Raw genomic sequence first — 72,089 nt, 5'->3', positions numbered from 1 at the left:
AACAGCTCTATATGATAAATTCAAATTTACCCTATACAATATAGAGCGCCTCTTTCAGTTCATCATTCTACAAATATTACAATATTTTTTAAAAAAATAAAATTAAAATAAGTATCTAATACGACACCCACAACTAACCCTAAATACTTGTATCAAAATGAGCCGCCCCCTTCTGTCTTCTTCTCTTTCTCACTCCTTCATATCCCCTTTCTCTCTCCTCTCCCCCCCTTCCTCTCTTTCTCTCTCCTCTTCCACCATCACCGACGACACTGTAGTCTAGCTTCTCACGCCCACCGACGACACCGTAGTCTAGCCACCACCGAGCAATGAGCGTCGATCGTCCACCACTGTGCCATGAGAAGTCGATTCGAATTTAATTGGTCAAGGTTTTTCAATCTTTCTAATTTTGGTTTATAACTTAATCTTCTGATTATAACTAATTTGTTGTTTTGGTTATTACTTAAATCTGATTTTACTTTTGTTATATTTTAGATATTTATTAAGTTTTTGGGATAGATTGTGTTGAATTTTTGGGGATTTAGAGACGATTTTATATGTTTTTTTTTCGATCTAAAGTTTTCGATTATATTCTAATTCTAATTTTGATTTTCATTATAAATTTTTCGTTTTAATCCTCAGTTATTTTAGCTCTCTAATTTGAGCAATTTTTTATTTTCATCTTTAGATTTGTTTTTAATTTTCAATTATATTAGATCTAAATTTTCTGATTTTCATTTTTAAATTATTATAGATCTAAAGTTTTTGTTTAGTGTGATTTGTTCTGATTTTGTGCGTTGATGGTGTGGTTGTGGGTGTTTGGTGCGGTTGCTCTGGTTTTGTGCGCCGATGGTGGAAGGTTGGAAGCGTTGCTGTAATTGCAATGGTGGCAAGTTATTTCAATTTCTTCATTTTTTATGTTTAGTTTGTTTAATTGGATCTATAGTAATTTTTAAATTTTTTATGTTTAGTTTGTAACTATAATTCTGGTTTTGTGAGTGTTATATGAACTGGGTTTATTTTAATATCTTATGAGATGAGATTTTATTGTTGTTACATAAATTGTATTAAGATCTATTTTTGTTAGGGTGGATTGATTGAAGTTGTATAAAATTTAGTTTAAATTACATTGCAACTATAGTCTTATCATTTGTTGTTACATGTTTTTAAAGATTTATGAGTGGAAATTTGCTTGACAGCGGCAAGATTGACACCATCGGCTTAATTATTTTGTACGAAGTATTGTAGAACTTGTAATGTAAATTTCTTGTAAGGAACTTTGTTGTAATTGAAATATTTGTAATTTTTTAAATTAATTTAATGTTATTTTTACGGTGTTTTATTTATTGTGAACTAATTATTATTATTATTATTATTATTATTATTATTATTATTATTATTATTATTATTATTATTATTATTATTATTATTATTTAATAATAATAATAATTATTTAATTATTTTTAAAAAAAAAATTTAAGGAAAAGAGAACGCCTATCTGTGATAGGCGATCCGTATTGTGATAGATATAGAACGCCTCAAAGAGGCGTTCTATAGAACTTATGAGCCCCCCCCCCCTTAGAAGAACGCCTCTGAGGCGTTCTATATTGCATGTTTTAGGCGTTCTATATTATCATTTTTGTAGTAGTGTTTGTTGCACAGAGCGCTCAATCAGGTAGATAGAGCATGAATTCCCAGAGGGTTATGTCCATATGTAGAACACATATGGGTTTCAGAAAAGTGAGAAAAACTCAATCAGGAAGTAGGATCGAGCAAACAGTGCTAAAAACTGGTAAAAATTAGAACGCATATTTCTGGCTCAGTATTGGAATAACTTGGCGCCAGCAAACAGAGGCCGGGGCCAAGATTTGGCTTTGGCGCCTGGCGACAGAAGCTGTCGCCTGGCGCCAAAGTCCAATCAGTGGTTCTAGAATCTATTTTCTTACGCTAGTTCCTACATGCCTCAGCAGCTTTCTATGCTCGATAAAATTTTCCAGTTTCGCGCAGCATTATTTCGATCCTAGTTGTGAAAGATATTCCCTAAATTTCCTACGTGTAAAAGTCCTATGTTTTAACTCATTACAGATGGTTTTTCCAATGAGATGTTTTTTATACATATGTCAATAATGTTAATCAATATTACGCACATGAAATACTTAGAAATTTTCGAGTCTCATCCACTCATTCTAAATCATTGCCGAAATAAATTTCAGGAATTAAAATAGATATCCTCCCCAGTGGAGTTGCCAAAAAACTGTAGGGAATATTTCAATCATTATCCCTATCTTGAACCCCACTGTGATCATACACTAAAGTACGGTGGCGTCCAAAGGGAAAGAAGATAGAACAAAAGAGTCGCCAACAAGTTTTAGGAACTTGTGAACCGTTCATGAGGTGAAGGTTACACCCCTTAACGATCCAGGAGATCGTCAACTCCAATAGGTCTGGAACCATGACTGGTAGTTCGGGGTTGAAGGTACAAATCCAACCTAAAAGAGATTGAACCTGCCCTAATAATAGGCCTCTACTTTATTCTGATCGTATTCATGTGCGCTTTCTGACTAACATGCAATCAATAGGATTAACCCTAAACCTGTTTATCTATGTTGGTTGAATATTAATGCACAAATAAATCTATTATTGGCGATCACTTGAATTATAATCAAATTAACCCTAAACAAGATTATTAATTATCTTATTAAGCGTGATTACAAGTACAAATTCCCTTTAAACATGCATAAAAGGTGTGATCAAGGAATAACAATAAATATCAAGCAACATAATAATAATCATCATAATAAAAATAATCATGTTAAAGCATAACAGCCAAATCCTAGGCATGATACTAACAAGATTGATAACAAACCCTAGCATGTCACTAAACAATAAAAATCAAAGCTTTAACCCTAACATGATACTAACATGAATATTAGGAAGAGAATAGGAAGCATCACAGGAATCACAATTGTCATATTTGATATTAGAAATTATATTTGTTACCCTAAACATGATTCTAGGAAGATCAAAACGCCCTAACATGACACTAGGAATCATACTAACAACCTAGACATGATTTCTAAATCATAAATATCAATGAATCAATTAAAGCACTTACTTGGATGCCTCGTACCTCTTTCTAATAACAAAATACACACGTTAGTAACTTCAAGGAAAATAATAAACAAACAAGTAAATTAAATAAATGAAAGAGAGATTTGGGACCAAACCCTCAGAAATTAAACCTTTCACGTCTAGGGCGAAGGCAACTTCGAATTATGCTAGGTGTTTCTAGTGCTAATGTATGAGGAATTGTGTTTGTAAAAGGCTAGGCTTAGAAAGAGAGAGAGAGAGAATCAAGAAATTCTTGATGAGAGTTGGTGAGAGAGAGAATTAGAGAGTTGATGAAAAGAATTTATGATAGTTGATGGAAATTGATGATAGAAAACAGAATTTTAAGAGGCTATTTATAGAGAAAATCAGTCGGATGGATAAAAACACGAATCATAGTTTCAACGAGAATAAAAAACGATTAGCGCCAGACGCTGGTCATTAGCGCTAGGCGCTGAAGATTAGCGCCAGGCGCCAAGCCTTAGCGCGAGGCGCTAATGCTTGTCGTCAGCCGCTAATAATCAGTTTCACTTTTGTTTTTATCATATATTTAGATCTGGAAGTCCAAATAAGGCATATAATATGTCTTTGGAAATCTCTTGAAGTATACTTTCCAACCCAATTAGAATCAGATTAAAAAATTTTGTAGATAAAAAGATATGGCCGAAATAGTGGAAGAATGTCAGATTTGGATAGAGTTTTGTATCTCATTCATATCTTTTTCGTTATAGCTCGGAATTAATATTATAATATATCATTGGAAAGATAATTTCAAGATCTATCCAACCATATAAAATTTGGATAGAGATTATGAGGCACAAAAATAAAATCTGAATATATTTCACTTCGTACAAAACAAGGATTCTAAAAAAGAGTAGTTTTATTCAATTTATAACTCTTTGAAACATAATTATCAATCCTAACTCCATTAGGATTTAAAAGAACCTTCTAAAGTATTTTAGAAGACTATAATCAATCCTAATAGATTTAGGAATGACAATTAATAATAGGCCCTCCTCTAGATCATTGGGCCGCATATAAAAACCAAACCGGGCCCAGTTTAGTATTTTGGCCATAATTTCCTCATTATTCATCGGAATTGGGCTTATAATATATCGTTGAAAAGGTATTTTTAAGCCCTATCCAACTACACTATTATTGGACCCTTGTCATAGACCAAACTAAACCAGAATGCACGTTTTTCATAAAAAGGTAAGAAAAGAAATATTTTCAAAAATAGAAAGAAGAGATATTTTAATAAAAACATCCTCATCACAAGACTTTTCACACTTTTGCTTTGTTCGATAATCAAATGACTTGAAAGGTATTCATCACTGGGTTTGGCTTTGGGGAGACACATTTGGGTGTCTACACATGACCATGTGGCTAGACTATGTGACTAGACTCAAACAAAGACTACGTTAAGACCTTGCATATATGCATTAAACTGGACAAGCTGTGGTATTTTAGTCATAACTTTTTATCTGTGACTCTGATTGGGATGAAACAAAGGCCAAATTAAAGATAAAACTCGGGGCTACAGATTCATAGGTTTTACGACTCGTAATTCTTCCTAGAACTCCGGATATGACCAAAACAAGTTGACGCTTTTGCAGTATACGAGAATAAAAATGCGGGTTGACTCAAAAGAACTATGACTCGATTTTAAGTTTATTTATTAGCTTAAATTAAATAATTAATTAATTAAGCAAAGTCCTTTAGTCATTAATTATTTTATTAAGATTTATTTACAAGCACAAGTCAAACGAACGGTTAGGAAAAACACATAGAGTATGCACAACAAATAATGCACAATTAGTCAAGTAGGCACAATATGATGCAATGAGTTTGCAACCTAACCATGGCTCTAGTTCTCTAAAGTTTGAGATATGGGTTAGTCAAAGAGGGTCCATGGTTAATTGTCCGGATGCACCGCGCGGAAGCCTAACCGTGAAGGGTTAGCGCGAGTGGATGGGACACCGCAAGTTAAGAAAAACTCGCTTCCATGGTTTGGTGAATTCAACATTCTCGGATGTAACCCTTTGTTGCATAGAGCGTTCAATCAGGTAGATGGAGCATGAATTCCCATAGGGTTATGTTCATATGTAGAACACATATGGGTTTCAAAAAAGAGAAAAAACTCAATCAGAAAGTAGGATCGAGCAAACAGTGCTAAACACTGGTCAAAATTAGAACGCATATTTCTGGCTCGGTATTGGAAGAACTTGGCGCCAGCGAAATGAGGCTAGCGCCGCGATTTGGCTTTGGCACCTGACGAAAAAAATGATTGCCTGGTTCCAGAGTCAAATTAGTTGCGCTAAACTCTGTTTTCCGACGCTAGTTCCTACATGCCTCAGCAGCTTTCTATGCTCGATAAAATTATTAGTTTCGCACAGCATTATTTAGGTCCTAGTTGTGAAAGATATTCCTCAAATTTCCTATGTGTAATAAATCCTACGTTTTTAACTCATTACGAATGGTCTTTCCAATGAGATCTTTTTTATGCATATGACAATAATGTTAATTAAAACTACGCACATGAAATACTTAGAACTTTTCGAGTCTCATCCACTCATTCTAAATCATTGCCAAAATAAATTTTAGGAATTAAAATAGAAATCCTCCCCAGTGGAGTCGCCAAAAAACTGTAGGGAATATTTCAAACATTATCCCAAACTTGAACCCCATTGTGATCATACACTAAAGTACAGTGGCGTCCAAAGGGAAAGAAGATAGAGCAAAAGAGTCGCCAACAAGTTTTAGGAACTTGTAAACCGTTCATAAGGTGAAAGTTACACCCATTCACGATCTAGGAGATCGTCAACTCCAATAGGTCTGGAACCATGACTGGTAGTTCGAAGATGAAGGTACAAATTCAACCTAAAAGAGATTGAACTTGCCCTAATAATAGGCCTCTACTTTATTCTAATCGTATTCATGTGCACTTTCTGACTAACATACAATCATTAGGTTTAACCCTAAACCTGTTTATCTATGTTGGTTGAATATTAATGAACAAATAAAACTATTATTGGCAATCACTTGAATTATAATCATATTAACACTAAACAAATTATCTTATTAAGCGTGATTACAAGTACCAATTCCCTTTAAACATGCATTAAAGGTGTGATCAAGCAATAACAATAAATATAATCAAGCAACATAATAGTCATCATAATTAAAATAAAAATAAAAATAATAATAATAATAATAATAATAATAATTATTATTATTATTATTATTATTATTATTATTATTATTATTATTATTATTATTATTATTATTATTATTATTATTATTATTATTATTATTATTATTATTATTATAAATTATAATTAAAATAATAATAATCATGTTAAAGCATTATAGCAAGATCCTAAGAATGATACTAATAAGATTAATAACAAACCCTAGTATGTCATTTAACAATAAAGATCAAATATTTAGCCCTAACATGATACTAACATTAATATTAGGAAGAAAATAGGAAGCATTGCAGGAAACACAATTGTCATATTTGATATTAGAATTTATAGTTTTTACCCTAAACATTATACTAGGAAGATCAAAACGCCCTAACATGACGCTAGGAATCATAATAACAACCTAGACATGATTTCTATATCATAATATCAAAGTAAACAATTAAAGCACTTACTTAGATGCCTCGTACCTCTTTATAATAACAAAATACACGCATTAGTAACTTCAAGGAAAATATAAAACAAACAATTAAATTATATAATTGAAATAGAAATTTGGGACCAAACCCTCAGAAATATCAAACCTTTCACGTCTAGGGCGAAGGCAACTTCAAACTTGGCTAGGTCTGTCTCGTGCTAATGTATGAGGAATTGTGTTTGTAAAAAGAGTTGGTTTAGAAAGAGGGAGATAATCAAGAAATTCTTGATGAGAGTTGATGAGAATTGATAGAAATTGATGATTGTTGAGAATTGATGATTGAAAACAGAATTTTAAGAGGTTATTTATAGAGAAAATCAGTCGGATGGATAAAAAAATGATTCAGAGTATCGACGAGAATAAAACTCGATTAGCGTCAGACGGTGGACATTAGCGCGCAGGTGCTGAAGGTTAGCGCCAGGCGTCGAGCCTTAGCGCCAGGCGCTAATGCTTGTCGTCAGGCGCTAATAATCAGTTTCACGCATTTTGTTTTTATTATATCTTTTGATCTAGAAGTCCAAATAAAGCATATAATATGTCGTTGGAAAGATCTTGAAGTCTACTTTCTATACCAATTAGAATAAGATTAAAATATTTTGTAGATAAAAATATAGATCCGAAATAGTGGGACGATATCAGTTTTGGATAGAGTTTCATATCTCATTCATATCTTTTTCGTTATAACTCGGATTTAATATTATAATATATCATTGGAAAGATAATTTCAAGATCTATCCAACCATATAAAATTTGGATAAATATTATGAGGCACAAAAATAAAATCTGACTGTCTTTGAACATCTTTAAATTCGAATAGAATTAGGATTTAAGAAAAAGGAAAGTTTTTATTTAACTCAAATTCTTTAATCTTATCTTTTCAAAAAGGATAATTAATATCTTTTAGAAACTTATAGAAGGTTCTAATTAATCCTAATTAATTTAGGAATAGGATTAGACCTTTGGACCCTCCACATGATCATTGGGTCGTAGGTAAAAACCGGTTTGAGCCCAGTTTAGTATTTTGGCCATAACTTCCTAATTATTCATCGGAATTGGGCTTATAATATATCATTGGAAAGGTCTTTTCAAACCCCATCCAACTACACTATTATTGGACCCATATCATGGACAAAAATAAAATGGAATGCACGTTTTTCAAAAATAGGGTAAGAAAAGAAATATTTTCAAAAACAGAAAGAAGAGATATTTTAATAAAAACATCCTCATCACTAGACTTTTCACACTTTCGCTTTGTTCGATAATCAAATGACATGAAGGGTATTCATCACTGGGTTTGGTTTTGGGGAGACACATTTGGGTGTCTATATTACTTGTTTTAAACACTTAGCAAACCAAGGATTGTTTCGACATCCTTAAACATTGCTGAAAGATTCTCTATCCTTAGAGAACTTCGCAGAATGAGTCTCGGACTTATTTCCTTGACTACTTTGATCATTGTCTATTCTACACTCGATCAAAGTAGGGGCTAACTTTAGACATCTACTTTTGGCCTCCTGTCCCGACAGGAAGTGCAATCACGATAAATAAAGCCATCTTCGTGTTGGATCAAAGTGAAGAATACATATGGATAACTGGTTAAGCAACAAAACACAAAAGACTAGCCCAAATCAAAGAAAATCCAAAACAAAGGTCCAATTAACTAAGCCCGATCATAATTAGGCTTAAGCCCGTGCTGAAACCCTAATAATGACGGATTTAGGAGCGCCTAGGTTAAAACTTAGTGTTGCCGTAGAAAAAGATGCGCGCATCTCACAAAGTCGCGCTGGGTTGACGCGTGCGACTATTTCAGTTGCGCGCGACACCCGTCGCAACTTCCAAAGTTGCATTACAGAAGATTTGTAATTATTCGGAAATTATATGGAAAATATAAAATAGAATCTTACCATAAAGCTGCGCGCAAGACCAGTAGTTGCGCTGCACATAGCAGCACAACTCTATAACTTGCGCAGGGTTTCCGTGCGCAACTTCATCTGTTGCGCGCGACACCTTCTATGGCTGTTTGCTCAAAACCCTAAACCTAATCCTTCTCTATCAATACGAGCTAAAACCGAGGCTTCAACAGACGGAAATTAACCTAAAAACTCTGGCGAAATAACTTGTGAACTTGTGCAACCTAGCCCTCTTGTCCTAAACACTCACCCTTCCGATACTTTGTTACTACGGTGGAGGTCTTCCAACAAGAAGGTGTCCATAAGTGTTCTAAACGGAGATCTACAAAGAGAAGTGGTAAATTCCCGAGCACTTAGTTAAATCACCTTTATTTTCTTGTTTAAAAGAACTTTAATAAATTAATTAGTGTTGTTTGATCACTTTTAAAATAAATAATTAATCAATTCCACATAGTTTCTTACGTTAAATAAAGACTAGAATTGAATTAAATAATTGTTGGTTGATCACCTAAGCCAAAGAGAATCTTGTTTATTTATTGTTCTTTCACGAATATTATTAAATAAGAATAAAGACTTTGCAATGTAATTCCTACGTGAATTAATGCTTGTAAATAAAATCAACTAACATAGTTTTAGGTATCGCGTTGCGAATATTGTTTGGTCATGAAATTGTGAAAAAGGAAGAGCTAGTAGAGGTCGTACTAGGGCTAGGATAACGATTCCCCTCTAAAAGGAACGTTATCTTAGTACCCTCGCTCCCAAACTCATTTCTGGTTTATAGACCAATTTGGGCATGGGTAAACTTATGATTTGTGCTAATTATTCCGTGAACTCCACATGGAAGAAAGGCATGAATGAGGTTTAATGAGTTTTTCATTGGCGACTCCTACTTGTTTCTTATAAAAAAAGCGTGATGATAGAATCAATTCTAATTCAAGGTCCCCCAAACAGTCAGGAATTCAAATCCTACAACACCTTAACAAGTGTAAAGTCCTAAGCTTTTAAGTGGTCAAGGGCATTTAAGGAGAGTACCCCTTACGATGGGATCACCCTCCTTACACGTGTCACTGTGCTGATTATCGTGACACAGTACAGTGCACCGTCAGACGGGACAATGCACCGTGTCACGGCATTGCACATCGTGGCGTGGCAGACCTGCCGTGACACGGTGCGCAATTTCAGGCCTGAATTTGCATAATTTCCAGGTTTTGATCAATTTTTAGTCCGTACTAATTAGTATGTTGAAATAAAAAACCCTCGGTCATAGGTTAAACAAAAAGAGCAAACACATGAGGGTTAGCACCAAAAAAAACCACGTAGCATTTAATCAAGATGATGTAAAAAGAGTTTGCAGCCTAAGGTCAAGACTATGTTCAACTATTGGTCAAGCTTTGGGTGTCAAAAAGGGTACAATGATTAAGAGTTTGGACGCGTTAGCAAGGCAGCCTCCCTTGAGGGTGTATGCCAACGGGCGGCTCCGTGAGTTCGTGATGAAATCGAACTCGACTCCATGGTTTGGATGGATTTAATAACTCAGATGAACCCTTATTGCCATGAGCGTTTTTGGGTTGATAGAGCTTAAACCCCCCGGGGGCTAAGACGTATGTAGAACATACACGTTTTTTTCAGAAAAACCGAAGGAAGTTGAATGTGAGAAGAGAAAACAAGCCACCGGACTGATTTAAGGACTGATGTGACACGGTAGAGAGCACCGTGTCACGATGCTGCACACCGTCTGACAGTAAACTGCACCGTGACACGGCAGATTCTGCCGTGGCGCGGCAGTCAGAAAATATGACTGGTGCCTTGTTTTCCTTCGTACGCAACCAAGTTATTCAATTTTTCCTACGGGATAGAACTAAATACGACGTTAAAACGTCTATGGTTATGCAAAAATGCCAAATTAATCACAAGAATATTTTTCAAGAATCTTTCAAGTCTCATCCACTCATCTTAATTAAATACCGATCACTCAAATCGATAAATAACCAAGAATCCTCCCCTGTGGAGTCGCCAAATTGTAAGCGTCGCTCGAAGTGCGCCTACGTTAAAGCATGTGTTAATATGCTTGGCACTCATATGAAGTGGGAATTTACATAATACGATTAGGGACAAGGAAAGTAGGGAGCCGCCAATAAGTTTTTAAGGAACTTGTAAACCGTTCACGGATCATAAAAGGCAACCACGATAAAGGGGACAACGAAGGCAACAAAGATTGACCCGTGAAGGTTACACCCCATTCATAATCCATTAGATTACTAACTCTATATGGTTCGAAACCACGAAAGGATGATCGGGGATGATGGTACGAAGTGAGTCATGGAGTCACATTCGCCCGTATAGGCCTCTACTCGATTCTTATTGTGAAAAGCATTCCTACGATCTCAAAGGCATACAAACAGAGATTCAATTCACTCCAAACTATTATTAAGCTAAAAAGTTTTAATATTAATTCAACATATAATTCTATAAAATTTGTGATCACTTTATTAAAAAATAAGATTAAAAAGGAATCTAAACCAGTTGTCCAAATTATCTGATTAGGCGTGATTTTCAATTACATATTCCCTTTAAACATGTAATATGGTGATCATAATAACAATAGAATAAACATTAATATTGGAAGCAATTTAACAATAAATTCAATGATATAAAATCGTTAGAAAAATAATAGAAATAAAAGGAAAATAATTCTTACTTTGATTCTGTTTGCTTGCAACTATAAAATAATAGACGAGTTAGTAACTTTAAGGAAAAATAGTAAAACGATAATTAAATTAAATTAAATAGAGTTGATTTGGGGCCAAACCCTCAAACAGTTCTACCTTTCACGCCTTGGCTTAAGGACAGAACCACGAGTAAAGTATGGATTCCTTGGAGTGCTTTAAGGGGGAATTTTGAAAGAGAAAAGGTAGGTTAGTGTTTAGGCTAGAGCATAGAAGAGAGAAAAAAAAGAGAATTAATTGATGCCCCGTACATCATAAATGAGGGGGTATTTGTAGAAAAAAATAAGCAGAGGGAACACACGGAACCCTAAAAAGATTAAAACCCTAAAAATTGCACCGCGACACGGAAGTGAGCACCGTGACACGCTGCCTAGCACCGTCAAGCGGGGAAAATTCCCGTGACACGGTGGACAACTATGTGACGCGGGAAATATTTAGGGTACGGGGAATAAAACGCGTGAAAGGTTTACACGGAATTGCCCCGTGTCTCAGTACAGGCACCGTGTCACGGGGAATTCCACTGTGGTGCGGCACTGGATCCCGTGACACGGTGCTTACTGCTGTGACGCGGGGAACCTGTAGTCCGTTTTTCCGTCTAAATTCATTTTTTTACCCTAATTTCGTTCAGCATTTTTAAGTATCGATTGATAATTTCGGGCCATTTGTGATTTATTATTATTAATTGGGCTAAAATAATAAATAAATAAAATAAATTAAAGGTTTGGACCAAAATAATAAAATAAAATAAAAAAGGCTTGGGCTGAAATTAAAAATAAATTATGCTTTGACTAAACATCAACACTGATCCATGGACTATTCAAAAACTGAATTTAATTAAACATGATTTTTTAAGCACTCTCGGGATTAGATACTGAACCCGACCAATGATGGCGGTGAAAGATTGTTCATCATCGCGTTTGGTTTTGGGGAGACATTTTTAGATGTCTACTGGTAGCAAATGTGGTCCCAGTTCCGAAGAAGGATGGAAGGGTAAGAATGTGTGTCGACTATCGAGATTTAAATAAGGCAAGTCCAAAGGACAACTTCCCTTTACCACACATCGATATTTTAGTAGATAATACAGCAAATCATGCGCTTCTCTCATTTATGGATGGATACACGGGATACAACCAGATTCTCATGGCAAAAGAAGACGTGGAGAAAACATCATTCATAACACCATGGGGTACTTACTGTTACACGGTAATGCCATTCGGGTTGAAAAACGCGGGTGCTACTTACCAACGAGCAGCGACTGCCCTACTCCATGATATGATGCACAAAGATGTTGAAGTATATGTAGACGATATGATTGTGAAATAAAAAATTCACCCAGGACATCAAGTAGCCTTAAGAAAATTTTTCGAAAGGCTAAGGAAATACAACATGAGGTTGAATCCATCTAAGTATGCTTTTGGAGTCACCTCAAGCAAGCTGTTGGGGTATGCCATAAGCTCTAGAGGAATAGAGATAGACCCAACCAAGATCAAGGCGATCATGTCAATGCCACCGCCCAAAACCGAGAAACAAATTTAAGGGTTTATTGGCCGGTTGCAATATATAAGTAGGTTCATATCGAAGCTAACAACGATATGTGAACCAATATTCAAGAAGCTCAAAAAGAATGTGCTAGTAATATGGGATGACGAGTGTCAAAAAGCCTCTGAAAAAATCAAAGCCTATCTCACAAATCCTTCTGTATTAGCACCAGCGCTTCCAGAGAACCCTCTTATTAGGCTGTACTTAATAGTCACCAAGGATACAATGGGAGCTATGCTTGCACAAGAAGTAGAAGGTAAAGAAATGCAATCTACTATCTAAACAAGAAGATGCTCAAGTATGAAGTACGTTACACACCGCTCGAGAAATTGTGCCTCACATTGGTGTGGGCCACTACCAAGTTAAGACATTACATGCTTGTTCACACAGTCTTTGTAGTTTCTCGAATGGATCCACTTAAGTATCTATTCAAAAATTCTACACTCAATGGGCGCATATCAAGGTGATTAGTCAATTTAGCCCAGTTTGATGTAAGATTCATGCCCAAAAAGGCTATCAAAGGATCTGTGGTCTCAGACTTTCTAGCGGATTTCCCAATAGAAGATTCGACGCCGGTACATAACAATGAATTTCCAGACGAAGACTTGATGGTAACAGAAGATGATACCTGGACTTTATACTTCGATGGAGCCTCAAACCAAAAGGGATGTGGCGTTGGAGTACTCTTAGTATCACCTAAAGAAGAACACGTTTCGATCTCTATAAAGCTAGATTTCGACATTACCAACAACGTTGCCGAATACGAACCATGCGTGGTAGGCCTTGAAACATCTTTGGCATTAGGAGTGAAGAAATTGCGAATATTCGGAGACTCTTCGTTGATCATCAACCAAATTTCCAAAAGATGGAAAGTAAGGAGTGAAAGTCCAGCCCCTTACCAAACTTATCTAGAAACTCTCACTAACCAGCTGAATACACCTATCTACCTAGAGAGGAAAACCAATTTGCTAATGCCTTGGCAAGACTAGCCTCAATGGTTAGGATTCCTACGGAAATCGAGCAAATGCCTCTAACCATAGAGAAAAGGCATAAACCGGCTTACATTCAAGCCATAGAAGATGATGAAGTGGTCCAAGATGAAGAAGATGAAGAAGAAGTAGAAGAAGAACCGTGGTATACGGATATACTTAATTACGTCACCAAAGGAGAATATCCTCCTCATGCTGACAAAAGAGAAAAACAAGCATTAAGACTCTTGGCTTCCCAATATGTACTCATATACAACGAGTTACATAAAAGGGTACCTAAGGGCCGAGCTCTCTTATTTGTAGGGAAAAAGGATGCCCAAAGAGCTATGAGGATAGTACACGATCGCATTTGTGGAACCCATGTTGTTGGCAAAATTCTAGTCCAAAAGATAATTCGAGAAGGGTACTATTGGACTACCATGAATAGGGATTGTCATCAATATGTAAAAAATGCCCTTAGTGCCAAATTTATGCCAATTTACAACATGTTCCTCCATCTCTACTTTACACCTACACTTCACCATGGCCATTCTCTACATGGAGAATTGATATTATCGGTAAAATTACCCCTCCTGGGACAGGAGGTCACGAATACATCTTAGTAGCGATTGATTACTTCACAAAGTGGGTTGAAGCACAATCATATGCTAAACTCACTGCAAAACATGTAGCACTCTTTATCGAAAGGAATATTATTTTTCAATACGGAGTCCCACATGAGATGACAAGTGACAATGGAACTCACTTTCAAGCTGAATGTGAAGAATTGTTACAAAAATATGGCATTCAAAACCATCATTCTTCCCCCTATAGACCTCAAGCAAATGGAGCAGTTAAGACAGCCAATAAAAACCTAAAGACTATTATCGAGAAATAGACAAAAAATTACAAGGATTGGCCTGACAAACTACATTTTGCACTTTGGGGTTATCGTACGTCAATTCGCACATCAACAGGAAATACACCATTCTCCTTGGTTTTGGAATGGATGTCGTACAACCTGTAGAGCTAGAGATACCGTGTCTACGCATTGCACTAGAAAGTAAACTTGATGAAGTCGAATGGACTAGAGCAAGGTATGAAGAGCTAATTCTACTTGATGAAAAGTGACTAGAAGCTCTACATCATACCCAATGTTATCAAACCCGTATGGCTAGGGACTTTAATAAGAAGGTCAAGACAAGAAACATCAAAGTAGGAGACTTGGTGTTAAAAGCATTAAGGAAAAATGTTTTAGATCCAAGAGGCAAGTTTAGGCCTAATTGGTCCGGACCATATATCGTCAAAACTATCCTATCAGGAGGTGCAGCAAAACTAACTGACAAGGATGGCAATGAGTTCTCAAACATGACGAACCTTGACCAACTTAAAAAGTACTACCCATAATTACTTGAGTAGGACACTCAAGAGAGCTACGTTTAGCCTGATTCCTTAGGAAAGGATATGTAGGAAACCCTTTACAGGTGCGGCCACTTTAATTTTCGCGAACCTCGCATCCCAAAAGCAATCGAAATTCGACAGAATAGGAGCTCCACAGAAAGAGGTATGTCGCCGGCCGACAAACTGCAGCACAAAGCGACAGCGCCTGTCGCTCGGCGACAAACAAAAACACCTGGCGATAGTTGCAAAATCAAATTTAAATTACATTATTGATGGAATTTAAATGAAATCTTAAAAAAAATTAACTTTAAATTTAAACTAGTCTAATAAATTAGAAGTTAAGCAGTGCTTCAATCTTTTTTCTCTTTCTTTGCCCTTTTCTAATTTTTATCTGCATCCTCTTCATCGTCCATGACTTTAGCTAGTAGGCATCCTTTAGAGGACCTACATTCAATTTTAGAGTAAATGGTTTCTCCCTTATTTCTTTTCTACCCAAACCTTCTTTTTTGAAGTGTCAGCTTTTCTTTTCCCTTTATCCTCTGTAGAGTCTTTCTTTTTAGGCATCACAGGTGTTTTGAATTCAATCTTTTCACCCAAACGTTCCTTAACAGGAATCACTTTGTCACCTAGACGATTCTTCACATTGGTTCTACTCTGATTTTTCTTCATGTCCTTTGTAGGCTTATTAAGAAGCCATCTCTTCACATCATTGGGCAAGGAAGGAGGAACATTTTGGGTAATCACTTCCCATAAAGGCCTAGCGCTCCAATATGTGTCAAATTTCTCTACTTCTTGTGAAAAAGGGAATTCATAGGGACGACAGAGATCCCTAGAAGGAATTGTTTGAATTAGACTGTACTGCCTTTTTACCCTGCAGGGATAACAAAAAATCATCTTGGTTAAGCTTGGAAGACGGCAGAAGAGTTGCTTGTTGACACCAACCATCTTCTCTATTTTCTACCAGGGGACGACCCACTTGATAGCAAAGTTGTCATAGGCAAAGACTTTATTCCACTCATGGCGCCCCGTCTTAGAGAAGCGTTTCTTTCACCTCACAAAGCAATTTGGAGTATATTTTTCAATATTGTCATGAGGACTAATTAATTCTAGTCTCTCCACTAGCCATATCTGCAAAACATTCAATGCAAATAAATTAGTATTACTATACAAAAACATATTTTTTATTTCTATAATTAAAAATATTATTTTTCTACCTGTAATAAAATTGGAGAGCCCCAAAAAGGTGCTTTTGGATTTTTCTTTAATTCATCAAGACTAAGCATAGTCTCTCCAACAATTAATGGCATTAGATTTCTTCCAGATTCAATTTGCTTTAAAACATTTAATATGATTGCTTGACCCTCATTAGTCCCACCACTTGTAGTTTGAGAGATATCTGCGTTCAAAGTCAAACCCTACTAGATTTTGAGTCACAATTTAACAATATATTTCCTCCGTTCTATTAATAATGCAACAAATATGAAATTACGCATCCCAAATCACATTTTATATGTTAAATATCTATAATTGTAAAAGATTAAAAATTATAAAAAGTTGATAATGTGAAAGTATTTTATGAAACAAATCCAACAAGAACCCACATGACTATATTTTTCTTAACGTATAAATCATATTATATGTTGAAACAAGAGTGGTGAATAATGCAAAAAATTCTTTATCGTAATATTAATAGAACGGAGGAAGTACATACATTATAGTACGTAAACAGTACCACTCTAATTATAAAAAAGTATCATCATAAATGTCGAATGACTATTTTAACCTTTTATTTGCAAGGAAAAAATACAGATGCTATGCGCCTAGAGTAATGTGTGGTTGGTGCAACACATGGTGCACTCTGAAAGAACATTAGGTATAATTAAAAGAACATGGAAAAAAAAAAGAACATTATAGATATTTATAAAGAACGCGAGTATAATATGTTCTTTAAGTTTGATTATTATGTTATTTGTGTTACAAATACATGTTCTTTACATTTTACAATATGCTCTTTAATGATAAAAAATAAAAATAAAAAATAAAAAAACAACCGAGTGACCAGGAAAAAGAACATGTTCTTTAATGTATTATCATGTTCTTTTTGTAAAGACTTTATGTTCTTTGGCTAGAGGTGATCAAAGTTATCCCAGCCCGATTTTGAACGGGCTTTGGGTAGAATTTTTTCGCCCCCCAAATCGGGTCGGACCCGACCTGTAAATTTAAATTTTTTGGCAAGTTTGGGAATGCGTTTTTATGCATTTTAGTTGATTTTTTTTACTCGACCCCAAAATCCCGCACGGCGGGACCATTTTGGGCGGGTTTAGGCACAAAAATTTCGTCCCAAACTTGTCCCAACCCGAGAAGTGAGCTGATTTTTTTAACCTTGCCCGGCCCGTCCAATGATCACATCTATCTTTGTTAAATGCAAACATGTTCTTTTTTGTCAAATATTATGTTCTTTTTCAAACACGTTCAACGACCCGAGTAACCATGAAAAATAACATGTTCTTTTTTGTCAAATATTATGTTCTTTTTCAAACACGTTCAACCACCCGAGTAACCATGAAAAATAACATGTTCTTTTTGTAAAGATTTTATGTTCTTTGTAATGTCATATTATTGTCATACACAAACATATTCTTTTGTCAAAGACATGTATGTTCTTTTTCAAACATTAACATGTTCTTTTTTTGTCCACGTTCTTTAAAATATGTCTAATGTTCTTTCCGGGTGCACCATACCCGGGTGCATGGTGCTCCCGGGCAGACTATACTATTTTCACGCCTAGAGCCCTGGATGGACTATACTTTTTTTAGCTGGATTTCAAATGAAAATAACAAGTAGAGTCAAAATTACAACACTTGTACAATGTATATTATACACAATGAGAAATTGATAATTAAATTACAATGTACGCAATGATTATTAGAACATACTCTTCACAAATTATCATGAAATCATAGGCACAAGGGAAGTTCATAATCCCAAAAATCCAAAGAAACGGTTTTCTTGGAAGAATTAAATCCAACGAATAATCTCCTTGGTGCTTGGACCTCTTGTCAGAATTGGAATTTTCAGTTCCAAGAGGGTAAAGTGCACAACAAGAGGTGCTAATATCAATGAATTGAATATAACTAACTTTAGGACTTGATTTTTTTTCATTATTCGTTGATGTACTCCGTAATTCTGTTAATTGAAACATCTTCATGGCCCTTACTCCAATAAATTGATCATTTTTAGTCATATATTAATTTAACAGATTTATATTTTTATTTATTTATTTGAAGAATAACGAAATAACCCCCTCCCAAAAAAAAAGAAAGGTATAACATAGTTGTAGCTTAGAAAGTCTAAAAAGGATGTTGCTGACTACTTTGGACAGGAAAAGCAATAGTAAAATTGTAGCAAATGCATCTCAATCTAACATTCTTAGATACTCTTATGACTTCTTTTTGCATTTCATTGAATACTTTTGTTTGGTTTTGTGCAAATAGAATTAGAAGAATACAGTTTTGCAATCTAGGAATATTCATACTTTGTCAAAGTTGTCATTGGTTATATGAAAATTCCCGCTTAGAGGAATTTTATTTGCCATTTATCATTTTTATAAATTGCTATATATGCACCTTAGATGAGTGTAATTTCAATCTTAAAGTTTTGTTTGATTTATCTCATTTTCATAAATAGCTTTATAGCTGATTGGATCTAATCAACCTTGATTAAAACCTTAAACTTATTTTTGTAAGGGGAAGAGATCGCACTAGCCTAATCAATCAAATAATCTGTGGTATATTCATAAAAAAAATTATTATGGCAAGGTGATGCTCTAGTCACTTCAAAGTTCCTAGTATAATGATTTAAGAAAATATTTTTTTTAGAAGATTGCATCCTGTTAGTAAAAACAATTAGTACATAATTATACATGACAAGATGAATATCATTCAAAGGGACAAAGACCCCTTCAAAGTTGTATACATTGAAAAAATATATAATATACAATATTGCGTCATAAATTGCGTTTACAAATATAAAATTAAGATAATGTAGTTATTTGCAATAGAAGTTATACTTTGTACATATAATGTTATGATTATATTAGACAATAGTTTGGTATTATATACTCTTTTATATCCTTTTTGTTCTTCTCACTTTGACAATTTTTGTCTAATGAAGATTGTAACGTGAAAGAACAAAAAGGATCGAATCAAAGGGGTACACAATTTTGTTCTAAAGCCTTTATTTCAATGGATAACAGAATACAAAACAAGATTGTATATGTAGGACACTAAACATTTGCCTAATACGTTCATCCATTTAGCCACTCCATTTTTTCTAGTAAAACTGTACTATTTTATTGTTTCCTACAAACCGACGAAGAATTTTTATCATAACATAAACGTACATACCATATTGAATTAAATGAAATTCATCAAAACTATGATCATTCATTGCATTTCGTATAATTTTCATGCACTCTAGGCTCTAGCTTTCATATATATCGTTGTATCATACAATGTTTAAGATATATTGGTCTAATGTAGCTCTGAATATGTTTTGCACCTTCAGCATCTGATTAATTATAGTCGAAAAAGTTACAACTATTTTGATTTGGCAATATGCAAAACTCTTCACCAATAAATCAAAATATACAAAATTAAAATCAAACAACTCAATCAAAGCTAGCTCCACCGTCAGAAGACTAGCTAGATAATGCATGTATATTAATTTATTGTAACACCTTTGATTTGGGTAGAATGAAGCACATTTCCTTCACTATTGTCTAAGCAGTATAGATTAATGCCCTACAACATAACCTTTAAAATAGATTAATATGATTAATACTCCCTCCGTCCCATAATACTTGTGATGTTGGGGTGGACACGTTAAAAAAACCACAAGTGGATTCATTTAAAATATTTATTTAGTGTATAAAAAATTTTCTTTTGTATTTTTATATTGTAAGAAAACAACAAAGTAGGGTGAGAGTGGGGTAGGTGAGGAGAGAGAAAATGTGGGATTTTTTTTTTTTTTATTGGCGGTCTCATTCTATTTTTAGTAAAGTGTCAAATATTGAGGAACAGGCAAAAAAGAGAAGTGCGTCAAGTATTATGTGATTGAGGGAATATACATTGATATTATTTGTGATGTAGCTAGCCTAAAAGTCTTTAATGACTCTACGAATGGCAACTGTAAACTGAACATGTCTTCATATAAGGTCTTATTGAATATGATCATGACTAAAGGTACTGAAATTGAGTCAAAAAATCATATATATGGAGCAATATGCTAGCATCGAATTCACTGATTTGGAATTGAAGGATATGATAAAAAAAGAATGGTTGATATTGAGAATAACTTAGGGTCTGTTCTCATTGATTGAACTGAACTGAAGTGAATATTTTATAAGAGAAGAAAATTAGGAGCTGAACTGAACTGAAGTGAAAATAAACGTATGAGAAAAGACCCTTAATTAGATGTAAAGACCTTGCCCATCCAATGTGACCTTAGGTAGTTCTATATATCGATATATGCCTGTATGAGATGCCTTACGAGTAGTACGTCGCGCATGTACCTCACTTGATTAACCGTACATCATTTATTTGTGAAACATCGAGAATATATGACTTGAAAGTTGAAACTAATTACATTCATACATTGTTTGTTTCCCAATCTAAGATTATACTAAACTTGAGGCAGCAGAATTGTACTAACATATAGCAATAAGATCATTACTACCGTACCTGTCTACCTCTATATGAAACAGATCAGAGTGTACTTCTTGTAATCATAGAGCATAATTTTAATAATGTTGCAGCGTACGTGTAGTCATAAACCATAATGCTAAAATAGTTTATTCAATCATTAGAATTGTGTAAATGTGATTATGTGAATGAATATGGAGTAGGGTTCATTCATAGTACCCATTAAACAAAATCTAATTACAAAAAAGTAACGCTCGCTCTTCTAGTGTAGAATTAATAGTCACGTTACTAGCTAGTGTAAGTTTTACCAGTAATGCAGGAACTAATTCCGAAGAGAGTACAAAAGATGCAAATTTATGATGGTTGGAAACATCCAGAAAAAACTGTTGTCATTGATTTCTTCAAATAATGAAATTTGGAAACACAGTACAACTCATTAAGTACTATATATGATATGATATTGGCTACATTTCAAGCCAAGGGTTTGGCCAATGTTTCAGTAAAGATCATGACAATCCGCTTCATTTCATGTCATGATAACAAAGATGATAGATAATCAACCTAATCAACTAATAATTAACCCTATAAACATATACTTTTTCTTAGTACAACAAATAAAAGAAATCAAACCCAAACTCTATTGATCACGAAGAACTAACTAAGTAGATGGTAGATTGGAACCCTATCTTTTTATCCTCAATGGATCTGGATAAGTAGATGGTTAATTAATACAATATAGTAACTAATAATTCTAGGACTTACTTTAAAACTACCCCAAGAGATGGCTAGTCGAAGATGGAGAATTATAACCAGAAAGATCACTAGTAGTCCACACACTCGAGTTCCAATTGTATTGTTGATGATGCTCACTAGGTTGAACGACCTCGAAATCCTTATTATGTGCTAAGTTTAACCTTTGCGAATCCTCAAGTTTAACAGATGCCACTCGATCAAGGACTTCTGGATCTAGTGGTTTCGATTGAAGGGCGGCGTGGTAGTTAGGCACTAGCCTCCCACCCAAGAGCTCAACACTTCCAGGAGTGTTGTTCTCAAAAGGGTGCATGTGTTGCATCATTCCATTGATTCTTCCTAAACCTTCAAAACTTCCCATAAATGGAAATTCCATTTCTGCCCCTCCACCACCCAACAAACTCAACCCTATGCCATTAGGGTTAGAGCTACCTAGGTGATGCAAAGACGAGGGCAAAAATGGAAACTGAGGCATATTATTAGGAGTAAGAAACAAACTTGTGGAACAAGGAGATCCTCCTGAAGTAGTACTACCACCACTAATCATAGGAGATCTCGACGATCCATTGCTAGCGTTGTTGTTGTTACCGCCACTGCTGCTGCTCCTTCCTTTGCTTCGTTTGGTTGTCCGGCGAGACCCACCACCTACCGGAACATTCCTAAGGGCACCGCCTCGAGTCCAGTACCGTCTACATGTCTTACAGAAGTGTCTAGGCTGGGAGAGGCTGTAGTTGTTAAAGTAACAGAACTTAGTGTTAGTAGACTCGCAACGAGGGCACTTCTGACCTGGTTCAGGAAGAGGAATCTGAGCCTGGCGAGCTCGATCAACCATTGAGTTAGGCTTGATCGAACCCGACCCACCACCGACACCTCCTCCTGGAAGCCCTTCACCATTAGCCGCCTCATGATGAGCAGAAATTATCAGTTGTTGTTGATGATGTTGGTCATTGGATTGCTGCCACAAACAAACAAACAAAAGAAAAACAACCGAAGAAATAAATAAATTTAGAGAAGAAGCAATAATAAGTACATAATATAACTGCGTATATTCGAATAAAAATAAAGAGATGGAATAATATACATCTTTAAATTGATGCTTTTATTTGTTTTGTTTTTCATCCAATACTAATAAACAAGTGAAAAAGTCGAACAATGAAAATTGTTTTAAGCAATAAACAGACCTGATGCCAATTCGAGGAATCAAGATGATGGTAGAGTGGAAGAGAAGAGAAAACCATGTTAATAAAAATGAATCAAAGTAATTAAGATAATAAGCTAATAATAAGTTAAGTTTAGTGAAGTAAGCTTTCTTCTTTGTGAGTTGGAAAGAAAGGGAAGTGATGAGTAAACATCAGCTAGAAGCAAAGTGGAGAAAGAAAAGAAAGAATGAAAAAGATAAAGTGAATGAATGAATGAGAATTCAAGAGAGGAGGATATAATGGGAGTATATATTTTTGTGCTTCTCTCTTCTTCCATTAAAATACTAACTTTTGCTTTTCTTATTTTTATTTTTTTTACAAAAATTATTTTTTTTTTTTTTTTTTTTTTACTGAGATTTGAAGTGTTTGAAAAAGGGTGAATTAATCATGAGCATGGGATTGATAACATTTGAACTCCTGTCTGTTTATTTATGCTTGCATGATTTTGGGTGAAGGCTGTTTTTTTTGGGGGGCGGGAAGATCTACTTCTTGCTCTATTTTCAAGTTAATTAAACCTCAATCAATATGACAATAATGACTTTTATTATGTTTTGTATGAGTATGGCCCTGTTGCCTTCACCTTATTTTTGTTGAACTGAAATTATTTTTGTTGAAAACAAAATTAAATTTGCTGAACTAAAATTATTTTTATTGAACTTAAATTAATTTTACTGGAACTGAAATTATTTTTACTTAATATTATTTTTTTTAAGGTGAACTATATATATATGAATTCGGTGTAGGAATTTGTTAGGAATTCGCCGGTTACTTTACCTTGAGGTCTTACATTACAAGGTTGAAATTATTTTTTAAGGAGAAATTATTTTAGGGATTCGCCGGTTACTATACCTTGAGGTCTTACATTACAAGGTTGAAATTATTTTTTAAGGAGAAATTATTTTTACTTAATATTATTTTTTAAGGTGAACTATAGAAACATACATACATACATACATATTTAACCAAAGTTGAGACTTCGGTGTAGGAATTGGTTAGGGTTTCACCAGTTACTATACCTTGAGGTCTTACATTACAAGGTTGAAGCCTCTCATCACTAAATGATAGACATAAACATATATGGGGTCTAACAGTTCAGTTCACCTTATTTTTGCTACATTGAAATTATTTTTACTCAACTAAATTATTTTTATTGAACTTAAATTAGTTTTACTGAACTGAAATTAATTTTACTAAACTAAAATTATTTTTGCTGAACAGAAATCATTTTTGCTAAACTGAATCATTTTTACTGATTTTCTATTATATTTCTTCTTTCAAGTTACTGAAATTTACTAAGCTGAACTTATTTTTGCTAAACTGAATTTGTTTTTACTGAACTGAACTTATTTAAATGAAATTATTTTTACTGAACTGAAATTAATTTTACTTAATATTATTTTTGTAGGTGAAGTGAACAGGGCCTTATTTGACTTATCTAGTTTTGTTTTATTGTAGAAAAAATTTACTAATAACACTCTTACAAGTTAATCAACGCAGACATACAAGTCAATGCTTAAGAATAGAGAGAACGGTGAGGGATCTCTTACTCTATATTCAAATCATAAGATACCTTAGAATCTCAACCAAGCATGCTTAGGTAAAATTTGATAAAGATTGATTTGTCTCAAGATTTTCATTAAAATTTGACACCCATTATTAATTGGAGTTACCTGGACGTTTGAGAGGGTATAATAATGGAAAATTAAGGTTACTTGAATAAATAAATGAAGTGACTTGTTATTTATTTTTTTTTAAAAAAAAAAATTTAGTTGATGTTAGTCATATAATAAAATAAGGTTATTCTCTTGTCAAAAAAAAAATAATAAAATAAGGTTATTCTTATGGACAAATTAAAGCTATCCTTATGAATAATTGAGATTTAAATTACTTTTATAAACGAATGTAGTCATACTATGCGGTTGATCACACACAATATAAGACTTGCTAATGCTTATATTTGTGCAAACACAAATACGTAGTATAAAAATAAAATAACAAAAATGATATCAACGACAAACTGTCTAGACAACTTTTGTTTAGGGTATTAGTAGAGATGGAGTCTAGTGAGTCTATACTTGTGTCATCTTTTTTGTCTCAAAACAATGAAACATACTTCTTTCAAAAAAAAAGAAAAAAAAAAATGAAACATACCTTAATTAGTAGTCCTTCAATCGTTAAATGAGCTTTGGCAAGTTTCACAACGAGTCTAGAAGTTTAGATGACCTTATATTCTTGAACAAAAGTGTTTATTATATTACTAATTAGGTAAATCTCATGGTATGACCAATTGACCATCCTTATTTGCATGACGGGGCTCTATGGTTTGGTTTTTATCGTTATTATTTACTTCATTTATTTCTCAAATATTATAATATGGGGATAAGATACATATTTTAAAAAGAGGAGAGAGATAGAGAGGATTAAAAATAGGGACTTCTGTGATAAGGAAAAAGAAAGAGAGAAAACATGTGTAAATATAAAAGTATTGCAATATTTGTGAAACTTCTTAAAATGATAATTCTTGCAATATTTGAGGTAGGGGTGTCCATTATTCGTACAAAAACCGAAATCCAATCTTGTAATACCTCGTATTTTTATACGTATTTTAATTAAAATAAGTATTTTGAGAAGTATTTGATTAAATTAAATTGTTTTATTTAAATTATTTATATTAAATAAGTTAGGAAATATTTATAAAAGGAAAGTTTATTTAATTAATTAATTTAATTAAGTTGGGGTTTAATTTAAGGAAAGTTTTATTTTGGTAAAGTTTTATTAGGGATGGGATTAGGAAAATTAAAAGAGGAAAGTTATGGAAAAAGGCTTTGTAGAGAAGGAGTATAAATATCCCACATATGAGGTCTATCAACTTTGCCCAGAGTGGAGAAAACCCAAGGTAAAGTTCTTTCTCCTTTCTCCTTATTTTAATTCTTTTTCTTTCTCCTTTTTCCCCTTCCCCTTTTCTTTTTTTTTTCGGCTACCCCATTCACCACCACTGTCGACCACCGGCAGCAAGTGGTCGCCCGTAGCTAGCAGCATCAGCCGCCGGCAGCATGCAGCCACCGGCGCTGGCAGCCGGCGTGGTGGCTACCGCTGCTTTCTCTCTCCCCCTTTTTCGAACATATATATATATATATAAATAAACAAAACAAAACAAAACAAAACAAAAAAATTAAATCTTTATTGTTAAAAACTAATCTATGCCTAAATCTAATTGTTAATTATGAGTTTTGGGATTTGATTTTGATGTTTGATTATAAGTATTATGTTAATTAATTTTCAAATTATGTTTTTAATTAAAAATCCCCAATTTTTGAAACCCTAGGTTCTTGATTTGTAGATTATTGAAGGGTTATGATGTATAATGGTTTAGACCTTTGATTAGAGTGTTTTAAGGCTTCATTACAGCAAGTTTTAATTAAAATATAGTGCTGGAATTTTTAGTAGAGCATTTTAAATCAAGTTTCTTTAAGGAATTTTAATTACCCATTAATTGGGATTAAAGTATGTTGTTTTAAATATAATTTCAGCTTATTTAAATTATATTATGAGGGGTTTTATAATAGTATATATTGCTGGAAATTTGTGTAAAGTGGATTTTAATACTCTTCTATAATTTTAAATTGTAGGAGACTTTGAAGTGAGTGATTTTTATTAGTCGTGGTGATTCTAAGATCGTATACAAGGTGCTTTCGCGTACTTAGCATAATTACGTAATATAATAGCATGCTAAATGTGTTTGATTGATTACAAGTAGTATCATGCTATGTTTGGATTGGAAATTGTGATTTGGATGTTATTGGTGATTGGATTATGAAGCATGATTTATTTGTGATGGATTATTGAATGAAAATTGATAGTTTGGAATATTATTTATGAACCACATATTTATTTATGGCATGTTAGAGAGCATGTTTAATTAAACTAAATGTTTAATTTGGTTTGGAATATTGAAAAGGAATTTTATTATGGTTCATATAATTTTATTGATGCTATAAGCATGAGGAAAGAGCTATATAATTGTCTATGTACACGAGGAATAAATTGTATGTTGGTGCCTTAGTGCACTTAAGGTGAGGGATAGGATTTGTGGCGCTTTATGCGTTTAAGGTGTCATTAGCACCGAGGTAGAATTAAAAAGGATTCAACATTAAATATTATGTGGTCATCAATTATTCAAGAATTAAATTGATATATTTGATTGTTTGAATAATTATTGTTGATTGAATGATTATGGTTTGAGAGTCATCACCAAGTTTAATAATCTATAAATAACGTAAAGTGAAAGATATTACGCACTAAAACTCTTGGAACGTATACACCTTGAGTATGAACATATGGGGGGAGTTATGTGACTTTATATATGATCATAACTTCTATTGGAGTGCAGGACGCTGTACATTCCTTTTATTATTATTATGCGCAGGGATTCCGCCACTTACATGTGGTTATTGATGCTGGCACAGTTAGCTCCCATGTTAGTAACCTCAAATTTATTTGGGAGAGGTTGAGTGGGAAACCCGTTTGATGCGTAGTCAACATGAAATAAATTATGTAGTGCCTAGTGAGAACTTTTATTGAATGTTGTATGCTTGAAAAACAGGTGCAACGAGGTAAGTTGTGTGTTGATAGGAAATCGTATGTTAGTGTGTTAATACACTTATGTTCTCAGCTTTGCTGATTGTGTGTTTGTTGGCCTTGTCTTTATCTTGGCCCTGTGATGACCCCTTTTTAATGGGCATAAGTGAAGAGCGAATCATGCTATTTTCTATAAGTAGATGATTGTGTTATTGCTTAATTTATTTATGACTTTATTTATTATATGTGACTAACGAAAAGGGGTTTTGAATTTCGGTTTTGTTTGAATAAGGGCCTACAATGGTTCCAAGTTGTAGGTTGACTTAATTTTACTTTGTTTGACTTTTGTTTGACTTTACTTTCGTTGTTTTATTTTCAATGTTGACTTGGTTTGAAATGTTTTGAAATTAGTCTTCCGCTGTGTGTCATTGGTAGTTGTCTTAACCGTTATCACGGTGGCGGTAATGTCTTAGATATTCTTATTTAAAAGTTTTAAACATGGCAAAACAGGTATTTTAATAGGAAGGAATTTCTAGGGTGTTTCAAATCTAATCTAAACCGATGAATTTCAATCCAATCCAAACTGAAATCTTAATTTGGGTTGGATTCAAACTTTAATTCGGATCAGATCGGATTGAAATTCTTTGAAAATTCGGATTTTCGAATCGGATCGGATCAACCTTGTTTAGATTCGATTGACCTTGTTTGGATCCAAAAAACAGAATTATCCAAAATATGAAACCATACTTTTACAAATAATGATTGTTTGTATTAATCATGTAAAATTATGTTGATAATTACATTAATATAAATAATGCAAAATTATGTTTTCAATACTTACATTAATAAATGTACAACTTTATAATTGCATTTTTATTTTTATAATCACTTTAGGCCAAATATAGATTGGATCCAAATAACCGAATTGTATTTCGGATTGGATTGATGAGAAATCGGATAGGATTGGATTTGAAAATTAAAAACCGGATTATATTTTGGAATGGATTAGATTTGTCCAAAATCCAAACCGAAAACCGAACAGACACCCCTAATTTGTGGGACGAAGGAAGTATATAAAGTGAAAGAAAGAAAACATATGTAAATATAGAAACGTTGCAATATTTGTGGAAGTATATATGTGATGGGTTGAGGGAGGAGTAAGATGTTGGTGTCTAAAAGATGAACCAAGAATACTAGTATTTACAATACCAAGCTAGGTTGCTGATTAGCCACTACATACAAAGCTAAATGAATATCTAACGATACAAAATAAAGAAATTGAAGGGAGGGTGTCAAAGACATTACTCATAAGAATTCTGGATAAGATGGAGTGAAATTGAGACTACTTATTATTTATTACCAGGCCATAGAAGGTTTTTGGGAGAGTTTATTTCGATTACTGTAGGCGTCGTTCGAAGTGCGCCTACGTTAAACATGTTGTGAATATGCTTGGCACTCATAGGAAGTGGGAATTGACATATACAATTAGGGACAAGGAAAGTAGGGAGCCGCCAACAAGTTTTTAAGGAACTTGTAAACCGTTCACGGATCATAAAAGGCAACTACGATTAAGGGACAACGAAAGGCAAGAACGATTGACCCGTTAAGGTTACACCCCATTCATAATCCATGAGATTACTAACTCCATATGGTTCGGAACCATGAAAAGAGGATCGGGGATGGTGGTACGAAGTGAGTCATGGAGTCACATTCGCCCATATTGGCCTCTACTCGATTCTTATAGTGAAAAGTGATTCCTGCGATCTCAAAGGCATGCAAACAAAGATTCAATTTGCTCCAATCTATTATTAGGCTAAATTGGTTGAATATTAATGTAACGTATAATTCTAAAATATCGTGACCACTTGATTAAACAACAAGATTAAAAAGGATCCTAAACCGATTGTCCAAATTATCTTATTAGGCACGATTTTCAATTACATATTCCCTTTAAACATGCAATATGGTGATCAATAATAATATGGTAGAATAAACATTAATATTGGAAGCAATTTAACAATAATATCATTAGTCAAATCAAATATAAATTAATCTAATCATGATACTAGCAATATTAAAATAAAATAATTAAATTAATTAATTACTCACATTCCGCGTGTTCCTTTAAATTGCTACATCATGAATAACTTGTTAGTAACTTCAATAAAAATATAAATCAAATGAAAATTAAATTAAATAAAAAGTAGAGTTGATTCAGTCCAAATCCTCAGTCATTTGTACCTTTCACACCTTGGTTTAAGGACGGAACCTCGGGTCAAGTATGGACTCCTTGGAGTGTTTAAGGGAAGAACGGTGTAATTAGGAATATAGGTTTAAGGCTTAGAGTATGAGAGAGAGAGATAGAAGAGAATGATTTTTGGTGTAAAAAAGAAAAAGAGAGAAGGATTTGATGCCCCGAACTGTAGAATTGAAAGGAGGGGGGGTAGTAATAGAGGAAATGAGTAAGGGATCACACGGAACCCTAAAAAAGATAAAAACCATAAAGAATAATGCCGCGACACTGAAAAGATTTCCGTGACACGGGGGAAATTAGTGTGACGCGGGGAAAACTAGAGTGACGCGGGACAGAAAATAGGCTACAAAAGATAAAATGCGTGAAGGGTTTATGCGGAGAAAACACGAGAAAATTACGTGACACGGCAGTGTCCAGCGTGACACGGTACAATACACCATGTCAAGGTAAAAAAAAGTGCGTGGGAAAACGCAACGGACACGGTGAGAAATACCGTGTCATGGCAACAGGTACCGTGTCACGGCAACAAGTACCGTGCAACAATGGATTTTCACGTGGAAAAAAAATGAAAAAAGCATCTTGACACGTTGTAAATTATTGTGTCACGGCGTCAGGCACCGTTCCATGTGAGATTTTGCCGTGACACGGTGCTTTTACAATGTGCGCGGTAATTCCAGTTTTTCATACGTTTTTAAAAAATCATAACTTTTTATCTGTGACTCGGAATAAGGCATATAATGTATCATTGGAAAGCTTATCAAGTATACTTTCCAAACAATTAGAATCAGGTAAAAATCATTTGTAGAGTTCATGGTATGGCTGTTTTAGTAGAAGGGTGTCGGTTTTGGGCCGAGTTTAGTATTTTGCTCATATCTTTTTTTGTTTTAAATTGGAATTGGGCTTATAATATATGGTTGGAAAACTTATTTCAAGGCCTATCCAAAAATATAACAATTGTATCAAAATTATTAAGCCAAAAAATCATTTTCACTCGGTTATGTGATGTGGACACGAAAAGAGGAAAACAAGTTATGGTTTAGGGAAATAAGTTAGGAAATGGGTTGGTTTATGAAATGTATTGAATGGAAACATGGATTTAAGCACTCCAAATATTAAATACTCAACCCGAACAATAATGGCGGTGAAAGGTTGTTCATCATCGGGTTTGGTTTTGGGGAGACATTTTTATGTGTCTACAGATTCCCCGAAAGAGTTTGTAGAAACGTCAGTTTTGAAAACGATAGTCAAAGTAATCGATAGGTACGGAGAATGATTCAAGACGTTCTGCGATCCTAAATCACACTTTATATGCCGATACCTGCAGAAAAATGTTAGTTCCACATATAAAAGAGTAAAGGGGTAGATTGCTTATCTGACACTAGTGTATCGGTGACAAATGAGTTTGATAGCTTCCTATGCTTGAAGGAATTCACCGGATGGAGTTTCGTTGAGATACTTTCCATCCTTGAGGAAAGTCGACTGATAAGTTTGGTAGCTTTCTATGCTTGAGGAAATCTACCAGATGATACTTTCCATGCTTGAGGAAAGTCAACATATGAATTGATGGTTTTCTACACTTGAAGAAACTCACCAATAATACTTTCCATGCTTGAGGAAAGTCGACTGATGATTTTGACAGTTTTCTGTGCTTGAGAAACCCACCGGTTGAGATACTTTCCATGCATGAGGAAAGTCGACATATGATGTAATCGCTGACTTCTTCGCTTTGAGAGATGACAACGACCGACAATTTTCTATGCTTGAGGAAAAACTTGTCTAATAAGATTGCAAGTCTCTGTGTATCGAAAACCTTGCGCCATGAATCATCTTCGCTTGGGAGATGATCACTAAAATGATGATGGTTTGCTTGTCCCGAACGTGGGTTGTAGATAGTTCGCTTGTCCCCAAACGTGGGTTGTAGATGGTCCACTTGTCCCCGAACGTGGGATGTAATGGGTTCTATTGTCCCCGAACGTGGGTCGTAGATGGTTCGCTTGTCCCCGGACGTGGGCTGTAGATGGTCCGCTTGTCCCCGGACGTGGGCTATAGATGGTTCACTTGTCCCCGAATGTGGCTGTAAATGGTTTGCTTGTCCCCGAACGTGGGTTGTAGATGGTCCGCTTGTCCCCGGACGTGGGCTGTAATTGAGACCTACAAAATAAAATTTGCCAAGGGACTCGTATAGATTATGATTAACTTGACTAACTGACTTGACCAAGCTTAACTTGACATGACATGACATGTGTATAACTTGTGGTGTTGTGTGTATATGGTGTGTGTGTGTGTAAACACAAGGATTAAAAAATGCAAAAGCAAAAGTTTTCCGCCATTTTTGTCATGAGACGAGTGGAAGGTACTGACTTTTTCCCGAAAAAAGAAAGACGTGAAAAATGAAGTTTTGTTTTCGAACTTCCCTCGATAAAAATATTTGAAAAAAGTTTTTGAACTTCCCTAAAAGAAAAAAGATGAAAAAGAGAAGAAGTTTTGAACTTCCTCATTGAGCAAGACGAAATGAATTGTATGGATTGAATTGCTTGTCTTGAAAATAATGTATGCATGATGCATGTTATTAGGTTAGGAGGATAAGGACAATTATATCATGTGACGCGATAGATGAATGAACTTAGGTAATGGAGCTAAGCATCATATATGGTTTAAAGAAACGATCTTGAACGTCACTTAGGTCTGGAAGCTAAGCACGTATATAGATGAAGTGATTGATGAATGTTGCTTAGGTCAAGGAGCTAAGCTCGATATGAAATGCATGAAACAATTAATAATACTTAGGTCTGGAAACTAAGCAAGTATATAATGTTTTCATTTGATGAATGTTGTCTTGAAAGATGATGAAACATGCACAGTGTTGAAAAAAGATTTCATGAAAAAGGGTTCTTAAAGGGAAAGATGATATGGATATGGATGTGTGAGTGAAGTGTGTGAATGTGATACTAAGGCTGGCTGCAAAGGTTATGGGGATGAAAATATATGTGAGAAGATTCAAAGATGATGACTTTTTAGGCTGGGTAAGCTAATGTGATGTGGGTTCAAGCCCCCAAGTCTAGCTCTAAATGGGTAGGGATAAGCATTGGATATTCTTTGACTCAATCATGCATGGATATGAATATGAATGTGGCTGCACCTCGATGTGAGGTTGCCTACGTATCCGTTAGGAATCAGGCCAACGTAGCTCTAGCCAAACTTTCCACAAGTGTATGTACACCTCAAAGAGGTCTTTTAAGGGTTGTAATATGGTTAAGTTGATGGTTTAAAAAAGAAAAGGGTACAAGGCTCAATACCCGAGAGAATCCTCAAGATGTGTAATTGTGAATTTGAAAATTTTTAGCAAGTTTATTTTCAACATTTTTTTTCCTTTGATTTTTTTTTTCATTCTTTTTAATCAATGTGGGCAATCTCAGATCATGCGATCCATCACTCACTTAGAATTCATGTTTCTCAGGCACGGTATCAAGCACTCGATGAGAGACGCAATTTGAGACGTGCTCATATCAAAGACATTGGAACACTTGCCCTTAGATAATTTTTTATTGTTGCTTTGCTGCTTTTTTTTTTTTTACTTGCTTTTTGAATGTTACTCAAATTTCATACTTTCCAATCCCAGGGCTAGGTGAATGTGGGTTGAATAAATAAGGTCAATCGTTAGACGAAGTTCAAAGTGGTTGATTAAGAAATGGATACGTGATTGAATGGTTCATGGGGAATGAATGGGTTGCAAAGGTGCCTCAAATCATTAGTATACCTTGTGTTCGGTTCGACAATTGGAATTTTTTATTTTTTTATTTTTTTTTTTTTTTTTTTTTTTGCGAATGACATGATCGAATGCAAAGGAAAGAAATATCATTGATGGAACATGGCATATAGACATAAGGATAAGGAGAACTTATGCTAGACTTATTAGGGGAAAAGGGTTGAAACGAAAGAGAAAAAAAAGCATGAAATCTGGTATGAAAACTTGTCTTGTGCTTCGTCTTCATGGTTGCTTATGAATTACTTGTTACCACCAAGAGGGATAAGAAGTTTGTTATTGCTGATGCTTTGATTGAAAGGAAATAATTAAGGAAGGAGTGACGTGCCCCTTATTCTTCCAACATTTTCTTAGTGATTGTAGACTCCAGTACTGTGTAAGGATGAACTCACTTAATACTCAGATTGGAAAGGAAGAGTGTATGAAACAATTTTGAAAACTGATGGGAAATACTCGATCTACTCATTCCTATTATGACGGAAAACGACGCATGCATGGTCCTAGTAAAGGATCATAAACAATATAGTGCATTATTCAAAGACAAAGTGTGTGCAATGACTCAACATCTATGATTAGGTGAGTTTATTAGTGGTATGATCGCATGACAAGACATGAGTACGTTGTGAAAAACAAAGGACCCAATGACCAAATAGCACAGAAGACTAAAAGACAAACTAACTTGATTAATTTTGTCCAATTTTAATGTTTATGCTATTTACTAGGTGAAAATGGTCGATTGGCAATTGTTAGTCATAAATAAGATCAACCACAATCAAAGACAAAGAAAACATGTTTAGGTTAGCACAAAAAAATCGATCACAAGAAACTAGGAAGATGACTAGAATTGTAGAAGAGTTAGGACTCATGGGTATAAAAAATAAATAAACAAAAATAAAAATCTATAATCCTATGTTATATGAGTTGACATGAATTAAAGGACTTGGCTAAGACTAGCTTGACACGAAAAGATATAAAAAAATATTAAAAAAAGAAAGTTGACGCTAAAAAGACACCTAAACTGGCCAGGCTGTAGTATATTGGTTATAACTTTTGATATGTGACTTTTATTGGGACGAAACCAAATCCAAATGAAAGATAAAACTAGGGGCTACAAATCCATAGGTTACACAACACATAACTCTTTTTAGAACTCTGGATATGACAAAAACAAGTTGACCCTTATACTGGATACGGGAATAAAAATCCGGGTTGACTCAAATAAAAAAAATAAAAATAAATCTATGACTCGACTTTAAAAAAAATAAAAAGTGCTTGATAAGAAAAAAAAATAATTTCAAAAAATTCAATAAAAAAAATGCACATATAAGCACATCGCCAATCATGATGCAATGAAGTTTGCAACCTAAAGTCAAGTTCTATGTTCCACTATGGTTATGCTTATGGGTGTTAAAGGGTAACATGGTTAAGAGTTTGGACGCGTTAGCAAGGCAGCCTCCCTTGAGGGTGTATGCCAACGGGTGGCTCCGCGAGTTCGTGATGAAATCGAACTCGACTCCATGGTTCGGGTGGATTTAATAACTCGGATGAACCCTTATTGCCATGAGCGTTTTCGGGTTGATAGAGCTTAAATCCCCCGGGCTAGCCACATACGTAGAACACGTACTATTGTGGAAAAATAGGAAAATTAAAATGCATATGAATATGTGACAATGCCAATTAAATCGCGGGAATACAATTCAAGAATCTTTCAAGTCTCATCCACTCATCTCAATTAAATACCGATCACTCAAATCAATAAATAACCAAGAATCCTCCCCAGTGGAGTTGCCAAATTGTTGGCGTCGTTCAAAGTGCGCTAAGTTAAGCATGTTGTGAATATGCTTGGCACTCATAGGAAGTGGGAATTAACATGTACGATTAGGGACAAGGAAAGTAGGGAGCCGCCAACAAGTTTTTAAGGAACTTGTAAACCGTTCACGGATCATAAAAGGCAACCACGATTGAGGGACAACGAAAGACAACAACGATTGACCCGTGAAGGTTACACCCCATTCATAATCCATGATATTACTAACTCCATATGGTTCGGAACCACAAAAGGAGGATCGGGAATGATGGTACGAAGTGAGTCATGGAGTCACATTCGCCCGTATTGGCCTCTACTCGATTCTTATAGTGAAAAGTGATTCATGCAATCTCAAAGGCATGCAAACAAAGATTCAATTTGATCCAATCTATTATTAGGCTAAATTGGTTGAATATTAATGCAACATATAATTCCAAAATATTGTGACCACTTGATTAAACAACAAGATTAAAAAGGATCCTAAACCGGTTGTCCAAATTATCTTATTAGGCGCGATTTTCAATTACATATTCCTTTTAAACACGCAATATGGTGTCAATAATAATATGCACTAGTAGAAAAAAAGCTATTTGTAACGCCCTATTAGTAACTGACGTATGTTAGGCTAGTTACGAAAACATCAATAGTAACCGACTAAGATAATGCTAGTTACAAATTTCATTATATTAGTAACCGGCGTAGTAGATGTCAGTTACTAATATGTGTTTTATTATTGTTTGAAATTTTAATGTAACTGACTAAATAAATGTCAGTTACAAATATTAAGTCAAAGGAATTTTGACTAAAAAGTTTGTAACTAGCGTACAAACGCCAGTTACAAATATTAAATCAAAGAAACTTTGACCAAAGCGTTTGTAACTAGCTTACAAACGTCAGTTACAAATATTAAGTCAAAGAAACTTTGACTAAAAAAATTGTAACTATCTTACAAACGCCAGTTACAAATATTAAGGGCTTGTTTGACATTGTTTTTTGTTTTCAGTTTTCTGTTTTTTTGAAAACTAAAAACCAAAAACAGGAAACAAGAAAAAGGTGTTTTCACTTTTTGGTTGTCAGTTTTCAAAATGATCATAATTTTAATAAATTTGACTAATTTTTTATTCATTACATCATATATATCATATGATTTTAAAAAACAAAAAACCAAAAAACAGAAAACCACAGTGATGCCAAACAAACCCTAAGTTACTATTTCCTATTAATTTTCATTTAATATTTATTGAAGTTAGAGGAAACAATTTCTGGCTAAAAACAAACAAAAGATTTAATAAACTTTTTATTTTTTCCACTTTCGCTCCAACTTCTCGCGCTACTGGTAAAAACTCCTTCTTCCTCCTACAGTTTCTTCTTCACTCCATTCAGTATTGTTTTGGTTTTTCGAATCTGGGTTCAGTTTTTTTTTTTTTTTTTTTTTTTTTTTTTTTAAGATATTAGAATTACTTTACCCTCAAATTAATCTATTCATGAAAGAGAAATATATCCCATCCCACGCTAATTTCCCTTTCACCTCATTTACTCTGAAAGAAGAGTCAGTCTTTGCACCGCCGAACCCACTAACGCACGCCCGTAGTCACCGTATAACAGAGCCTAGTTCAACTTCTCACAATCCGTACATCAATACATGAACACCTTTTGTATAATATATTGCAAAGACCTAAGGCTTCTATTCATGCAACTCAATCATATTCAAACACTAAAATAAACTCAAGAACTTACTCTAAGGCTTCTGCTGTGAGCCTGTGAATTTCATAACTGAATTCAGAACTGAAAATCAGAATGAATTCAAAGCTGAAATTCAAAACTGAAGCTCAGAACTGAAAATCAGAAATGAATTCAGAACTGAAAATCTTAACTGAAGCTCAGAACTGAAGCTCAGAGCTGAATTCAGAACTGATAATTAGAACTGAATTGTTTTTGGTTGTAATTTAGGGCTTTGTTGGTTAAATCTTACTTTTATTGGAACTTGCTTTGTATACTCTAGTATAATATTTGTTATTTGGACTTTTTACTTTATTTCAAATCCTCATGTTGAGTCTTCGACATTGACATGGGTACGGAGCTATGAACTTTTGCTTCTTTTTGGTTAAAGATGCTTAGGACACTTACTCATATCTAGTATGCAATGAGTTCTTGAGTATGAGTTATATTGAGTGGTGTGTTTATGGCCGCTGCAGAATATATTGATATTTGATAAAGAAAGTAGTTGTCCTGTACTAATTAGGCCTTTTCACTATTCTGGCTTATCTTCTAATGCATTACTCAATCTCCCCCACCTCTTTTAAAATAAATTGACTCCATATATCAAGCTGCAACATCCTGTTGAGTGCAAGGGCAATGATATATCCTTAATCTCCTTTCTTCAAACCTTTGTCAGTAACTGTATTTTTATACAAAATAAAGTACTCGGCTTAATAAGCTTTATAATCCTAATCTGTATAATCTGGTACAGAATTTAACAGGATTAAACAAACTCTTTCTTGATTGGGTTGACATATCCTTTACTTTTCCAATTTCCTTGACTAATCTAACTTCTTTAAAAGTCGTTTCTCTTATGTACTGCAATTTATATGGTGAACTTCCAGGTAGTGTTTTTCTTCTGCCGAATCATGAAATACTTGTTTTGAGTTCTAACAGGAAAATAACTGGACATCTTCCTGAGTTTCGATCAAGCACCCACCCTCGTAAAATTCTGGACCTTTCTGCCACTGCTTTATCTGGAGAGTTGCCGTCTTCCATTAGAAACTTTGGTTCTTTAGAGAGACTGAGGCTATGGGGTTGCCAATTCTCTGGAAAAATTTAACTCAACTTCAAATGCTTGGCATTTCGAGTCTCAATGTGAAAACTGGAGACATGCGCTCCTGGTTGCCTAAGCTCAAAGAACTGACCGCCTTAGGCCAGGTCACATTTTTGTCTTGAACTCGATCAATATGAATGATCTGTCTTTTCTTGCTAATCGCACTAAGCTTTCATATCTCAATCTTTTTGAAAACCATTTAACAGGTCCAATCCCACACTGGATTGTCAATATGACCCAATTAGCTTGGTTTTATTTGGGAGAAAATCATTTACAGGGTCCAATTCCACAATGGTTTTCCCATCTTTCATGTTTATGTGTGATCTTGAACTTATTTGATTGCTTATATTTATGCGTGATCTTGAACTTTTTATTACTCATACTTATTAGTTGTATACTGTGGATTATGCTTTCATGTTTCTTACGACATGCACTATTATGTAGGTCCCAACTAATTAAATGTCGTCTTGCTTTAATTGATGAGTTCAGTGGGAACTCAGTGATGGTGGCCGATGGAACGACAGAACCTTGTCCTAGTTGAGTGACTCATAACAAGAAAATGAACCGTGACATCTACAGAATTAGTGTTGACCATGTTTATAGGGATTATTCTTACCTAAATCTCCCAGAAGAGACTGATGATGTATCACTAAGTTGGGTCAGGCGGAAGGTTATTTTTTGGGTGGCTTGCAGATTTAGTCTTCTTCTTTATTGATGAGGTAATACATTGAACGCACGTAGTGATCTAAGATATTTTTAACTTAATTACATTAATATTTATCTTTTAATTTCTTGAAGGTTATGACTTTGACAAAAAAGACGAATAATGAATTGGTATAAACCGAATGGTAATGAGATATATGTATGAGATAATATCTTTCCATAGCGATTGTAAGGGTAATTTGAAAGAGGTTAGTGATGAATTTACCTCTTCTTTACAAGCTAAAATGCTTTATACGAGTTTTGGATGATGTTTTATTTTTATAAAGTATAATAGACAAGTTTTTTTTTATATTTGCAGGAGTATTTGGCAAGACTTGCAGCCTACAACGATGTAGAATTAGATGAGATTTGAGACAATGGGCTAAGTATTTAGGCTTACTTTTTTGTTAGAAGGCTAGTTATCTACTTTTCTATATAATACATTTCTATATATCTACTTTTATTTAGCCTATTGGTTATTGTTATTACATTTCTAAATTATAAATCAATGATTTTTTTATTCAAGTTTTAATTGTTTCTTGGAAATTAAAGTATAGTTACTTTTGTTGTATTTTATGGTTGTGGATGAATAATTCAAGTTCTGTGGAATTATTTGGAGTGTTTGTATTGTATGTTGTAGGTGAATTTAAGTTATATGGAAGTATATTCAGAGTGCGTGTTTTGTTGGTTGAATTATAACAGATTGTAACCCATTTGACGATTAGTCGTTTGGTAGGATATACTACCATTTTTGTATTCGAATAAAATATTTATAAAAAAAATTATTTATTTATTAGTAACTGGCGTAATCTAATGCTAGTTACTAATAATATATTTTTTTTTAAAAAATAAAAAATTATATTTGTAACCGGCATTTAGATTTGCCAGTTACTAATAATACCCTAATTGTAACCGGCGTAACGTAATGCCAGTTACGAATAGTATGCTTTCTAACTTGGAAAATAGACTTTTTGTAACTAGCGTTAGATTAGGTCAGTTACGAATAGTGCATTATTTGTAACTAACATTAGCCGGTTACGAATAAATTTCACTAGTTGTAACGGTGGCATTCGCAACCAACAATGCCAGTTACAAAAAGTCAATTTCGCCAGTTACAAATAACAGTTTTTCTACTAGCTTAGTGATGGTAGAATAAACATTAATATTGGAAGCAATTTTACAATAATATCGTTAGTCATATCAAATATTAAATAACCTAATCATGATACTAGCAATATTAAAATAAAATAATTAAATTAATTAATTACTCACATTCCGCGCGTTCTTTTAAATTGCTACATCATGAATAAATTGTTAGTAACTTCAATAAAAATATAAATCAAATGAAAATTAAATTAAATAAAAAGTAGAGTTGATTTAATCCAAACCCTTAGTTATTTGTACCTTTCACACCTTAGTTTAAGGACGGAACCTCGGGTCAAGTATGGACTCCTTGGAGTGCTTAAGGGAAGAATTAATGGTGTAATTAGGAATATAGGTTTAAGGCTTAAAGTATGAGAGAGAGAGAGAAGAGAATGAATTTTGGTGTAAAAGAGAAGAAGAGAGAAGGATTTGATGCCCCGAACTGTAGAAAGGAGGGGGGTATTTATAGAGGAAATGAGTAAGGGATCACATGGAACCCTAAAAAATAATGCCGCGACACGACAAAGATTTCCGTGACACAAGGGAAATTAGTGTGACGCGGGGAAAACTAGAGTAACGCGGGACAAAAAAAAGGCTACAAAAGATACAACGCGTGAAGGGTTTACGCGGAGAAAACACGAGAAAATTGCGTGACACGACACACGTACCGTGACATGGCAGTGTCCAGCATGGCACTGTACAGTACACCATGTCACAGTAAAAAAAGTGTGTGGGAAAACGCACCGTGACACGGTGAGACGGCAACAGGTACCGTGCCACGGTGGATTTTCACGCGGAAAAAACATGAAAAAAGCACCGTGACACGTTGTAAATTACCGTGTCACGGCACCAGGCATCGAGCCACGTCAGATTTTGCCGTGACACGGTGCTTTTACAATGTGCGCGGTAATTCCACTTTTTTACGCGTTTTTAAAATTATCTTAACTTTTGATTCGTAACTCAGAATAGAGTATATAATGTATCATTGGAAATTTTATCAAGTCTACTTTTCAACCCAATTGGAATCAGGTCAAAATCATTTGTAGAGTTTAAGATATGGCCGTTTTAGTAGAAGGGTGTCGGTTTTGGGCTGAGTTTAGTATTTTGCTCATATCTTTTTTGTTTTAAATCGGAATTGGGCTTATAATATATGGTTGGAAAGCTTATTTCAAGGCCTATCCAAAAAAATAATAATTGGATCAAAATTATTAAGCTACAAAATCAATTTCTCTCGGTTTTGTGATGTGGACACGAAAATAGGAAAACAAGTTATGGTTTAGAAAAATGAGTTAGGAAATGGATTGGTTTATGAAATGTATTGAATGGAAACATGGATATAAGTACTCCAAAGATTAAATACTCAACCCGACCAATAATGGCAGTGAAAGGTTGTTCATCATCGGATTTGATTTTTGGGAGACATTTTTAGGTGTCTACAATTACCAATCTTGAGGATTATAGAGTTAGAAATCATGATTAAATTTGTAAATACCTCAGTCAAAACAATGGCCAGCTAAGCAATGCTTAATAAAGGGCCACTAAATTTTGTCATAGACTTTTTCAAGGTTAATTTTGAAGGCAAAGAAGCCCTTCTCACACTTCATTCCTTTCATGGCGCCTGTGAATATTCGTTCTCAATTTCTCATAAGCAAATATAAGGATATCAAAGAATGAATATAATAGTGATATTATAGAATAGAGAGGACAAAATCGCTCTAAGCGAGCATATCTCGAAGACTCGGATCATTAGCTAATTCCTTAACGTGCAATGAATTCAAAATTTTATTACATCACAATTTTTCTAGTAATGCCAAGTTTTATGACATCCAAAATCCTAAAATGTCATTTTTGTGTTTGCTAAAAGTATAAGATAATTGTTCGCATCAAACTAATCAAAGCATTATTTCTAAAAAGGTTTCAATTTGTACAATAACTTAAGTCCTAAGAACAACTTCATTGACCCATGTTCACCAAATAAAAACAAATTCATTTTGATAATTAATAGCTTAAAAAGAATCAAAAGATGATCCTAGACAAAAAAAAAAAAAAAAAAAAAACATTAAAAAATAAAATTAAAAAAAAATACAAAAGAGCTAACGTTGATGTTTAATAAACAAGTAATTTGGAATCTAACATAGAATCAACTTTATATTGTATAGTCACATGACCATATAAATTTTGGTTATCTAATGTCTATTATCATCTTTTTATCTTATTAACACCATTAATATGACATGTACAACTAGTAAATAAGCGCCGTTTGTCAGAAGTTCAAAGTTAAGTGGGGTTTGAAGAGAATTGAGTCAAGTAATTGAATTTGGCAGCTAAAAAAGAGTAAAAAGGAAAGAATTTGCAATCTCTAGGCTTCCTATTTGCCACGTCATTGGGATATATCCACTTTTTTGCATGAAAATCAGCTAAAGACCATTTATCTGTGGAGATCACATCAGATAGGAGGAATTAGATTCCAACTCCACCATCCATTTACAGAATAGTGAAAACAATCATTATATATATTTATCCTTGTTTGATTATGTCTTGTATATGTCTCCATGAGCTTATATCATTTTGACCCGACACGCTTGTCTTTGTATGATATATGTTATTATTAATATCCTTAAGGAATTTCGTTCAAATATATTGACTTGTTTCAACCTTTAGGCCATTACATTTAAATCGATTATAATTACTCCCTTTATTTTAAATATTTGCTCTATTTCTCCATGCACGAAGTTTTAGAATAAGTTGAAAAAAATAATAAAATATGGAGATAGTGGAGTTAGTAGAAGAATAAAAAATTATAAAAATCCTAAAATAGTGAAGAGAATTGAATGAGAGAAAATATGGAATTGATATTGTTGGGTCCATTGGGTGAAAGAAATTAATTAAAAAATGTAAAAGCTTTCCAAATAAGGAAATAAAACAAGTATATAAAAACGACAAAAAAAAAAGGAAAGTGGAGCAAGTATATAAAAACAGAGTATAAACTATTGAATACCCAAAACTATAGCCAATTTGAAACTGTTTCAATGATATGTGAAAAACCTTAATAAGTCCATTTCTAATCTATACCAATAAATACTTGTATATCTTTTCATCTAATAAAATTTCTGTAGGGTAACCCTATGTTTTGTGTTTTTCTATCTCTTTGGTAAGGAAACTTAATTTTAATTCTCAATCACAAACATGTGTTTTCTATTATACACTTTTAAGGATTGATATTTGTATTATTCTATCAAAATAAATAAAATTGTTTTCGAGCTATAAACAGCCTATTGATGAGTGATAAACAAGATGTTCGAAAACATTAATGAGCCGAACACAAAACTATTCGAGTAAAATTTGTTTCGTAACAAACCTTAAGCTTTTGTCCAAATTTGTCCAATTGCTTAATGAACAAGTTTGTATGGGTGAGCTATTTGTCTTGTGTCTAACTTGGGATTTGGGATGATGAAATAAAAGACTCATTTTATTAAGAAGAAGCGGGCTCACTTAAGAGGGTGGGGGATAAGGAAATCCTTCAGATAAATCCCTTAAATTGGATCCTAGAACCCATAAATGCGAGGTGGGAAGTAATGCCTATTGCCACTACTACTATCTCAACCTCAAATGTTGGTGGTAGTAACAAACACAGAAGATAGGTAATTGATGAGTAACAATGTATCTCTCTTTATATCCCTTGTTTTTTTTTTTCCATTCCCGCGAATCAAACTAGTCATGTTAACTAATTTAAACAACAAAATTCTGGTACTCCTTTCGTACCTAAATTTTTTTTTTTTTTTACAAATTTTTCCAATTTTTAGTTGTATACGTTTGTCAATGTATTAATTTGAGTAAAGATATCTTTAGTTGTATTGTAGTAAAAAATATAACTACTATGTTTTCAAAAAAAAAAATATAACTACTAAATTATTAATAACTATTTTAAAGATGAATCAAATAAGACCCAACATAAATTTGTTAGATTTCATACATTAAGAAAAAAACTTAGTGGATTCTCTCATCTTATAGATAAATAGTGGGAGATTCCAATGTGAATAAATTATAAAGAGTGAAGAAAATACTATAATTAAAGTGTTTTTAACGATTAATTTAGCTTTAATGGCATGTGCTGATAAAATCAACAAGTGGTCAGTTGTGAGGGTTTTTTTTTTTTTTTTAAAACATAATAAAAAGAACAAAAAATTTCGTTTCAAAAAAAAAAAGAACAAAAATTTATTTGAGAATTTTCATACAAACAAAAATAAAAATAAGAAAAATCCGCTCCTAGCCTCTCACCTGTCATCCTTTCCATCTCGACATATTAGATTTCTTAATCACCCCAGAGTAAAGAACCCAAAACGCTAGGCAAACCAATTTAGCCATTGAGCAGTGATAAACTATATTACGGCAACTTATTTCGAGAGTGAGAGCGCAACCCAATCACATTGTTCAAGTTAGTTCAGCGCAGATAAGTTCTTGTAGCTCTTGTTCATTTCCTCATAGCCTTGATAAATCGCCGTCTCTTTAATATGAGTTGTTTTGCCACTAATTTACTAATAGCGTTACAGAAACCAACTTAAAATTTACCAAAAAAAAAAAAGCTCAGTACCAGAATAATGTCAACTAAATACTAGCACTTGTTCTTCCGTGATAACAGTATAAATAGAACAAGACATTACAAAAGATATCATTATCACCAACCGTTTCTCACATAACCATATACAAACAGGCATACAATGCATGTAAAAGATGAATGAAACAGTAGATAATCCTAATTTATGACAGGTATAAGCAAATAGCCTCCATATATCCTCCCGGGTTATCAAAATACCCTGATAATATGCATTATAAGCCGCATGTCACAGCCTCACCAAACCCCTTATCCCCCTATTAGTCCCCCAGAAACCCAGTTTACATTTTAATTGTCCTCATGTATCAGACATCAGAATAGCAATATAAGAAAATTTTACCCTAAACCACTGCAGCTCTTCACTTTATCAAGGGCAGCCTCTTCCATTTGAACTAGTTTACTGCAAAAAGATTCAACATTATCTGCCTCTTCTTCAAACGTGATCCTGAATTCTTTCCATTGGTATTCACTGCCACCACTAAGAACTTTAGCCAACATATCGAAGCCTTTTTTATCAACTGACAGAATGTAGGCATCCTTCACAACATACAAAAAGCAAATTGTTGCTTAGATTTGCAGGATATGAATAAGCATGGCATTGTAATGCAGGACACTTTAATTGATGCTAAATATAACTTCAGTTTATTTCAACCCCAAATTTAAAACAGCAAAACATGTTTAGTTGAACCAAAAAACTAACTGGGCTTCTACAATCCGAAGGCAATGGATAAGGTTGACCTAAATAACGACCTGAAATTCAGATTAGCCTATAATCTGCGCCCCAAAACTATGGAACAGAATTCCCTATTGATTCTCCGCTCTTTTTTACTATGGATAATGTTTGGAGAAATACAATGGAAGAGAGAGAAGGAACCTTCGCAATGATTATCATAAGTAATAAAATAAAAATAAAGTGGGCATCAGATTCTAATGTTAGCTAAAACAAATAAAAGATTCTGCTAGAGATCAGCTCAGGCCTCCAGTTTTGGTTACATACGCAAGGAAGAAGCAGGGCAAGGGGAGTGGAATCAGTTAGCAATGCAAGGGCAGAAGAGTCTTTAATTAAATAATTCTGTTAGGAAAGTTTGTTATGGATTGAGAGGAATCTTTAAGCAAGTGCTTAGCTGGCTAAGTCTATTTAAGGGGGGAATAATCTGTTGTAAGATTTATGCTAAATTGTTGTTAAGTTTTGCTTAATATTGGGAGAGCTCCTTTCCTCTCAAATGAAAGGTGTATTGACTGTGTTTTGCTGAACATCAATACATACTATCCTTCTTCCTTTTCTTATTTCCTTTGTTTAATTCCTTAGAATTCTTACAGTACTACTTAATTCATAGCAAAGTGGTATCAGAGCAACACGATCTTACCTGTGCAATCAAGGCTCGATTAACTCATGCGCAGCGTTTGGATCTGCTTGAGCAAGAGATCGCTGGTGTTCCTTCTCAGGTTGCTCAAGAAGTCAACACGGCTTTAGCGGCGTTCCGAGCTGATGTCGCAGCTCAAATCGCAGCAGTTCAGGAGAAGTCGCGCTCTGAGCCTCGCTCTGCTGCGGCAAATGGTTCACCGTTCCAGTGGGACAATCCGTTCGCTGGAGCGCCACCACACTTGGCGTTTGGAGGTGGTGGTGATCAAGGAGGTCACTCAAATTGGAGGTTGCGTAAGTTGGATTTACCCCTGTTTGATGGTACCAACCCTGATGGTTGGATTCTCAGGGCGGAGCGATTTTTTCATTTCTACCGTCTCACCGCTGAGGACCAGTTGGAGGCGGCGGTTGTCGCGTTGGAGGGCGACGCCTTGCTCTGGTATCAGTGGGAGCATAGGCGACACCCTCTGTCGTGGGAAGCGCTGAAAAAGGTGATTCTACGTCGTTTTCGAACCACCGCCACTGGCACACTTCACGAGCAGTGGCTTGCTCATCAACAGACTGGTACGGTGGCTGATTATCGGCGGAGATTTATTGAGCTCCTCGCTCCGATCGAGGGTGTTCCAGAAGAAATTGCGAAGGGTTAATACATTAATGGGTTAAAGGAAGAAATTAAGGTGGAAGTCCGGATCCTTGACCCGATTTCCTTGGATCATGCCATGGAATTATCTGGGCGGATTAAAGAGAAGTTGCGTTTGGGACCAAGGCCCAAATCTGTTGGACAGTTGCCCACTTGGAGAACCCCTTTTCCCTCAACCCGATCTGCACCCTCTACCCATATCCAACCTTACCAGAACCCAAACACGACCCCAGCTCACTCAAACTCCACCTCACCTCACCCAAACACAACCCGTTACACCCATAAACCCGCCGGAGAGATAAGGCGACTATCGGAGTCCGAGCTACAGCACAAGCGAGAGCAGGGGTTATGTTTTCGATGCGACGAAAAATGGAATTTCAACCACCGCTGTTCGCGGCGCGGGTTGAGTGTTCTACTCACCGTCGACGATGGTGATGATTTCGAGGAGGCCGAGGATATTGAGACAGGGGAGTTGACGAATGTTGAAACTCAACCTTCTCTGGAACCCGTTCCGTCCCCGTCAGTTGACACGATCCCTGGTGTTTCATTCAGCTCAGTGATGGGTCTAACCAACCCAAAAACCATGCGTATGGCCGGAATAGTGAACGGTCAGCCTGTGGTGGTGATGATCAACCCTGGCGCTACGCATAACTTCATCTCCACCCTCGCCGCTCAGAAATTGGGAATTCCTCCGTCCGATTCAAAGAGCTTCGCTGTTACCTTGGGCACCGGAGAGGCGGTGCAAGGGGAGGGCGTGTGTAAGGCGGTGTTGTTGGACATTCAAGGCTTCACAATAGTTGAGGACTTCCTCCTTCTTCCCTTGGGAAGCTCCGACTTAATCTTGGGCCTCCAATGGCTCGAAAAATTGGGTACTATCGCAACCAACTGGAAGACTCAATTGATGAAATTTCAGTTGGGTGATCAATCGGTCACACTTCAGGGCGATCAATCCCTTGGTCGTTCTGGGGTATCTCTCAAAGCGATGATGAAGACACTGCAGAAAGAGGGACATGGATTTCTGGTAGAGTTGAACCATTTGGTGGGAGGGTCACTTGAGGAGGCTCCTCTATTCTTACAGCAGGTCCTTCATGACTTCAGTAGTGTGTTTGCAATGCCTGAAGGTCTGCCACCCCGACGTTCAATTGAGCACTCAATTATCTTGAAGGAGGGCACGAACCCCGTTAGTGTCCGACCCTATAGGTATCCGCAAAGTCAGAAAGATGAGATAGAGCGTTTGGTTCAAGATATGCTCACGACAGGTATCATTCAACCCTCTTCTAGCCCTTATTCTAGCCCCGTGTTGTTGGTGAAAAAACGTGATGGGTCGTGGCGCTTTTGTGTTGATTATAGAGCCCTAAATAAATGCACTGTTCCTGATAAATTTCCCATTCCTATTATTGATGAACTTTTGGATGAATTATATGGTGCTTGTGTTTTTTCTAAATTGGACCTCAAATCGGGGTACCATCAGATTAGAGTTCGTGAGGATGATGTGCTTAAAACCGCATTTCGTACCCACGAGGGTCATTACGAATTTCTAGTAATGCCTTTCGGGTTAACGAATGCCCCTGCCACTTTTCAGTCGTTGATGAATTCGGTTTTCAAGCCTTTCCTTCGCAAATTTGTGTTGGTTTTCTTCGATGATGTGTTGGTCTATAGTAAGTCTAAGGAGGAGCATGTGAGGCACTTGGAGGAGGTATTACGGGTGCTGCATTCTCACCAATTATATGCCAATCACAAAAAGTGCAAATTTGGGCAGGAGCGTGTAGCGTATCTAGGCCACATTATCTCAGGCAGTGGGGTGGAGGTTGATCAAAGTAAGATCCAGGCTATGTTGGAGTGGCCTCAACCACGGAATTTGAAAGAACTTCGTGGTTTCTTGGGGTTGACCGAATATTATCGAAAATTCATCCAAAATTACGCTCACATTGCTCACCCCTTGACTCGGCAGCTTAAAAAAGACAATTATGGCTGGAATGAGGCTGCTACACAGTCCTTTTTGACTCTTAAGGAAGCCATGACTAAGGCTCCTATACTTGCTTTGCCCGATTTCTCCCAGACTTTTATTCTGGAAACCGATGCTTGTGGTCAAGGTGTTGGTGCGGTTTTACTTCAATGCAGGCATCCCATCGCCTATTTCAGTAAGTTGTTGGGGCCTCGGGCTTGGTCCAAGCCTATATACGAAAAGGAGTTGATGGCAATTGTGTTAGCGGTTGAGAAGTGGCGCCACTATTTATTAGGTAGGCATTTTATTGTGCGCACCGATCAAAAAAGTTTGAAATTTTTGTTGGAGCAACGAGAGGTGGGTCAAGCCTACCAAAAGTGGGTGGGTAAGCTCTTAGGTTATACTTTTGATATCCACTATAAACCCGGTTCAAGCAACGTTGTGGCTGATGCTTTGTCTCGAGAATTACTTCCCAACATCACTTGTGCCACGATTACTTCTTCTTGTGGAGTGCCATGGGCTACCTTCCAAGCTCACATTAAGAAGGACCCTCTGATTTGTAGGTTGACAGACAACACCAAGCACGGAATTAAGGTTCCTAAATGGTTTGCTTTGGACAATGATGTCCTTAAGTACAAGGGTCGGGTTGTCATACCCAAACATTCTGCTCTCACTTCAGCATTCCTTAGGGAGTATCATGACTCGCCTATTGGGGACACTCAGGGGATTTTTGAACTTATCAAAGGCTCTCTGCAGAATGGTATTGGTTGGGAATGCGAAAGGATGTTACTCGTTATGTTCAAGCTTGTCTTGTTTGTCAGCAAAATAAGACATCTTCTCTTACTCCCATGGGTCTTTTGCCCATTCCGGATAAAGTATGGGAGGACATTTCTTTAGATTTCATTGAAGGTCTTCCGAAGTCTGCTGGTTGGGACACGATTTTGGTTGTGGTTGACAGGCTTTCGAAGTATGGTCATTTTTTACTCCTTAAGCACCCGTTTTCTGCTTCAATGGTGGCCCAAGTTTTCATTAAGGAAGTAGTAAGGCTGCATGGGATTCCTTCTACCATAGTGTCCGATAGAGATAAGGTATTCTTGAGTGTCTTTTGGAACGAGCTTTTCAAGTTACAAGGGACACAATTGGCAAGAAGTACAGCGTATCACCCTCACAATCTGACGGGCAAACTGAGGTGCTTAATAAGGGTGTAGAGTCTTACCTCCGTTGTTTTGTGAATGGAAAACCAAGATCTTGGTCTGCTTGGATCCCTTGGGCCGAATATTGCTATAATACTTCTTTTCATACGGCCACCAACTGCACCCCTTTCAAGGTGCTATATGGTCGAGATCCACCAAACCTTATTCGTTATTCTAGGGGTGGTACTTCAGTTGCCTAGGTGGAAGAGCAATTATTGGAGCGCGATGCGGTGTTGGATGATTTACAGTTTCATCTGGTCAGGGCACAAGAATTCATGCGTTACTATGAGAACAAAGGGAGAAGAGCTGGACATTTTAAGGTAGGGGATTTGGTGTTTTTAAAGCTGCAACCTTATCGTCAACAATCTGTTGGACAGAGGACAAATCAGTTGTCCTCAAGGTATTATGGGCCTTATCCCGTGGTTAAGAGAGTTGGGGAGCTAGCTTATCAATTGCTGCTACCTGAAGGATCGAAAATACATCTTGTTTTTCATTGCTCTTAGCTCAAGGAGTCAGTTGGGCAAGGCCATACCCCTTCTCCTTTGCCTCCCCAGATCACTGTTGACATGGTGTTTGAAGTGCAGCCTGAAAATGTCCTTGGGATTAGGAACAGTCAGCAAGGTAATCTAACCTTGGTTGAGGTACTCATCAAGTGGCAGCATCTCTCAGCCAAGCTGTTTTGGGTGTTTTTGTCCCTCGGGAGAGTTACAGCACGAAGATTGATCCGGTGTGAGCTGTACCTGCAAAACAAACGAAGACACCGGTTGGTTGGTGCTCCACCTCCGACGAACAAGTTAGTAACTTGAAGGGAGAGAAAAAGGTGCGGAAATTTAGGTGGGTATCTGCTCGGATTCCAAGCTCATATGTCTCTATCACAGGGACAGTGTGTAATAAATGGTAAAACGTGCCCTCCAAAAGAGGGAAATTCCACTATTTATAGGGTCCTCGGGATTTGCGCCCCTGATTAGGTCAGTGATCCCTAATCATTGGTGGGTTGCGCCGCATTGTGGCTTTCTCAGGATTTGGGCTTGAAGGCCGCCATTTTCCCCCTAATTTCTGGAGTGACACGTGTCAAGCAGGGATTGGTCCACTTTGGGTCATCCTGAGGCTGACACGTGTCATCCTCTGATTGGACCACGTGGCGGGGTAAAATTACCCTAAACAGAAGCGACTTGGGAACCCTTTGATGATATTGATGCTAGGTTTCCGGAGTTCCACCTTGAGGACAAGGTGAAGCTTGTTGGGGGGAGTATTGCTAGAGATCAGCTCAGGCCTCCAATATTGGTTACATACGCAAGGAAGAAGCAGGGCAAGGGGAGTGGAATCAGTTAGCAATGCAAGGGCAGAAGAGTCTTTAATTAAATAATTCTGTTAGGAAAGTTTGTTATGGATTGAGAGGAATCTTTAAGCAAGTGCTTAGCTGGCTAAGTCTATTTAAGGGGGGAATAATCTGTTGTAAGATTTATGCTAAATTGTTGTTAAGTTTTGCTTAATATTGGGAGAGCTCCTTTCCTCTCAAATGAAAGGTGTATTAACTGTGTTTTGCTGAACATCAATACATACTATCCTTCTTCCTTTTCTTATTTCCTCTGTTTAATTCCTTAGAATTCTTACAGTACTACTTAATTCATAGCAGATTCATATAAATCAAAAAAATTTGCATCTTCTACTAGCAATAAAAAAAAAGGGCTTCAGATTCTTATGTTAGCTTAAACAATTGGTTTATGATATTCGAATCTCCCACTATAGCCCAAAATTTTCACATTTGTATTTGCGAAAGGTGCCATGCTGATTTTAAGAGCTACAGAGGATCTTGTATGGCTATTTCCCATATCTTGTCAAGAATCTGCAGTCTTAAGTTAGCAGTTGATCCTTAATAGTTCTTATGATGAAAACAGCCTCAACATTAATCTTCAGGTTAGAGATACCCTCCTCTCTATCTTCAGAATGCCACAAGGAGCCAACTTGGGAATTCATATGGGAGTGCCAACTGATTTAATGGGAAAGAAAGTTGTCATTTTCCAGCTATGGTTAATAAGAGAGCGAGCAGTTTGTTAACCTGGTTTTCCAATGGCAGCATGTATGAATTGCTTGATGCTGCTGCAAAAAAGTGTCAAAAATTGATTCACTTCTTTTTTGCCTCTTTTAGGTGATTCTCAAACAAGTCAACAGTGCTCTAGAGGAAATAGATATGGAGAATGCACCACAATCTGCAACTTTGACATACTTCTTTCTTAATTAATTATTTCCTCCACTTTTTTAGATGTATCACTTCCTACAAATGGTAGTTTCAATTTAGATGCATCACTTTCCTTGTTAGCTAATAAATTTTCTCTATCTCATATCACATGACCCTCTTTGACTTTTCTTTTTCTCTCTCTATCCTCAAAAAATTGCCTAGGATTATGTCAATTCAAAAGTGATGCATCTACAAAAACGGAGGAAGTACAGCAAAAGCAATTGGATGGGCTAAAACAAATTTCAAGAAGAAGTAAACTAGAGTTTCGGACCAAAAGACCCCATGTGATTAGAAATAGAAAGGAGAGATATTAAGGTAAATAAGTGGGTTGGGTAAGGGTAAATTTTGTACTACCTCCATTTCATAATGTTCTTAACATTATTGGTTTGCAAAAAGAACTAATGACAAGAAGAGAGTGTAGAAAAGGAAGGTCTGCATAAGAAAGAGATGGATAAAGTAAAAGAGTGTATAAAGCTGGGTGGGTAAAAGGTGAATAATGTTAGAGAGAATGAGGGGAAAGGTGTAGGTACTACGGGGTATTGGGGTAAGGTAGTAAAAAGGGATATGCCAAAAAAGGAATAAACACAATAAAATAGATATGTTAAGATCATTATGAAATGGACAAAAAGAGGATATGTTACAAACATTATGAAACAAAGGCAATGTAACTTATAATGTGAAGTGAACACTTCCTAAAGTAGAATTGTTGCAATATTTGTGAAGCTTCTCAAAATAGTATTGTTGCAATTTATCAAGAACACAAGAAGTATAATCCTTTGGCTCCATTCTTGCTCATGACAAGTAAAAAGATGAATGTGGCACATCTGGCTGTTTCTTAAAGGATGAGAAGGATTCTGAAGAAAAATAAAGTAATGACAAATAGGTCAATAGCTAGATTCTGGAGATCAAATCAAACATCTGACATGGTGGGATCTTTAAGATGGAAGATGCGCAGTATTGTGGATCCAAAGTAATCCAAACCCACCAAGATCGGATGCGGCCCGAACTAAGAGATGATGTGAGCTCTCATATGCGAGGGAAAATGGACTGCCTACAGATAGTATGGATGATTTTATGTATTGGAAATTTCATCCCTAGAAACTATGTAACAGGGAACTAATCCGCATCTGGACCCCCAAGAATGAATATTTCAAGGGAGCTAAGAAAATTCAGGTGATTGTGGCTGCCCTTATCCCATTTGGAATGGATCTACATCAGATTTACAAGATACGATAAACTGCTACTTTGTGTGCTTTAACCCCCCAGAGGATAATGAGTATTATTCCGTTTTTTTTTAAGCAAATGTTGGCCATTATACTTTGGGTTCACCTACTAGGTGATTCTTGGGAAAATTACAAATCATCTACAAGTTTTGCTTGGGTGTTGAAGGAGGAAGGAGCTACAACTCACTCATACAAGGGTGGCTGCAAGGCATGCCTAGTTTGACGCTTCAAGCTGATGGTTTAGCATACTTCATAGGCCTATATTGGGCTAGAAAAATGCAGTTCACACATGTTCTCATCTGAACTAACTTCTACAGAATGGTAGTTTTTAAGGTCAATATCCAATGAAGTGGGGAGAATCTGATCCACACAAATAAAATCTAAATTTCACTGCATCAAGATCTATAACTAGGCGGGCCTAAAAAAGGATTACTTCTTTGGTAACATCATACAGCTCTTGGAAGTCTTAGAGGAAAGTACATGGTTATGTTAACAAAATAATAATTAGTCACCTTTTCCCCTTTTTGTTGCCAAACTGTCATCTTAATGAACATATCATGCAATATCCAATCATCATAACAAGAAATCGATAGCTCACCTTTGCATTCTCGTTTAAGAAGGCAAAACAAAAAACAACAAGTGCTCTACGCCTTATCTCACTCTGATTGATGCCATCAATTAGCTTTGCAGCAAAAGGAGCTACAGAGAAAACATTCTGTTGATTAGCAAGTGAAACATTTCATCACAACAAATACTAAGTAATAAGACAAACATGAACAATTGACATGCTATCCAATAAGAATCTTACATAACTTGTCAGGCTTTGCTGTTCCAAAATCATCTGGATCCACTTCATGATTGCCACCATTGCCATCAATGAACATGCAAGAGCTGGAGTACGCACATATACAAGTATGAACCAACACATACATTAATCTTACAACGAATTATCATGCCCCAACAATCAATGAGAAAGGGAAATATGCGCGCACACAACACACACACACACGCACACACACACACAAGTATGAAGCAACACAAGAACCATAAAGACCCCCAGAATATTGATGGTATATTCTTCTAAAGTCAACCAAGTTGAGTGAAATTGGTCAATATAATAAGCATATGAATATATTTTCTGACTTATTACAGATTCCCTTAACTAAAATAAAAAGGTTTGTTAACGAAGATTTGTACAGCGTCACTGCAGATTTTAGTTCTACTTTTACAATCAATTACGTCGAATTTTGTTTAATTTAAAACTACAATTGATTGAAAGACCCTCTCATGAAAGGTTGTATCAAACATCAATGTACAAGACGACATATATCAAATATCATCAACAACAATTTAAGTTTTGCCAAATTAGAATATTATACGGAGTATGATCCAAATTGTTTTTTATATGCTAGTTTGATTGCTATAGTAGAAGTCACATAACTCCCCAGTTAATGAAGTAATTTTACTTCCAAAAAAAAGTAAAAAATAAATAAATAAAACAACAGCATTAAGTCTTAATAATCTAACCAATTTGTACTTGAAGAAACATCTCTATCATAAAATGCATACTTCATTTTAGGGTTTTTAGGGTGACATGTCTTTAATCACGTTTGCCAAAACACAAATCCGGTAAGCAATATAAAAAGAAGATTTTCGAAATCATATATCAGGACGAACTTAGCAAAAACCCGCATTACTATATTTTTCGTCATTTATTAATCACACAACCAAAAAAAAAAAAAAAAAAAAAAAAAAAAAAAAAAAAAAAAGTCAAAGGGGAGTGCGTGAAAAGTGCATAAGTCAAAATGTGTACCAAAAAAAATGAAGGAAGTCCGTATTTCTATTTTTAGGGGTGAAGGGGAGTTGTAGAATTTGCCACTCTCCTCCAAGACTTCATTTTACATATGACTCCACATCATAGAATATTCATTGTGCCACACGATGCGAGTCTCCTAAAATGTTTTCCTGTGTTTTTTTTTTTTTTATTTTTTTTTTTTTATATTATTATTAAGAGAGAGCCGCAAGGGCAATGACGTAAACGAGATTAGGTCTTGAATACCATCCCCAAAGACTTTTAACCAACTAAGCTAGTTGGCATCACAAAAAATTAATTAATTTTACATAATAGGTCTCAACAATTTTCTTTTAAAGTGGTAGTCCCTAGTCAACCACCAACTTGAGTAGAAGAGGTGACAGAGAGTCAGAATATCCCAAGTTTGGATCCAGTTGTAGAAAATAAGGTTCTTGGCTGCAGAGTGCAGCATCAAGGACCTTAGTAATATATACATGCCAAAATTAGTTATTTACAACAAAGTTTTGTGTTGCATTAATAATGGTGTGGCAACTAAGTACAACAGAGTCGGGACAATTCCAAATAGAACTATGAGAACCAAAATTGAAGAAATGGAAAATTGTGGTGCACATTACCAACAATTGATCCTTTTGGGACTAAGGCTCTGTTGTTGTAGAATTTGACCAAAAAAAAAAAAAAAAAAAAAAAAAAAAAAAAAAAAAAAAAAAACAACACTAAATAGATTTTCTACCTGACATTGAACTTGTACACTGCATAATTTTCATCATTGTCCAGAAGCTCTACAAGGTTTTCACTTCGAGATGTGTTGCCAAAAGTTGAGGAACTCAATATACCAGAAACTGCATAACTTGACTCAATTATTTCCTTTTGTTCGGACATTACCATTTTCCGGACACTTTCGGTAGCAGACCTAACCTGTGAACAAAACAAAAAAGGATCGAATAAATAAAGCCTTCAGGGGACAAAAAAATATAACATCTTAGAAATTTTATAAGGAGAAGTGGAGAACAGAACTCGAAGGATAACAAAACTTTATCAACATAATCCAAGAAAAAATATTGATCCATTCATCATCTTGAAGATTGTCAGTTCCAAGAAGCATAAAAAAAGTATATTTTACCACATTGATCTCTTGGGGTTTATGTTTGTGCATATCCAACCAAAAAGAATGCTCATTTGGTCATATGTATTTCCATCCAAACAGTATGCACCCATTCTGCCTTATGAAAGCTAGGAACAATATGTTGTGTAGTTTAACTCTCCCAGTTGACCTAGTTGACAACTATCATTGCTTGAATAAAACTTCTTCAACATGTAGCCTCATCTTTAAAAATAAATAACTTCAATAATTGAATTTCCGCGCGCACACACACACACAAACACACAATATAAAAACCCAGTCTCTGCCTACTAGACTGCTCTGTACCTCAAAATCTCCATGAAATTTTCTTTAACAGTCTCTAGAACCTTAGCTGTTTAACGTAGCAGGTCTTCTTCCTACAAAACACCACAATTTCTCCAATTTATTTCTTACATTGATTGAGAAGAGGCTGCTAAGGGCTTTTTAAGAAATGGCATAGCAAGGTCTGCAAACACAGGATGATTAGCACCATTTGCTCTTAAGTGCTCCTTATCAAGTTCACACACTGCATAAAAGCTCCTAAATAATGATAGAAAGAGTCTTCAACTCCATTAAGGGGGCATCGAGGTACCAGTTATTGTGTCTCGATACTTCATGGATTAGCTGGTTCCACGTTAGGCTTGTAGGTTTCCTTCCTCAGCTTCCAATCAATTGGGCTTGGAGGTGTTTTCAAAAAAGAAAAAAATCCAACTCACAGTTTAATCTTGTGAGATTGTGATCTGGAATAACAGATCAAATTCCCAAAATCCATATAAAGAGGTCGTTAAGCTTTTGGTTTAAGTTATAAAGACGAGCTTCAATATGAGAAAACTATTTTTATCACTCTCAAACCAATGAAAGTTTCTTAAATGGTTTCCTTGAGCTTCCTTCCTAGAATCTCTAAAATGAGGGTAATCATTCCTGTAAGACTTATCTTCCTGGTCTTTGAAATACCATCTCTAATGAGTTTCTTCATTTTATTTAAATTACCCATGTCAGACCATCAACATTCGGACATGGCTAAGACACTTAGATATGTCATTTTAGTTTAAAATCATTTGAATTTTTCACAAACTAGCCAAGTTGGATATTTGGACACATATCCGTGTCGGACATGGTACGAGCAACATAGGTAAGTAAGGGCAGGTAATCAGGGGTATATGTAATAGTGCCTAGGATGCACAACATCGTGTACAAAAACAAAACGGATATGAAAAAACATTAATTTCAAATTACAGGACACAGGTACAACATGTTACAATCCAATATAATATATTTTTACAAAAAAAAAGAATTCGACAATTCATTCAATAAATCATTTCAAACAATTAGTATAAAAAATATTTAACAAACTAAATTAACATTAATTACACGATTTATCTTTTTCCTCCCTATCTTGTCTTATATTGTCCCTAAAATTTCTCATTAGATCACACACTCTCACATTAACTAAGTAAGAATATCGAAAAAAACAATGACACTTAACAAAATCTTAATTTGCATAAAAAAAAAAAAAAACACTTAACAAAATCTTAATACTCTTTTATTTAACACTTAACAATCAGCTATGAAGGCACCTACATGTGTAACTCTTACATCTCTCTTATTTCACTTTAATTTCAAAAAAAAAAATAATAATAAAAAATAAAATTAAAAAAAAATATATACTACCTCCGGACATATTATATGCAACTTTGGGGTATTATTTGTGAGATATAAAAAATTCCAAAGTTGCATGTAATACGATCCGGAGGTAGTAGCTAAAAAGATGAGGTGGAATGTCAAAAAGAAAAACGGGCTCTGTCATAGTAGGACACAGTTTGAGTCAAAACGTCCGATTATATAAAAATAACCAAACACGATTTTTTTTGGCACGTCCGAGACGTACTGTCGCGTGACGGTGTCCGACTCGAACACACCTTATGATCCATCTCTTTCTTATTTTCTTATATAATGTGCCAAATCATAGTGTTAAAATTTTTTCATATAAAGAAATTAAACTACAGATTACAGGCTCACTCATGATAATACGCTAGACTATGATGCTTGGACTCAGATAACTATCCGACTTGGTTATGGAAACAAGTGTAAACATGGAAATTTAAAATATCAAGGACCCAAGTACACATTTCAAAAGTTTCCAAAATTCAGATATGGACCGAGGAACAGGCAAATGAAAAAACAAAATATGTCTTAAATATTGTTTAAAGTTTTATTTATTTTTCAAACATAAGTAGGAATGATTGTTAATAAGAAAATTTTAGGACAAAGCATTATCTTCTAACAAACCTAAATGACTGAAACAACAAATCATTTTTTTTAAGTTTTTGTTTCTATTAAAATTTTACAAAACTTATTTTAAAATTAATTAAAATCTCTTATCTCTCTTAATCTCCTCCCCTCCCAAAACCCACGACCGACCACCACTACAGTCATTTCTCCCTCCTCCATCCCACAACCCACCACCCTTAAAAAGTAACTACAAGTGAAAAGTGGTACTAGAATGAGGATAGGTTAAAATATCTATACAAAACAACTTACCTCAAGATGGAAATCATAATTTGGGTGGTCAAATTATGGCAGAAAGAATGAGCATTATATTATACCTCTAGCAAATGCAAACAAAGAGAAATAAAAAGGACCAATCTTTTTGAAAGCCAAACTACACCTTAGCAGTTTTGGTTCACCAGTTTAAGACTCGTAAAATCTTTTCCCTTAATTCCAAGAGTAATCTTGGAGAAAATGGTAATAAACAATATCCTAAAAGAAGTGGGCAATAACCCTTAAGACAGAAGAAACCTCCACCAGCAGCTTTTATGCCAGTGATTTGCTTATATCTAAGGATTCAACAACACAACAGATAGTTAACCAATTCCAACAGCAATCAGAGACATGGTTTTATTGATAATATCACACCAAAATGCAGAAATTTCAGAAAAGATGTGCTACAAACATTTCTGAAATACTGCTACGTACATATCAGGAATATTTCTTGGCATATAAGTATACAAATGACAAAGGCCCCTCTTCCCCTTTTTCTTCAACACCTCCCCCCCTCTTCCCAAAAAAAGTATTGATGATCATGCTGACAAGGTTCCAGATTCCATTCCTACAGAGCACAGCACTTGATTTAGCTCAAAACGACACTACAGCATATCCTCATAAGCTGGCACAGGACAGAAGCTGAGTGGCTGTTATGCTGAGCTGGAAACGTCTGGAATGTTCTAGAACTTTCTATTTTCTGTTACAAGTTTGTTAAGAGGTTGTTAGAAGATATTTTCCTGTAGACATTTTTCTTGTAAAAGAATTCTGTTAGAACTCTTGTATGAATAGCAAAATTGCTGTAATATTTGTAATCAATCAGATTATATTCTGAAATCAATAAAAACAAACTCTAATTTCTCTCTTTAGAAATTGTTCATAATTTCTCTCTTTAGAAATTGTTCATAATCCTAAATTTCAGAATCTTATCATGATATCAGAGCAGAAGATCTGCTGTTTTTTCTGCAAATTCTTCAGATGATACAGCGAATCTGATACTTGTTACAGTATCAGTTCATTAGATTTTCATTTTTCTGATTTCAATTTTTCGTTCAAATTCTGCGCTGAAACAAAAAAAAAATCAAGAAGATTTTCTTTATAACAATGGCAGCACAAGATTCTAATTCAAATAATCAGAATCCAAATCAAGATCCTGAATCAGTTTATTACATACATCCAAGTGAAAATTCAGTTGTTCCACTTGTTTCTGAGAAATTCAATGGAGAGAATTATCAGGACTGGAAGAGAGGTATGATTTTGGCTCTCTCGATGAAGAACAAGATGGCTTTTATAGATGGAAGCTTACAGAATCCAGGAGAAGCAGAACCATTGTTCAATGCTTGGAGCAGACGCAATAATATGATAATCTCATACATACTGAGGTCTCTGGATAATACTCTTGCTAAGTGTATTCTTCTCAACTGCATATGAGATCTAGAAGGATCTTGAAGACCTGGACCACAGATATACTCAATACAGCAAACCTTGAACCAAATAGAGCAAGGATCTTCTTCAGTTCTTCACAAGAATCAAAGGAATTTGGAATCAGATTAGTGCTGCAAATCCAATTCCTCTCTGCAGTTGTTCAAGGTGTACTTGCAATTTGACTCAGAAATTGATGAAAGATTGATTCAATTTCTTATGAAACTTGAGCCTAAACATCCTGGAGTTCGAACAAACATCTTGATGATGAATCCATTGCCTTCCATGTCTGTTGCATATAATCTAGGGGTGTCCATTATTCGGACTCCGGTTTGAAATCCAATCCAATCCAGTCCAAATAAACTATTTGGATTGGACTTTTTTTCATTTGGATTGGATTTGGACTCAAAATTTTAAAATTCGGATTTTCGGATTGGATTTGGACTAATTTTTTAAGTCCAAAAAGTCTTTATCTAGTCCAAATATATATAATACCTCTGTTATATATTATGTGCAACAAAAACATCGACACGGACTCCTAGACAAAATTTGTATGTGAGTGGTAAATGGAGAGAGAAATATAAAAAAGCATGTGATGAGGAGAGAGATAGAGAGAAATGACAACCAATAAAAGGAAAGAAAAATTTGTTGCAAATAAAGTGTAGCATCTATTTTTAGTAAATGTTGCACATAATATGAAACGGAGGTTGTATATAAAATTAAAATAATAATAATATAAACCTCAACCCATATAACATTAGAAAGCCCAAACCCAATAGCCCAAATTCGCCAAATCCCCTCATTACAATTTAAAGTTTGTTTTGTTTATCGGAGTTATGATTCTTTTGAATTTCTTAGGAAATTTTTTTAATTATTATTAATTCGGATTGGATCAGACTGGATTCGGACTATGAGATTTTAATTTGGATTGGATTTTGAAAACTTAGGATTCGGATTTGGACTATAAAATGAGAGTCCAAATATATTTCGAATTGGATTGGACTAGGCTTCAGTCCAATCCAAAGTTCGAACGAAAACCCTAATATAATTTGCTCATTCAAGATGAAAGGCAGAAGCAGATTACTGATGCTATTAACATGCAACCTAGCAGTATGGCCTTTGCAGAGAAAGGAGTGGTAGTTGCAACAGAGCTTATCCACCGGCTGTTCGAGCACCTCTATTCTGTGATCATTGCAAGCTGAACAATCACAATATAAATAAGTGCTGGAAGTTACATGGTTATCTTGCGAAAGGAGATTACAACAAAAACAAAGGGAAGAGAGTCAAAGTTGTTGCTTATGGTGAGAGTCAAGAAGAAGAGGAGTGCACCAACTACTTCACTAAAGAACAGTATGAGAAGCTCATCAGTCTAATTCAGCAAGATAAGCAAAACAGCTCTAAGCAGTTCAATGGAATGGCCAATATGGAGGTAATTGCTTAATTACTTGTCTTAATTCAAAGTGGATAATAGACAGTGGAGCAACAAGTCATATATGCTCAAATCTAAGTCTATTTTATTCATATGATGTGTTTGATAAAATTTGATCATATGATGTGTTTGATAAAATCTAAGTCTTAATTTTACTATATGTTTGTTATGAGGTTGTTAGAAGATATTTTCCTGAAGACATTTTTCTTGTAAAAGAATTCTGTTAGAACTCGTATAAATAGCAAAATTGCTGTAATATTTTGTAATCAATCAGATTATATTCTGAAATCAATAAAAACAAACTCTAATTTCTCTCTTTAGAAATTGTTCATAATCCTAAATTTCAGAATCTTATCAAAAAGGGAAAGGAAAATGAAATGCAAGGAATAATACAGTAACGAATGCAGCTGAATAACTATTGTTGGGTGTTCCCATATACTTTTGACTATAATGTTATTTTCTTGATACAAAGCTGTGATGATTAGATTTGCTGCATTTGCTGAAGATAGCTCAAGGAAAAAACATGAAGCTTTCTGTGTAATGAATTAAGATCGAATTTATTTGCATATTCATTAGTTACAACCTACGTCCAGCTGAAGTAATGTATCCAATGAACTAATGATCAAGAAGCAGTAACATATAATTTACAGTGTACTCAATAACCTTAAGGAGAAATCTACAGAAAAACGGTCACACTGAAACTAATACTGTTTTCGGACTGGGTAACAGACTCAGGAGAGCCTGCGGCTTAGGAGAAATTTACAGTAGTGGCTAGTGTGTAGCAACAGCAGTCACAAATAGCAAAATCACATGAGTAATTTGAGTGCAGAAAAAAATCAAGTCTTTTCCATATCATTCAAAAGTTATCTCTCATAGAAAGGCTGATTTACCTTCTCATCTCCTAAAGGAACAACTTCACCAGTTAAAGCAATTCGAACAGGAAGCTGTAACACCAAAGAAAAACGAAAAAAAAATTTTTAAAAAAAAAAGGATGATTGTCAAGTGTCTAACAAATATTAGCTACTTTGTTTAAGATTACATTTTTAAAACTGACCTTTTTCATTGATCTAAGTAAATTTGCAAGTGGCCCAGGGTAAGGCCTGGGCACCGCAAAGGAAGCACGTTCGTCAATGAGAGTATTCTGCACCCAAGAACAAACCACAAGTTATAGCTGCCAAATTACTCAAGTAAAGAATTCAATCTTTCCATTAATGTTACAGAGTAATACATGGACTCAAATCTTACTTGAAAACTTCACACAGTCAAAATACGCGTTTTCCAAATCTTAGATTTTAATATAAGATAAGGAAATCAAACCAAAAATGTATCAAAATTCTTATTAAATTCAAATTTGATTTTTACTCACAGCCATTTCAATCCCACAATCCTAACTTAAACAAATTACAAACCATTGTACTTTCACACATAGCAAAATCAAATTTTGTGACGCAATTGTAGAAATCGCCTAATGTGCGGGAAAATTAAATGAATAAACACATACAAACAAGCAATTACAAAAGGAGGAAAGAAACTGAAATTATAGGTCACCATACCACATTATGCAAGTCTTTTTCAGGAACCCAAATATAAGGCTTCCCCTTCCTCAGTAAATACTTCACTTTTGAAGTATATATTTCCTGCTTGCTAAAAAAAATTAAATGGGTATTAACACATATCATTATTAAAATAAAATTAAAAAAAAAAATAAGAAATTGGTTTGAAGAAAATAGCAATACCTTCCTTTAGAATCAGCTTTAATGGTATTAAGATTGCCATGCCAATTTGACGCCAAAATATTCTGCAAAATGAGGCGAATATGAAGTATGATAAATTTGAAACAAGTAAATAACCAAAAATGGATATTGCCAAAAAATTAAAATTTCATAATTTGTATCAATCAACAGGAAAGGGAGAGAAGAACCTTGCATTTTTGAGCTAACGCTAAGGCTTGGGATTTGGTGGCTTTCATGAGTAATCAGGTCCCTTTGATGTTGTTGTTTAGGTGTTCGACGAAATGACTGACTGAAGATTGAGCGGGAACTGGGAAAGCGTTGTGCAACGGGGGCAGAGGGCGTAAGAGAGAGGCTGAGAGGGAGAATATTAGAGTAATGTTAAACCCGAGCAAAGTGCCAAAGTGCCAAAGTGCTGGGGTTTAGTCGTTTAGAGTCCTAGTCTCCTTTTTGGATGCGTGTTTAAAAGTGTTAGGGAAATTCACAATTTCACATTGGTACACCCGTGGTTTTGACTTTTTCCATTGATACACTTTAAAATTTTTGCCTTTTTATCGGTACACCCATGGTTTGGTCTTTTTTCCAACCGTGACTAACACCGTTAAAAAGTATTTCATTAACTTAAACTAATTAAGGAAAAAACTATAACACCCCCTTTAAACATCTAATGTCTTGATTTGCCCCTGTCGAAAATTATTCGGTTAAAGTTTTGGGAGTCATGCTAGTCGTTAAGGATCCAAATTAACCTCGAAATTAGCAAAAAAATAACGCAAATGTCTCATATGCGTTCAAAAAATATCTCGATTTGCGTGCCATTACTTTTTTGTGATAATTGTTTGGTTAAAGTTTTAGGGGTCATTTTGATCCATTATGGATCTAAATCGAACTCGAAATTGTCAAAAAATTAACGAAAATATCTCATTTTGCACGTCATGATATTTCTTTTTTGTTTTGTCATGACACACAAAACGAGACATTTTCGTTAATTTTTTGACAATTTCGAGTTTGATTTAGAACCTTAAAGGAAGAAAATGACCCCTTAAACCTTAACCGAACAACTACTATCACAAAAAAGTAACGGCATGCAAATCGAGATATTTTTTGACATGCACATGAGACATTTGCGTTATTTTATATTTTTGCTAATTTCGAGGTTTGGATCCTTAAGGACTAACATGACTTCCAAAACTTTAACTGAACAATTTTCGACACGCAAATCGAGACATTAGATATTCAAAAGGGGTATTATAGTCTTTTCTTTATTTATTTTAACTTAATGAAATACTTTTTAACGGTGTTAGTCACGGTTGGGAAAAAGACTAAACCATGGGTGTACCAATGGGAAGGCGAAAATTTTGGAGTGTATCACTGGAAAAAGTCAAAACCACGGGTGTACCAATGGGAATTTCCCAAAGTGTTATAGTACCTCCGTTCAATGTTACGGAGTATGTCATTTATTGTGCAGCTTTTGCCAAAATATGTGCAATTTTTTATTTTCTTTTTTATTTTACTGAACAAAAAAAGGTCGTTTTGTTATAAAATAGGGAGAAACATAAGAGATTGAGAGAGAATTAATCTGTTTTCTTTCATTCTATAAGACCATCATCACTCATGGTATAAAAATTTATACAATTCCTCTCTCTCTACTACTTTCTCACTCCTCCACATCATCTATACCACAATACAATATACTTTCTCCAAAAATCATCTCACCCATGGTATAAAAAAAGTTTTACCACCACACTTTCTCTCTCCTATTTTTATTAATAATACACTTAATTTAATTATAATTATATTTCATTTTATTATTGGAAATAACTAATTAATGTTTGTAAAGTTAATTAAATAAAATAAGCAATTTACGTAGTAAAAGCGAATTTGAAAAAATATATAAAACTATATCAAAATGGGTGTCTATGTGTAGATCTTGAACAATGGTAATTTTTTCGTAATTTTTAACTTTATAATTTTTTCTTAAAATGCAATTGAAAAAAAAAAATAAATAAATGATAACCAGGCCACATGGCGTGACCTGGTTGGTTCATGTTTCACGGGGATCGAAGCAAATGTTTACCATGAGATGATATATACCATCAAATGGTATACTTTTATACCACCAATGTAGTGAAAAATTGCAAGTTTTTGATGAGTTTTTACATCGTGGTATAAAAGTATACCACGAGTGTTGATGCTCTAAGATGATATATAATATATACATACATTATAATTAGGGTTTGGTTGGATAAGAATGTAAACCCTACATTTAGAATATTCCGGAATGATACATGAGGATAATGGATATCCACAAATATTTCATAACACTCCCCCTTGGATGTCCATTATCGAAGATTGTGCCTCGTTAAAACCTTATTAGGAAAAATGTCGTGGGATAAAAACCTAATGAAGGAAAAAGAGTACACATTCTTTGTAATACACTCGAGATGCCGACTCATTAAAAACCTTACTAGGAAAACCCAATGTAGGACAAAACCATGGCCAAGGGAAAAAGAGTGCAACGCGTATTTTCTCCCCCTGATAAATATATAACTTGAGATCTTCTAGTGCCGCAATAATGAATCCAATTTTGGCTAGGTGTCTTATCATATGTAGTAGAATATCATTCCTTGCTCTTCAACCCTTCTAATTTGATTTTGCATCTTCAAGTCTTCACGTGGACATATAAAGTGTCTTCATTTCACTATGTATGGATCTATATCATTCAAAGCCTCTGTTTGAATAAAGTTACTTTAAAAGTTAAACTTATGCGATTACGCCTTCTTCTGGAGGTCGTGAATAATAGACGATAATCATTATTTTAATCGAACATTCCTTAATGGCAACACATGATATTATTAATGTTGCAATTCAATCTCATATTCATATAATACATGTAATTATATACATTGATAATGGTCCTTCTAGACCATAATATATAAAATAGTCTCACGCATAAGTATCCGTTGATATTTTTTAGAATATTCATAATTGACATGATAGACCTTTTGCAAATACAAATGGTAATTCTCAATCTTCAGGTTGAGATGTCATGACGTAGTCACATAGACTAAAAAGTTTGATAATAATTACAATATTCAAAATATAAAATTTGTAGGGCTATAAATACGTTGCATTTAAGTTCTTCGGGAACTTTTCTTACATGATTCATAAATAATATTAAATCAACGTCATATATAATTTCATCATAATTATAAGCCCATTGGAATGTAAATATGTCTTTCAAATTTTTCATCAAAATTGTAAATATGCTTTACTATATATATAATAATGAACATTTACGTATACCACAAATATTATATTGAAAAAAATGCATGCATTTTGAGATATATATATATATATATATATATATATATATATATATATATATATATATATATATATATATATATAGTAAAAATGATAACATCCTAAACAAAAATTACAATGATTAATGCATATAACAACTTTCGATATATGCAATGAATAATGCATTAACCTAGACTCATGAATGCATATAAACATACATAGGACTCAAAATAATGCAAGACACTGTACAGTGTGGATTTAAAATCCATATGTCATTGGACTTCTGGTCTATGATAAACTTATGATAATCATCATTATGTCGACATCAGAATGGACATATATTTCAGATCCCTTATTCACTAGTCCATTATATCACGCATATGCATTATTTATCGGTTCCATCATATACTGGTATCATCATATAATTTCTCAAGACATAATTTTAATTTGCATGCTATTTTGATAATGATATCATAATACATTTTTTTCATTGGTACCATCATAATTTTTCTTACATCATAGGCCATCTATTCTAATAATTTAGATATCTATACCACTTTTAGGGTATTTGACTAGCTAAAGTCGTATCACCCAATCAAAACTAATTCCTAAATCCTCTAACTAATGCAGATAGGGAAGTAGGGTCTAATCCACAGGGAAACTGGTCTTTCTATTTCTAATTAATTAAATCAATCTAAATTATAAAGTAACAAATTAATAATATGGAAAGGAAACTAAACTACGGAGATTAAGAATAAAGAGAAATCAATGAAAAAAGGCCTAGGGCATAGGTTCACCAATAAATAAACATTACAGGGTAAAACATAATAATCAATCATCAATGCATCAATTAATCAGATCATAAAGGGCTTTCGCTACGTATTACAATCACAGAATTAATCTCCCAATATTAAATCTCATCTCTCGAATCTCGACTTAACCATTTATAAATTAACCTGCCTATTGAAACTAAGCCTGAATATCAATTCTCATCTCTCGAATCTTGAATTAATATTGATAAACTCATACATAAAAGACCAGCGCTAATCTAGTTGCAGAGCATTAAATCAATCAATAGGAAATTAATCAAGCATTGATAATCAACAACAATAATTTACTCCTTCATATAGTTTATGGATCCCCATAAACCCTAGAAAGAAAACTACTCAGACATAATTAAAACTAAACTAATCAAAGCAATTAAACAAGACATGATGGAAGAAATAAAGTAAATAACTGAGATTAAAGTAGAAGAAATCGTTACCAAAGTAATCGGAATTAAGGAGTTGAATTAAGAACAAAATATAGAACAAAGTTGTAGAGAGAGAAAATAATCTAAAACTAAGTAGAGAGAGAAAGTCTAAGAGAAGAGGTCCTAAAACAAAAGGCATTAAATCGTATTTATACAAAAATAATTACTCCTAATCAAAACTAAGAATCTTCGCTGAATAAAACTCTTCAAAAATCTCGCGCCCAATTGGGCCCGCCTTTTTTTCATTATAAGCGTCTCTCGCGCCCGGCCGGGCGCAAACTCGGTCCTCGCCCGGCTGGGCGCGCCTTTGGGCGGTGCCTATTTTGGCCAGGCCACACTCCTTTGCAACTTAGACTTCTCGATTGGGATCCGATTCTTCGGCCCAATCCGGATTTCCTCTTCGGGTCTTGAGTACTCAATCCAAATGCCTCGGAATTTCAAATGTTGAGCCCTTAATCACCGGTTTAACGACTCTAACCGGACCTGGGTTATGAAAACTGGTCGTGCTCCTCCAATGCTCGTAGTCAGTTCATACACTACGTGAAAAAATGAAAATGGCACCGGTTCAAACCCGACCTAAGGCACCGGTTTGAACCGGTGCCAATGTGGGGGGTGCTAATTAACCCCCTTTTTGGCACCGGTTCAAAACCGGTGCCATAAACACGTTTTGGCACCGGTTAACCGGTGCCAAAAATACTCAAAAAAAATTTTATCCCTCCTTTTGGCACCGGTTAACCGGTGCCAAAAATGTCCATTTTTATTTTTTTTTTGTTTTTTTTTACTTAACAATTAAATCAACTAAAAAAAATAACATCACAATATAAATCGAATTGGTTTCAATATAATCCAAAATTTACAATATATAATCAAATACAAAATTACAATATAGATTAATTACAACTAACATATAAATAAATAAAAAAAATTACATTATAAATCATAAAAAAAATTACAATATACTCGTAAATCAAAAAGAAAATTACAATATGAACATATCAATATTCTTGCATCTGTACCTGCACCAAGTAAAACAGAAAAAAAAAATGGTAAAAATAAGCTTAAGAAAAAAATAAAAAACCCAGAAATTCAATCCAAACAATTCAAACCCAGAAAAAAAAGCATTAATTCAAACAAAGGAAAAAAAAAAACAGAAATTAAAATCAAAATTAAAAAAAATCGAAAACGAAAAAAAAAACAAAAATTGAAATCGAAAAAAAAACCAAATCGAAAACAAAATACCAGAAAACCCAAAAAACCTAAATCAAAAACAAAATCCCAGAAATCGAAAACAAAAACCAAAATCAAAATCAAAATCAAAATTGAAACCCAAAAAACCAAAATCAAAAACAAAATCGCAAAAATTGAAAAAAAAAATCAAAATTGAAACCCAGAAAACCAAAATCGAAAAAAAAATCCCAGAAATTGAAAAAAAAAAAACTAAAATCAAAAATCAAAACCAAAAAAAAAAAAAAAAAAAAACCAAATCCGAAAATAAAAACCAAAATCGAAAAATTTGAATCGAAAAAAAAAACAATTAAAATAAAAAAAAATCCCAGAAATGAGAAAAAAAAAAAAAACCAAAAACGAAAATAAAAACCAAAATCGAAAAAAAAAACAAATCCAGAAAAAAAAAACCAAAATTGAAAAATTTGAATCGAAAAAAAAAATAATTAAAATCAAAAAACAAAAAAAAATTCCAAAAATCGGAAAAAAAAACCAAAATCGAAAAAAAAACCAAATCCGAAAAAAAAAACAATTAAAATAAAAAAAAAAATAAAACCAGAACCTGAAAACAAAAACCCAGAAATTGTTGTTGATCTTGATGCCGGTGGGAATGGAGGTGGTGCTCGAACTTTGTGGTGGTGGTGGCGGATGTTGTTGCATGTGGCGGCTGTTGTTGTGGTGGTGGTGGCGGCTGTTGTTGTGGTGGCGGCTTTGGTTGCTGCGGATCTAAGGGGAGTGGAGATCGAAGGGAGATGAAAGAAGAACTAAGAGAGAGAGAGAGAGAGAGAGAGAGAGAGAGGAGATCGAAAATGGTGATCTGAGAGAGAGGATAGAGAAGGGAGAGGAGAGAGAGGGAGAGGAGAGAGAAGGAGAGGAGAGGAAATGGGGAATGGAGGCGGAGAGAGGAAAGCTATTAGGGTATAAAAATGACCCGTTTTTTTTTTATAAAGTTGGGCGGTTTAGTGGCACCGGTTCAAACCGGTGCCCTTTGTATTTTTGGCACCGGTTTGAGCTGAACCGATGCCATTACTCTTGGTCTAAAATCCCGCCCATTTTTAGGGCGGTTTTTGGCACCAGTTTGGTCTGAACCGGTGCCATTTAGGGGTTGCCTTTTTGTATTTTTCTACTAGTGATAATATCCCGTGAAAATGCTCCAAAAGTGCAAATCCCTACAAAAGTCAAGCAAAACTACGAAAACACTAAAAAACACCAATTAGTAATAAAAGTGGCTCTAAAGAGGCAAAAACACTACCAATTATGACCAAGGTACGGGGGTAAAACACTATATAAAATGGACATATCAATATTTCATACATGTGGTATTAATATACTATTACACTATTAAAGTGTCAACTGCACTATCTTGCCATATATCACATCTTTATTTTGGAACCGATTATACAATCTACACTTTAAGTGTAGTGATTCAAGTATATACAATTGACAATCTTTATCTCAATGTGCAACATATCTTGATAACATATGAACGAAAGTTGGCTAGAAAACATTTCAAATTACTATTATATATATAGGCATCATCAGTTTAATTTTGCCAACTTACTCTAATTCTCCCCCTAAGTTGGTAAAATAACTCAACTATATAGGGGCATCACAATTCTTCACCAACTTTGTATACAAATCACTACAAGAAAAATCTCTTTTCATAGCAATTGTACATTCTCTACAATATGCGAGTATGTTTGTGAAATAATTAAGGATGTCGTATCATTTTTACAATCGCCATGGTTTTCCCATATAAAATCGATACGGAAAACATAATAATACATATCCACACTATTTTTACACATTTATATAATTTTGAGAAATCGTATCATTTACAATCGCCACTAAATCCTTAAAATCGATATGAAAAGCCTTTTCAACACTAGATATATAAATATTGTTTGACAAAGAATACATAAAATACGTCATAGCTTATTGGTGAAACATTTAATATAAGAGTTTGAGGTTGCATGTTCGAATCTCGTAAAGATCATACGCATGTTTTTTTTTTTTGAAGAAAATGAGTTAAACATTTATAGCGATTGTAATCGCTACAATAATCACCACGATTGGATGTAGTTTTTCGTATCGATTATTGAGGCCAACCCCAGCGATATTGAAAACCACTACTAAAGGCTAAGGCAACGGGGGATATAGTATCGAATGACCATTCGTTGGGAAAGCTTTTTGTTGCAATTACAATCGATACTAAAGGTTAAAATAATCGCTATGAAAAGGTTATTTTCTTGTAGTGAATTTGCAACAATATTCATTTCATGGGAGGATCATAATAAAAAAAATTTATCTCTCAAAAGAATTATATTAAACAAGCTTTTATCTCATCTAGAGAGCAATTTTAAATCATTTTTCCATTAACTATACATTGCATAACGCATATGTATTTATTATTAAGTCTTTCATAATTTGTTCTCTTCAGGAGATAAATAATTTAATCATTAATGGGGAGACATATGTTGTGCATTTGAATTTCCTTCTTTTCCTATTTTTTATGTGCTGACATATAATAGCCCCAATCAATATAATTGTTATACAATATAAAATTGCTTGTAATAATTCTACTAGGTAGTGATCTTCTAGATCCTTAAAGACTTAAATAGTGTATTTGGTGAGCTTCTGGTCACCTTATAGTCGACAATAATATATAAATTATTTTTGGTGAACTCTTAGTCACCCAATACTCTTTTATATAAGAAAGCATAACCTAATAATTCTAGAAATTTTCATCAATACAAATTATTATGAATCACAATCCAAATATAGATCAATCTCAATGTTATGTCTTGCCATTCAATTCATTTCATAAATCTAACATTGAGAGAGCGTTAGCACATTATCAAATGAAACTTCAGGTTTCCATAACGGGTAATTATTAACCCGGGTGGCCTAATTTAATTATCACATCCAATCATTTGTCTAAATTTAAACTCTGGTCAGTTTTCCAATACCAGTGATCACTTTATTAAACGTACT

General features: G+C 34.7%; 2 protein-coding genes and 2 long non-coding RNA genes across 5 annotated transcripts; 2 read left to right on the top strand and 2 right to left on the bottom strand.

Moving 5' to 3' along the window:
- Positions 1–96: 96 nt before the first annotated feature.
- Positions 97–1,339, top strand: LOC145556162 (uncharacterized). The gene is made up of 2 exons (XR_014091783.1): positions 97–386; positions 857–1,339. It is a non-coding gene; the product is annotated as an uncharacterized LOC145556162 (long non-coding RNA).
- A 20,078-nt stretch (positions 1,340–21,417) lies between these two features.
- On the bottom strand, positions 21,418–23,226 carry LOC145556160 (uncharacterized). The gene is made up of 2 exons (XM_081617804.1): positions 22,967–23,226; positions 21,418–22,740 (listed from the first exon to the last, which is right to left on the bottom strand). Exons 1-2 carry the CDS (start codon positions 23,021–23,023, stop codon positions 21,805–21,807), a joined length of 993 nt encoding a protein of 330 aa, XP_081473930.1. The 5' UTR covers positions 23,024–23,226; the 3' UTR covers positions 21,418–21,804.
- A 14,222-nt stretch (positions 23,227–37,448) lies between these two features.
- LOC145556159 (uncharacterized) lies at positions 37,449–39,428 on the top strand. Of its 2 annotated transcripts, XR_014091782.1 has the most exons (4): positions 37,449–38,305; positions 38,408–38,920; positions 39,000–39,112; positions 39,223–39,428. It is a non-coding gene; the product is annotated as an uncharacterized LOC145556159 (long non-coding RNA). The 2 variants fall into 2 exon arrangements; XR_014091781.1 differs by having other exon boundaries at positions 37,516–38,920.
- Positions 39,429–44,718: 5,290 nt separating this feature from the next.
- Positions 44,719–63,703, bottom strand: LOC145641891 (uncharacterized). The gene is made up of 9 exons (XM_081692916.1): positions 63,508–63,703; positions 63,323–63,384; positions 63,140–63,230; positions 62,641–62,727; positions 62,477–62,530; positions 55,805–55,989; positions 54,070–54,152; positions 53,860–53,960; positions 44,719–45,195 (listed from the first exon to the last, which is right to left on the bottom strand). Exons 1-9 carry the CDS (start codon positions 63,553–63,555, stop codon positions 44,995–44,997), a joined length of 912 nt encoding a protein of 303 aa, XP_081549042.1. The 5' UTR covers positions 63,556–63,703; the 3' UTR covers positions 44,719–44,994.
- Between the last annotated feature and the right edge of the window lie 8,386 nt (positions 63,704–72,089).

Source organism: Chenopodium album, chromosome 8 (assembly GCF_948465745.1).
Source record: "Chenopodium album chromosome 8, dcCheAlbu1.1, whole genome shotgun sequence".
NCBI classification, from domain to species: Eukaryota; Viridiplantae; Streptophyta; class Magnoliopsida; order Caryophyllales; family Amaranthaceae; genus Chenopodium; species Chenopodium album.
The sequence above is the reverse complement of the archived record's forward strand: the minus strand, read 5'-3'. Positions and strand labels throughout refer to the sequence as shown.

Excerpts from the sequence above, each read along its gene's own strand:
- LOC145641891 (XM_081692916.1), bottom strand. The coding sequence starts at position 63,555 with ATGAAAGCCACCAAATCCCAAGCCTTAGCGTTAGCTCAAAAATGCAAG. Across the intron at positions 63,385-63,507 it reads CGTTAGCTCAAAAATGCAAG|AATATTTTGGCGTCAAATTG; the intron begins GTTCTTCTCTCC and ends CTCATTTTGCAG. Across the intron at positions 45,196-53,859 it reads TCTTAAACGAGAATGCAAAG|GATGCCTACATTCTGTCAGT; the intron begins GTGAGCTATCGA and ends TATGTTGTGAAG.
- LOC145556160 (XM_081617804.1), bottom strand. The coding sequence starts at position 23,023 with ATGGTTTTCTCTTCTCTTCCACTCTACCATCATCTTGATTCCTCGAAT. Across the intron at positions 22,741-22,966 it reads ATTCCTCGAATTGGCATCAG|CAATCCAATGACCAACATCA; the intron begins GTCTGTTTATTG and ends TGTTTGTGGCAG.